This window comes from Peromyscus californicus, unplaced genomic scaffold (assembly GCF_007827085.1).
Source record: "Peromyscus californicus insignis strain IS unplaced genomic scaffold, ASM782708v3 Scaffold_23__1_contigs__length_62951481, whole genome shotgun sequence".
Taxonomy (NCBI): Eukaryota; Metazoa; Chordata; class Mammalia; order Rodentia; family Cricetidae; genus Peromyscus; species Peromyscus californicus.
In genome coordinates, this window is record NW_026294534.1 from 32911234 (window position 1) to 32983322 (window position 72089).

Below are 72089 nucleotides of genomic sequence, written 5' to 3' on the forward strand. Positions count from 1 at the left end.
AGAGAGAGAGAGAGAGAGAGAGAGAGAGAGAGAGAGTGTGTGTCTATAAAGAGCCACTGTGAGGAAGGGCAGAAGAGAAAAATGCTCTAAAGGAACCTTCATTTCCCAGAGTCCTAACTTCTGTTGTTATTCAGAAGAAATACAGCACAGAGTGGGATATTCTGCCAACTACAGGACTTGGCACTTGTATCCCAGTGGGCTTGACTCACAGTTAGCCAGGGAAGATCTTCTGTGACAACCTTTATTTTTGGTGATCGGTTGTGGCGAAAACAATTAGCATGACATTTAATTAGTAAGGGTGCTTAGTTAGTGCTTATCCTATGTTGCCTTATCCTATCCTTATCAGTTTCATCTGAAACATGAAAAAGAGGAGGCTGAGGGGAGGTTAAGTACCTGGTCTAAGACTATATAGAGAGTAAGTGGCAGAGCCATGGTTCAGACTTAGGTCAGTCCAGCTCGCAAGCTTGGGCTCGTAACCACTGACTTCCATATAGAAATAAAGATGGGAAAGCACTACATAATATCAGCACACTAGAGATTTCAATCAAGGGAAAATGTCCCTCAGTGATTCTGATGTTCCTCCCCTCTTTTCTGCTCCAATCCATTTAGAACTGCTGATATTGATACCTAAGAAGTTATACTGTCTCACTTCCTCCAGCAATCCTATCCCTGATAGCTGTTTTATTTCCTTCAATAATGGAGTAAATTCTAGAATAAAATGTAAATCATCGGGGAATATAATTAAAGTAAGACTGCGAAATAAAATCCAGGACATCAATTAAATTTGAATTTCAGGCAAACAATGAATAATTTCCACATATATAAGCACGTACCAATTAGTGTATGCAGCAAGTGTATACTAAAATATTATTTATTGTTTTTGAAATCCAAACCTAACTAGGCATTCTATTTTTTTAATTTACTAAGTCTGGCAAACTTAAGTTAAAATTAAGTTAACAACAACAAAAACCCCTTAGGTCTATCTATAGACTGAATCTCGGATTTATTGTTTCATGCCATTCTCCCAGAAGGGGAAAAAAAAAAACCCTCATAAAAGGGGAAATTATATAAAATTCTTGGATTTTCTTGGGTTTTATGACTAGTCTTTTCATAAGATCTTGTTACCATTATATGTTGTTGTTAGCCATTGGTATATTATGTGATAAATACATCAATGATTTGAAACATCACAGAGACTCCCTCACATCTATAAATACTTCAGCAAAGCTCTACTAGGGCAGGACACTAATCGCAGACCTCTTTTTAATATTTTCACGTCTTAACTTTTCATCTGAATGAACCATGGGGCCTTTGAGGTCTTATGGAAAACATTTTTTCCATCACCATGAATGTGAACTTGTTTAATTTAGATCATGAGTTTTGCATTTAGAAGCTGTCCCATGGAGAGCCAAGTTTGTTTCTTTTTTTTCTTTTTTTTTTTTTTGGTTTTTCGAGACAGGGTTTCTCTGTGTAGTTTGGGTGCCTGTCCTGGATCTCGCTCTGTAGACCAGGCTGGCCTGGAACTCACAGAGATCTGCCTGGCTCTGCTTCCCGAGTGCTGGGACTAAAGGCGTGCGCCGCCGCCGCTGCCACCGCCACCCGGCCCAAGTTAGTTTCTTTATCCACTGATCCTGTGTGGTTGACTGGACACAACTACTTCTTTTAAGAGCACTGATCCCAAATTAGGTAAGCTGCCTTTTAAAAAGTGGATTAAAACCATTAGTGCTCCAGGAATGTCTGGTTTTCTGGTCAAAGGATGCTTCTTTATTGATAATGTTTAGCAGAATTCATTGTGGTGGCAGTAATGGTGGTAGCCGGGTGGTAGTATGTATATGCATGGATGGAGCATGGGAGAAGGCACGTGCTACTGTGGTAGAATGATTTTTGACAAAAGAAAACTTCTTGGTTCTAGGAATTTACTTGCATATTTTAGCAATATATCTGTTTGCTGAGCACTGTGTACTTTAAGCAACAAATCAGCCCATAAAACCTCACTGCAGCAGCATCTATTAAGAACAAGATGTACATAGTATGCAGTGAAACATTAGTGGGACTTTGTGAAATGAAAGAAATAAAAACGTTTTATTTTCTGACAGTATTTATAGGTTTGTGAAGTCCCGATTGCCAGTTGCTTTTGGGTTGCTTTTTCTCTGCCTGATGATATGTCCCAGATATGGTTACTTTCCCCACATGTTAATTTCAGATGTTTTTCAGTGGGTGAATATGGATTGATAATATGCAGGGAAGTAAAAATGCACAGGAGAATTTTAATATATGGTGAGAAGGTTCCAGCTGTAAGTGAGCTGAGAGCACAGTCCCTTTCCTCGCTGTTTTATTTAACAACTCCTGGTCTATTAAGGTTCGCTTCACACAACGATCTCATGTTAATCATCTTTTGTTTTATAGCCCTTTATTTTCTTGCTGGAATCAATATCCCATCAACTTCACCTGCCATCTACCCCGTGATCTATGAGAAGGTTCTGGTATAGGACTGAATTTATACCACAGTAATTTGCTGTGAATGTTGCCAGTTCTTTACCCAAAACATTGCTTCCAGTTTATTCTCAGAATTTTACTACTTCTTGCGTAGTCGGTTCCCTGTTTTTTTTTTTTTTTTTCGAGAACAAAGGGTGACAAATAAAATGTGAAATGTCTATATCGAGGGTACAGAAATCTGGACTTGAATGTGCGGAATTAAATCCAGGCGGTGACATCAGTTAATAGGAGAAGAACTGGCCGTGTCACATCCTCCTGCAAGACAGACTTGATGAATTTGTCTCCACCTTACCGGCAAACTGGATCATTTCAGGAAGGCCATATTTTAAGGCAGTTTTGGATCTTGATGGTGTGTTTAGATTGCCTTGACTCAAGCAAAATCCATCACATTTGGTGTCCTGATGTGTTCCACTGATAGTCTTAGACCCCACGCCTTCTTTCCATTTTGCCCCCATTTGGCTGGGTGGCAGCTGTCCTCTAGATCATTAGTATAAATCCAAGTTGCAGATCACAGGGGGCTGGAGTTGTTTGCAAAGATTAATTTAGAAATTAAAAGTGCATTATCCCCCTCTAAAAATATATTATCCAGATTGTGGTGCCAGCATTAGTAATAAAATGAATGATTAAGTTACCTCCCTTAATCTTATTACCAAATGTAATTGTGGTCTCTGGGAAGTGGTTGGTAAGTTCTTGCTCGGTGCCTGCTGTGAAAGATCTGAGATCTCAGTCCTCTTACCACCCTATACATATATTTTTTAATTTAACAGCTCCCATCTAGTAAGTCTATAAAAGCATTTTATCTCATGAAGGGATGTTCTGGTAATATACTTTTTGACATTTGTATTTGTTTAGTCACATTTATTTGTGGTGTGTGCGTGTGTGTGTGTGTGTGTGTGTGTGTGTGTGTGTGTGTGTGTGTGGTGTGTTTTTGTGTGTGGTATGTGTGTGTGTGTGGTGTGGTATGTGTGTGTTTGTGTGTGTGGTATGTGTGTGTTTGTATGTGTGTGTGGTGTATGTGGTATGTGTGTTTGCGTGTGTGGTATGTGTGTGTTTGTGTGTGTGGTGTGTTTTTGTGTGTGGTATGTGTGTGTGTGTATGTGTGTGTGTGTGTGTGTGTGTGTGGTGTGTGGTATGTGTGTTTGTGTGTGTGGTATGTGTGTGTGTGTGTATCTAGGTGTGGACGTCAGAGGGCAACTTGAAACAGTCATTCAGTTCTCTCCTTTCATCACGTGGGTCCCTGCTGTGGGATGGAAACTCTAGCTACAGGTCCCAGGATCTCGATGTCAGGCTTGGTAGGTGGCACTTTAACCTGCAGCGGTATCGTGTATACAATCATATTTGTTTTTCAAAGATATTATTTGGGGGGCTGGGGAGATGGCTTACTAGGTGAAAGTTCTTGCCATACAAGCCATATGGACTGAGTTTGGATCCACAGACCCCATGAAGAAACATCTGTGCAGTCACGCAGGTATCTGTAATCCCAATGCCTGCCTTGGGGAAAGGGAAGAAGACAGGAGGTCCTCCTGGAGTTCAGGCCAGCTGTCTTGGCTTAGGTGTAGACGGATTTTCCTTTGGGACGCCAGCTCACACATAATGACATGGAGACTTATTGTTAATTATGAAAGCTTGGCCTTAGATTAGGCCTTTTCCCAACTAGCTCTTATAATTTAATTAACTCATATTTTTAAATCTATGTTTTGCCTCATGGCTTGGTTACCTCTGATCTATCTGTACCATATGCCTGATTTCTTTAGAGTCTTACTGGCATCTCTCTGTCTCTCTTCTCCCCAGAGTTCTCTCTGTCCCTAGAAATCCCACCTAACCTCTTTCTGCCTACCCATTGGCCATTCAGCTTTTTATTAAACCAATCACAGGAATATATCTTCACACAATATGCAAGTATCCCAGAACACTTATATGGCATGGAGAAGACACTGTCTCAAAGAAGGTGGAAAGGTGAGTACCAATACCTGAAGATTGTCCCCTGGCCTCTCCACTCATGCTCTGTGACACATGTGCATCTGTGCATATGAACACACACACACACACACACACACACACACACACACACACACACACACACACACACAGAGTTTTTTCCTTAATAGTGTTCTCCAGGGAAGAACACACCAATTGGTTATCCAATACCAAATTATTAGCCCTAAAAACATATACATATGAGTAACATTATATAGAATGAAAAGTGTATCTTTAGGAATATATATATATATATATATATATATGTGTGTGTGTGTGTGTGTGTGTGTATAATAGCAATTAATAAAAAAAAGAGGCCATGCATCCTGAAAAGGCTAAATGAAGTTTCTAGATCACTTACTGTTGGCTTTCATTATTTCATCAAGATTTCTATAAAACAAATTCCTTCCCACTGGGTGAACTTGATATAGGAGTTGATTAACAGTAAAGCCCCATGCTTGTGTGTCTTCACCAGTTGACTCCCATGGCTAGTGTGACTCCAGGTGACATAGTTGAGGTGACATCACACTGGTTACACTACACACCTGAAGGATGTGCCGGGGACCAGTGACAAGAGGCTGCTGAGTCCTCTGTGCTACATGTGGGAAAGGTAAAGATTTAAGTGGTTGAAATGAGTGAAAAAAAAATCTAATATATTAATTACATGAGAAAATAACAATAGTTTGGATATAAGAGATTAAATATATTGTCAAGCTCTTAAAAAAAAGGAGGCCATGAATTTGAAAAAGAGCAGGGAGGGATATATGGGAGGTCTTGGCGGGAGGAAAGGGAATGGAGAAATGATGTAATTATAATCTCAAAAATAAAAGAAAAAATCATTTCAGCATGGGAAGATATCTAAACCGTAATGTCCACACAACTGCCATATATTTTCATTTTTTTCCCAACATATCTTTTTGCATTACGTTTTTAGTACTGTTTTCATGATAAAACAGAGTAGAAAGGCAAGCTCAGTAGGCATACAAATTTACCTTGTTGCCGAAATTGCTGAAGTTTCGTTTAGAAGGTGCCTGTGCTGGCTAGTTTTTACGCCACCTTAACAAAGGACAAAGTCATTTGGGAAGACAACTTCAATTAAGAAAATGTCCCCACCAGATTGGCTTGTATACAAATCTGTAGTGCATTTTCTTGGTTGATGATTGATGTGAGAGGGCCCAGCTTACTGTGGGTGGGGCCACCAGTGGCGTGGTAGTCCTGGGTGCTATAAGACAGCAGGCTGAGCAAGCTATGGGGAGCAAGCCAGTAAGCAGCACCCTCCATGGCCTCTGCATCAGCTCCTGACTCCAGGTTCCTGCCCTCAGTTTCTGCTTTGGCTTTCCAAAGTGGTGGAGAATGACCTGAGAGTTGTAAGTGGGAGCATATCCTTTCCTCCTCAAGTTGTTCTTGGTCACTGTGTTTTATCACAGCAATAGAAACCCTAGGACAGTACCTCAATAGTAAATAGGTTCAGAGGTTGGAATCTAAGATATTTGGTTCCCCCTTTTCTTCTCAAAGCTATAAGGGGAATACATGAAATTAATGTTAAAAGTCCTGTGGGTCACATGGGACAGAATACATGACAATATATGAGAAGGTCAGTTATGTTGTAAAGATTACATGATCATTAATCACACTTTTACTAACCTAAGGGAACTTCAATCATATCTTTTTATTTTGCCTATAGCTCTTTTACACCTGGACTCTATCATTTTCTCCTTCTCCTCTCCTCTCCTTCTCTTTCTCCTCCTCCTCCTCCTCCTCCTCCTCCTCCTCCTCCTCCTCCTCCTTCTTCTTTCTCCTCCTCCTCTTCCTCCTCCTCTTCTTCCTTCTCCTTTTCCTCCTCCTCCTCCTCCTTCCTTTTTGACCTATCACTCTCTTAACTTCAGAATTTGAAATAATCATTTCCAGCTTGTTATGTCTGACTGTCACAGAGATATTGCTGGGAATAGTAGGTGACCCCAAACTTTTATGAGTTTCTTAGATCTCTTGGTGACTGGCATGACCATGTCCAGGACCATCCCCTCCATGGAAGACAAGATTGCTTCATATGAAGGCTACTTTTCCATGGAACATCACTGGAGTTAGAGCAGGCTCAGCCTGCAGATTCCCTGATAAAATTATTGACCTTTTTTACTCAGCAGAACCTTCACAAAAGTATTCTGAGAATGGCTACCACCATCAAAATGAATCTATTCAGCAAAAGTTTTGTACCTCACTAATAAAGAATAGAAGTTAGAAGTTAGAACTGTTTATTGGGTAGCAATGATCCAAGGGTAGTATCAATAGTATCATGCATTTAGAGGAAATGTCTTATAAATCTAAAGTAAACAGATTTACTTGCAATTCGAACAGATTTATCATAGATTAGAAACCTTTTCCTCTATTCCTGTTATCTTTCGTATGTAGTAAGTGATTAAACACATCAATGAGATATTACTAGGAAGAGCTTTATTTTTACCAGTAAGAAGATATTTAAGTCTGTGATAAAATGCTATCATTTACTAACGTTGTCTGTCTTTGATGTATCGCTTTCACTGAAGGCAAGACTTCTATTATGGATGTGATCTACCACATAAATGTGAATTTGTGTTATGAAGTGCATGTGCACATGTGGACAGTGTTAGTTACTTTTCTCATTGTTGTGATAAAGTACCCAACAGAAAGAATTTAAGAGAGGAAATGGTTATTTTGGCTCAGAATTTCAGTACATCATGGCAGGGAAGTTATGAAGGAGCCATTCTTTTCATGACTATGGGAGTGTGTGGTTGAGGCTATCTGTATCATTGTGTAGCAAAAGAAAGGGAGAGAAGGAAGGAGGGAGGGAGGGAGGGAAAGAGGGAGGAGAGGAAGAGGGAGGGAGAGAGAGAGAGAGAGAGAGAGAGAGAGAGAGAGAGAGAGAGAGAGAGAGAGAGAGAAGAGAGAGCATGCCATGCTGGTATAACCATCAAAGGCATGCCTCTTTTTAAACTCCTAAAGCATCCTCAACCTCCCAGCATCAATTGGGAAATAAGCACTAAAACACAAGCATGTGGAAGCATTTCCAATTCAAACTATAACATCTCCTTCTGAGCTTATTGGTGCAGAATTCCAGGTTTGCCATGACCATGAGCTCAAGGATCAAGTGTTTTAGAGGGATTAAATTTTACTTGACTATGTGTAGATGTAACCAACCGTCTTATTAAATAAGAAACACAGAACCAATGCAAAGAAGAAAGCCAAGAGATCAGAGCTAAGAGCCTTACCCTTCCTGCTGAAGCTAGCCTCTTCAGCCAAGAGACCTCTCCGAAAGAGAGCTACTTCCTGTGTGTTTGTCTTTATATAGTCTTTCTGTTCTGCCTTCTCATTGGTTGTAAACCCAAACACATGACTGCCTCATCACTGTCTGTCTGTAGAGACTTCCAGGTCTTCTATGGTTGGTATTGAGATTAAAGGCGTGTGTCTCCAATGCTGGCTGTATCCCTGAACACACAGAGATCTACCTAGCTCTGCCTACCAAGTGCTGGGATTAAAGGCGTGCGCCACCACCTCCATGCTCTTGCTATGGCTCTAATAGCTCTGACCCCCGGGCAACTTTATTTATTAACATACAATTAAAATTACATTTCAGTACAAATAAAATACCACCATAACTATGAACTCATAAAAAGGACAAAATGCTCTAAGAAATTGGTATCTTCAGGATGATCTGGAATCATCAATTACGCTAGCCTTCTGAAAGCGACCCTAACATTCATCCCGCTCTCTGTATGTGGTTGCTGCTCTTCATATTAAAAAAGACAACTTGAGCTGGTCTTGTGACATCTTTGACCAATAAAATATATACAGAAAGATAGTGTAGGATTTCTAGGCCAGGTGTTAAGAGGCCTCCACTTCCTTTCTCTTAGAATGCTTGCTCTTGAGACTCATTCTTGGAAAATAGTTGCCATACTGTGAGACGCCCAAGTTATTGGAAAAGAACTGAAACACTATTGGGGGTGCCTCAGGTGACAGATAGCACCAAAGCCAAGCATGTAAGTGAACCACGTTGGATATTCTGCTCAAAAGGAGATAAAATTATTCAATAGGAGTAGAATATCCTTCAATCTCAGTTCCTGTCACACAGAGTTAGAGATTCACCCAACTCCATAATGACAACCATGGAAAATGCCGTAGGACTGCCTTTATCAAAGGGCACCTTCTTTCATGCCTTGTAGACTGTGGATGGCTCTAGGTATCTGAGTGAATTATATTAGAAATGATCTCATTGCATGCGGAAAGTTTTGCTTCCATGTTCTTTACCACAATAGACCAGCATTTTAAGTGAGTGATGGAGAGCATAATGTATTAATGATGATCTGGGTAAACAGGTTGCCAGCAAGGCTGTGGTAGATAAAATCAGAAGGTTTGAAAGTTGCCAATTGGAGAGAGGTATCTCCTCAAATCCTCAGAGGATGATGTTGGTTGTGGAACATTTTTATGTAAAAGCCATTATAGACTTCTAAGGCAACCTTGATCACTATAGTGCTTTCAAGATCTAACCCACATTACCAAGGAACATAGCTTTGACTAAGAGCTACCTACACATTTGTACTTTGTGTTGGTTTTATGGTTTAGCTTTTTTTTTTTTTTTTTTTTCGTTTTTTGAGACAGGGTTTCTCTGTGTAGCTTTGCGCCTTTCCTGGGACTCGCTTGGTAGCCCAGGCTGGCCTCGAACTCACAGAGATCCACCTGGCTCTGCCTCCCGAGTGCTGGGATTAAAGGCATGCGCCACCACTGCCCGGCCTGGTTTAGCTTTTAAAACATCAGGCTTTATCTTTGTTTTCTAAAAGACAATGCATTTGTCTGGTGTCTTGGACAAAGACCATACAATAGCCCCAAAGAAATGTGGAGTACATTTGTCCTGTCACAGTTTCAGGTTGTAAGAACTCCCTTCCCCCACTTTTTATGTCTGAGATTGTATCATAACGGTTTCATTGAATTTAAGTGTATATCTTTGTTTAAACATGAGATTTAATGTAGTAAGACATCTTTATTAAAATATTAAATTCAAGAAATATAAAAAAATTAAAAAAATGTCTAGCTCTTCTCTTGAAAATTCATATCCACAGGTAACCGGGTAAAGGAGGAGGGGGGAATCTCCCCAACACAAGAATGTGAGAGGTATTTTAAGATCCTGAAACAGGGCTCTAAAATTTCATAGTACTGAGAATGGGGAGTTATTTTACTTTCTATTCAGAGAAAACCATGGTACTCTTGACTAGAAATGAAGTGTCTTGTCTCGTTTCCACTGGCAACCATCATCATCCTTTGAAGAAAGTGGTTTTGCCCTATTTTGACAATTAGTTTTCCAGCAATGCTAGTGAATTTAAATTACAGACTTTAGTACAAAGAGAAGTTTTCCTATTATTACTTTCTATGTGCATAATTTTTGAGATTAGTTGGACATGGTAGTCCTGTCTATAATCTATCACTTAAGAGGCCAAGGCAGGAGGATTGCCATGGGTTTGAGGACAGCCTTGGCTACGATGTGAGTTCCAAGCTAGTTTGGTCCATGGAGTGAGACTAGCTTTTGTTGTTGTTTCTTTTTTTTTTCTTTTTTTTTTTTTTTTTATTCAACTGAAAAGATGATTTAGTAGTTAAGGTGGTGGTTCTCAACCTTCCTAATGTTGTGACCCTTTAATACAGTTATTCATGTTGTGGTGACTCCCCAGCCATAAAATTATTTCCATTTCTACTTTATAACTGTAATTTTGCTACTGCTATAAATTATAATGTGAATATCTGTGTCTTTCAATGGTAGGCCCCCCAAAAGGTTGAGACCCACAGGTTGAGAATCCTGGGTTAATGGCACTAGTGCTCTAGAGGCTGCTGCAGAGAACCTGGGTTGAGGTCCCAGCACCCACATGGCAGCTCACAACCGTCTGTAACTCCAGTTCCAGTGGAACCTGTCACCCTCTTCCGGCCTCCATGGGCACTGCATGCACACGATGCACAGACATACATGTAGACAAAACACCCATGAACACAAAACAAAAACAAACCAACAACAAAACAGAACCAAAATTTGCTTCACCTTTTTAAACAGACAACATTTAAATATTCATAGTTTCAATTAGCTTTTCTCCTCTGATCAAATCAAGGCTTACTTTTTCAAGTCGAAATCTGTGGTCTGTTCTTCAAATGCCTCCTTACCCTTTCACCTCACGTTTTTCTTGTTACAAATTATTTGAAAGCATCATGACACTTATCTTACTTATTCATGGGCAGTCTAATCTTTCCCCAGATTAAGCATAGGTCTTAATGAATCCATTAAATTGTACAACATATTCAAGGGAAAAAGAGAAAGTTAAAAGAATTAAATCTATAAATATTTTCATCTTTAGAAGTGCTGTGAATAAGAACAACACTCAGGACACCTGTATACTCTGCTCAGATCAACCTACTCTTAACATTTTCTTATCCTTGCTATCTTCCTTTTTTTAAAGTTAAATTTATTTGCCAACTGATGTATAAGACATAAAAATGGTGTGTGTTTATGGAGCACCATTTGATATTTAAAGAACACACACATTGCATAGTTAATCAAGGCAAATGTATCTGTCTTCTCAAACACTCATCGTTCCCTCATGGTAAAACACTTGACAATTATTTCTTGTGACTTTTTGAAATGCATAGAAGATAGTCATTTTCAGCCGTCTATACTCATCTACTGTGTAATTTGTATCAGAATGTCTTAATCCTATGATAACTCAGTAACTGTTGATCAGCTTTTCCATGCCTCCCTTCCTTTTATTCTGTCTCCTCAGCCTCCAGTAACCAATTTACATTCAACTTCTAGATGTCAACTCTTCAATGTTCCTTAGAATGAGTGAGATCACACGGTACTTATTAAATTTGGCTTTCCAAACTCATCTCAGTGACCTTTAATTCCACCCAAGTTGTCACATATGCCAGGGTTCCACCTCTTTCAATGGCCAAACACCGTTCCATTGTGCATAGTTGCTGCTTTCCCTTTTCCCATTCATCATCAGCTGATAGAAACTTAGGTCTTCCATCTTTGACTATTATGGGGGATGTTATAAGGAACAGTGGGAGGTAGGACATTTCTTCAACTGATTTTCCTTTCAGACTGATTTCCTTTTCTTTTGATATGTACACAATGGTAGGACTCCTGGATCATATGATAATTCCTATCTCTGAGTCCCTTGAAGAATCACCACATTATTTTCTATGTTATATTAATTTACATTTCTACCAACAATGTTTCAAGATTTACTTTTCTTCACAGCCTTATTCTCATTTGTTATCACTACTCTTTTTTTGGTTTGTTTTTAGTTTTTAAAAACTGAGTCTCATGTATCCTGGGCTGGTCCCCAGCATACTATGTAGCTAAGGATAACCTTGAACTTTTGATTATCCTGTTTCAACTGCCCAAGTGCTGGAATTGTAAGCAAACACACCCATGCCCAGTTTATGTGTTTCTGGGGATTGAAAAAGAGCCTTATATATTCTAGGCAAATATTCTATCAACTAAACTACATGCCCAGCCATAATGGCCATTTTTTCCCCCTGGAATGAGGTAATATCTCCTTGTGGTCTTGGGTTCTGTAATGATTAGTGATGTTGCACATTTATATTTTTTTGATTGCTGATCACTTGGGTGTTGCCTTCATGGGTCTAGGTTTTCTCTGATGGGCAGGGGCAGTGCAGAGCTGCAGTGGCTCAGGACCAAAGGAGGTGTCTGCTGTAGAATATTAGTTGAAGATGTGCTATGTTTGTTTATACTGTGGAACATTTGTTTAATGATGCAAAGATGTGTTGCATTCTTTATGTTGCATTTGTTTAACTCAGTGAAGCTGTGTCACTGTGCCTGTGTAAAACACCTGATTGGTCTAAATAAGAGCTGAATGGCCAATGGCTAGGCAGGAGAAAGGACAGGTGGGGCTGGCAGGCAGAGAGAATAAATGGGAGGAGAAATCTGGGAAAAAAGATTGAGGAGCGAGAAAAGAAGGGGCCAGTCACCCAACCACATAGCCAGACACGGAATAAGAAGGAAAGAAAAGATACACAGAAATAGAAAAGGTAAAAGTCCAGAGGTAAAAGGTAGATGGGGTAATTTAAGTTAAGGAAAGCTGGTTAGAAGTAAGCCAAGCTAAGGCCAGGCATTTATAAGAAATAATAAGTCTCCATGTGTATTGATTTGGGAGTTGAGTGGTGGACCCCCCAAAAGAGTCAAAGAGTTAAAAAAATAGCAACAAAAACAAAACAAAACAAAAAACCCAACTGCAGGTGTCATTAATAGCTGCTGCACTAGGGACCCCAGATGTCATCGAGCATCCTGGTCTTTCAAAAGAGAGAGCGATTAAAAAGAGACCACACCTACTTTGTGAGCAATGCATATATTATAAGAAAACTGGCCACAAGAAAGAGTGAATATCCAGTTGAAGAGAAATAACAAAAGAGCTAATGGATTTTCCTAAGCTCAGCAAAGTGGGATTCCAATCAAAACTTGTCTGCAAGGATCTTATCAGCTGGGCTGGGATGGATTCAGAGTAGGGAGGACCAGGCTACCTGAATTTGAACCACCAAGAGCCTATGGTCACAATGGAAGTTGGGGGCCAAAACATGACTTTTTTTAATAGACATTGGTATTGAATAGTCTGCAGTAACTGTGACAGTAGCTTCCCTGTCCACCTGAACTGCCATCATAGTAGGAACCACAGGAGACAAGACTGTCTGACTCTGTTGGCAGTCCCACTCATGCCAGCTAGGAGGCCATTGAATGACTTGTGAGTTCCTTTTCCTACCAGAATGTTTGATGCCCCTTTGGGCAGAGATCTGCTGATGCGCCCAAATAACCGTTACTCCCAGAGGAACAGGAAGCCTTACCTTTGGCAACAAGGGACATTTGGTTATGACTGTGACTGTCATTATCCAGAGATGAGGAATGGTTCCTACATTCTCCAGGAGAAAAGCAAATTGATCCAACACATTTGCTACAACAGTTTCCCACTATCTGGGCTGAAAAGGGGCTCATGGGTTTGGCCAGAAATCATGCACCTATTGTGGTGGACCTGAAATCAGTGCTGTTCCTGTACGATAGAGATAACATTCAGTGCCCTGAGAAGTACACTTGAGAATTTGGGACAGCATTCATTGACTGCTGGATATACGGATTCTGTTAGAATGTCAATCCTCTTGGAACAGTCCTTTCCTCCCAGTCAAGATGTATCAATCAGTCCGGGACCTCTGTGCTGTCAACAATGCTATAGTTACCAATCGTCTTGTGTTCCTGCATCCTTATGTTCTCTTGAGTCTTCTGCCTGCACGAGTGAGTTGGCTTCCCTGCCCTGAGCTCAAGGATGCTTTCCTCTGCCTCTGTCTTCAACAAGTCAATCATTACTTGCCTTCCAATACTTGTGGGAGGACCTACACCTAGGAAGGAAAACACAGTTAATCTGGACCAAGCTTTTACAAAGATTTCAAAAATTTTACCTGATTTAATCAGTGAGGTATTGGCTAATGACCTTCTGACTTTTCCCAGAGAAACTTTAAATTATACCCACCTAGCCCTACCTGGGAGGATTATTGGAATGGGACAAAAGCCTTGCTGGCTTTACTATCTAGCACATGCTACAAGGTGTCCTGGAAGAAGGCTCAGATTAGCAGGCAACCAGTCAAGTACCATGGTTTTGTCATCTCCAAAGGACACTTGGCACTTAGACATGAGAGGAGACAAGCCATCTGGGCAACACTCTGGCCAAACACCAAGAAAGGGTCCAAGAATTTCTTGGGGCTGCAGGATTTACAGAATATCTCAAGAACAACTGAGCTTCTGTATGTAGCCACAGCAGAGCCAGCTAAGGCTCCTCTGAACTAGGGGCCTGAACAAGCAAAAGCCTTCAGAGAATAAAGCCACTATTAAGCAGTACCCTGGTGCCAGGGCTGCTTGGGGTCAGCCAAGACTTTAAATTTGGTCATGAAAAGCAGTGAGTTGTAGTGTGGTAGTCTAAAAGGCTAGATCCAGTAGCAGCTAGATGGCTACCATACCTCTGAGCCCTGGCAACCACAGTGACTTTGATCAGGAAGCAGACAAGATTACACTTGAAAGAAAAATTGTCCCTCCTGATGTTGTCACACTCTTGAACAGCCAAGGACATAAATGACTGACTGCTATTAGGATGACACACTCTCTACTACTCTGTGAAAAATCCAGAGCTCTGCCTTGAGACTGTGTGTGTATGCTGAATCCAGTCACATTCCCGCCTACTGTACTGGGACCTGTTGGCCATGAGTATGAAGAGGCTATAAATGAGGTATATTCAAGCAGACTAGACCTGGCAGACATGCCTCTTCAAAATGCTGAGGTAGAACTGTTCATGGATGGAAGCGGCTTTGTTCAAGACGCAAAACACAAGTCCAGATCTGCAATAACCCCTTGAGACAAGGTGGTAGCAAAGGCCTGGCCACAAGGTTGGTCAGAACAATAGACCTAACTCTGGATGCTCAGTCAAATCCTAAAACATGCCGAGGGAAGATCAGTCAATAATACACAGACTCAAAGCATGCCTTTGCCACCTCGTATGTCTCTGGGGCCATTTATAAGAAAAAGGGGGCTGCTCACAGCAGGCAGAAAGGAAATAAAAAGTGAAAAAGGACATCTCTTAATTGCTAGAGACAGTCTGGAAGCCATGCCAGGTAGCAGTGTGTATTGAAAAGGACGCAAGAAGGGAATTGTCTTGGTTTGTAAGGGAAACTGGTTGGCTGCTCAGGCAGTAAGACAAGCTACCAACGGGACAGGTTCCACACTGAGCTCAGGTTTCTAAGATTTCCTGGCACTAGAATTACCCTTTTACTCCCAGCACACCACGGAGGAGGATGAATGAGCCACAAATGAAAGTGGAATTGAGGAGAACGGAAGCTGATAGAATTCGGCAAACTAGTTTCTAATGGGACATTGGCTCCTCTGGTGACCCAGTGTTCTAAGATGACACATTTGAGAAAGACTGCAATGGAAAATTGCCAAGTTAATATTATTTCATACCTAAGCTTTCCACTTGTGTGCCCAAATAAGTTCTAGATTTGTAACTTATGCATTAAAGAATGCTAACCAAGGACCCTAGCCCAATCCTGGGGTTTAGACAGCAGGAACTTCCTCTTTGTCTGTAATAACCACACCACCCTACACACCAAGCCAAGTGCAAGACTTTCTCTTGTTATAAAGATAGAAAGGCATACTGGATGAAAGAAATAAAGGCTAAATAATAGATTATCTGGACCAGATTTGTCCAATCTGTTGGTATAAAGACAATCCAAACTACTGCCACATATCTAGGCCTAAACATGTCCAAGCTTATTAGCTAGACACCCATTGGTACCTGGTTCTAAATGTAACTCACCATCTTCTTAATGATACTGATCCTTAACTAGCAAGACATTGCTAGTTCTGCATATCCCTAGGATGTCCTTGGTACTTAGCTACACCAGTACCATTATAGAACATGACTACAGTGGATGTATTACCAAACCACACTAGAGTAAGGCCTAGTATATAGAAACTTGAATTATCTCAGAAGATTACAGTATGAATTACAAAAAAAGAGGGGGTCCAGGACAACAGGAGGTCCAACTGACAATCAATGTAACTGAACCCACTAAGGCCTATGGCCTATGTAGCTCCAAGCAAAGACAACATGATACCGTTCCCCACCTGGGACTTCTCTTCATATGTGGCTTATGCTTACCAGAAGATTGGACAGGAACCTGTACTTTGGCCTTCCTCAGGCCTTAAATGGACACAGTTACCAATAATTCTAATTGTTTTATTTTTGTGTGTGTGTATATGCCTGACCAAAGAGAGCCATCCAAATTATAACTTTATTGATTGGACTAGGGCTCATTGCTGGAGTAGGAACAGGTAGAGGGATTGTTTCATTAAACTAATGATCATCAAGGGTCTGAAGACCTAACAGAAGATACAAGAAGATTTTCAAAATCAGTGTGGTCTTATAAGAGCAGCTGGACTCCTTGGCTGAAATGGTCTTACAAAATAGAAGAGGTTTCAACTTGAGTACTACAGAGACGGGTGGCATTTGTCTCTTTTTGAATGAGAGTTGCTTTTTAGTGTAAATCAATCAGGGATTGTCAAACAGAAGGCTCAATAGCTCTAAGAGTGAATCACAAAGCAAAGGCAAGAACTAGCTGATTCTTGGAATTAGTGGTGTGACACTTGAAACTGAGCATCCTGGTTTATTCCATTTGCTGGGCCCCTCCTCATACTGTTCATACTCCTTTTGTTTCATGGTATATCCTTAATCTTCATGTCCAATTTGTTTTGTCCTGAGAATGTAAGTATGCTCCACCATGCCTGGCTAAGTTAATATCTACAATATGATTTTCAGGTTTACTATAAGCCCCAAATGTTAGTGTTTAGAGAGACACTGATGCATTTTCAAAATTATGTTAGATTTCATTAACAAATCTGTGACCTGATTTGATGACAGGGTTTTATTGTAAGCCAACGGCAGAGAGAACAGAAAAATATGACATTAGGAGAACGCATGCTTGTAGAGGTACAGAGCCTTTGCCTCATGATTGGTGGATCACAGTAATTTAAGGGAGAGAGAGGCAGGAAAAACAGAGGTAAGAGACACAAAGCAGAGGTAAACCTACTCTGGGCTGACTCCCATAGGAGTCATTCATTAACTCTGCCTTGCTTTCCTTTCTAACTTCAGCAGGGAAGCCAAAAGCACAGGGCAATGCTTTGATAACATGGGAATGATGTCAGTGTAAAAGTAGTACAGTGTGCCAAAAGGCAGTCTGAGTTAGCACTGGGTCCCTAATGCCATCTCTGGGAAATCAATGGTCACTGTTTTTGTTAATAGCTAAGACTGGGCTTTTAATGGCCCTCATGCTAATGGCAGCGACCCTTCTATACATGCTTTAGAGTCTTCCAGAAGACACATGATGGCCATAGAAGAAACTTGAGGGTGAGTATGGTAGGACAAAGGTCAATGGCTGCACCAGGCACCGAGAAAAGTTATGTCACATGTCACAGCTTTAACAGACCTGTGTAAGTAGAAATGACAAGGCATTTGTGAACCTGGAATGCTGATGGCTTTACAGCAGAAATAGTAAAGATCCAGGGGACCTCTGCAGATCCAAAGTTCTTTTCTTAACATCTTTCCTCATAGGCTACCATCACAGGCAACTGAAAGGTTGAAGTTACCTCAAAGACAGAGTCAGTTCATACATATTTGATCTGTAAGTCAATAAGACTGTCAAATGCAAAGTTGAAAGTGTGTTGCCTCAACTCCTCTGAAGGAGTATGGTTGGGACTCATGAGAAAGGTTCAGTTAGTCATAGAGAGTGAGGAGGCTCAATTTTATCTGCTTGCCTGAAAGTATAGAGAGCTTTTTATTCTATTCCAGACTGTGACAGAAGGATAGCTGAGACTTCCCGAGTCCTGGCAGGCAGACTTTCTTGTTGCGTGGTCTCCCTCCCTCCTACTCTCAGGGCTGGCTGCTCCTGCTAATTTCGCAAGCCTGAGAATTGGACGGTTATGCCTGTTGCCCACATTGTGTCATGAGGCTCCTTGAAAAGTCCTCAGTATATATTTTGAGTTTTCCTGACTAAGTTGTCCAGAATATTCAGTTATGTGTGAAATAGACTTGGTCCCAAACCATGTGAACTCAGGGGAATTAACTGTAATTGGCCTGGGGGATAAAATTTGTTTTCTTAGGAGCTGATGATTTTTGAAAGAGCACTTTGTTTCCTCTTATCATTCTGGAGCAGATAGAAATGAATCATTAAATAGGTGTACAATGTGGTATCTTTGTTTCTGACCATAGAACCCAGATGTAGGATCTGGCTAATAGTTCCAGGTTTCTGGTCAGTCTCATGGGGTTAATGATAATCACTCCCATTTGTATGGTGCCTGAAGGTTTCCACAGCAGCCTCACGTGCATTTATCACATTAGATAGTGGTGCTAGTAATGAACGATCTGTGACTTCACCTGCTGACCCAAACGCCCTGCCAACGAGATTCTGTCTCTTTCTAAGGATTTCCTTATGAGGCTGATTTAGTTACTCAAAGCTTGTTAAAAAATAAGATAAAAGTGAATAAAGGGAGAGCCTTTGGCTTTTCCTCGCCTAGGAGTTCCAAGTTCATTGTGTTTGATTATAGAAGATAAACTGCAGATGGCACTGAGAAGTATTTTTCCTCTGGCCCTTTTGTCTCGACAACTGTTTCTTTTTGTGATATGAAAAAGGCAAATACCTTGCCACAACAAAGATAAAACTATCCCTAAGCATAGAAAAGATGAAATGACATAGCTAAGGTCACTTTTCAAAATTAAACAATTAGGACAATGTTTTATGCTCACCTTTTCAAATTCCCTGGTTAGCGTTCCCTTGGAAGCCTACAGACAACTGTGAAAGGCCTGACTCAGGTGACTGGCTTTGTTTTCAGAATTGGCTAAAATTGGCCAGTGTTTGGGAGGAGACATATCAATCAAATCTATTTTTAGAATTAAATTAGCATATAGTTTTACAAACTCACATTTTCATTTCTATAAAAACCAGTGAGCGCTGTCATGAAAATATGACCAGGATTTACTGTCTCTCCATGAGCTCTAACACTAAGTCAGAAGGATACCCTGTTCTTTAAACCTGACTCAGACGCTGCTGCCTCTGAAACTTGACTCTGTAATTTGGTAAGTGTTTTAAAAAATACAACTAAATGTCTACCACATGGTGGAAAATTAGCAATCTGGGGTTGAAACTTTTGTGTGGCATTAAACCCACATATGGAAAATATTAAATATCATCCTCAATGCCCTCCATGTGTTCAGTTGTATTAAATGAAATGCTTATAAAGTGTGACATTATTTAACTTTTATAGGGTTTGTCACATCTAGTAAAACTTATTATTGTTCTTTTGAAAAACTTTGTACAGGTGCCTCTGAGCTCACATCAGTCTGGAAACTCTATAATGTACACATAATTATATATACATATAACATATACTATGTATATGTATACATATAATATACATATGCTCTATAATGTACATATAATTTGTTACTGGATATAGTACTAGAATATCAACAGAATTCCAACCAGGATGACTTACGACAACACCAACCCCAATAACTGGCAATAAGCAATAATATTTATAATAATACTTTCATTTTATAGTAAAGATTTTATAAAACCTGCAGCTAAAGTATGAATCATAAATTGGGCAATAATTGCCTTTTGGAAATGAATAACTACAAGTATTACATATTTCTCAAATTTAAATAACAGACCACATGACCATCACAGTTTACATCTGTGAATGTGACCGTTGAGGAAATTCCATAATCAAATCTGTAACTCTGAGGCTATTAGAAATTCTCAGGAAATTTGTCAGCCTAGTTGGTTACATTGACATAGAAAGATACCTGATCTAAAAGTCTCCTACTGTTCTATTTGCTAGGGAATGATAAGTACATTAGACGCTGAGGCCTGAGGTATTCCTAGGAGCCTGAGGCATTATCTTTCTGTCTCAACAAGTGCGATTTGTAGTCCTCTGGCCTCAGTACTGCCTGTGATACTGTGAGGCGAGAGACTTGGTGTCAATTGCAGACCTACTGCATCTGCTCACCTTGAAGTTTGTTAGATGATGCATATCCTTTCTGAGGTGGAGCCACTTAGACACTCCAAGGCCCAGAGTTTATTTATTTAATTTCATTTTTAGTGCACTAGCGTTTTGTCTGTGTGAGGGCACTGGATCCCCGGAACTGGAGTTACAGACAGCTGTGAGATGCTATGTGGGTGAGGGAATTGACCCCAGGTCCTCTGGAAGAGCGGCCAGTGCTCTTAACCTCTGAACCATCTCTCCATACAAACTAAGCAAAGTCTGAGACTTGGAGTGCACGTTTACCTGTACATACATAATATATCTGGAGTGTAATAATGTGGTCTTACCTGCTAGTTCCCAAGGTTCTAAAATGTGCCTGGCATTGAATTCAGTCACTTGGTTGTGTGGTACAAGGGGAATTGGCTATGATACATTGGTAAACTTGTTGTCATGGCATTTTGTGTTAAGATAAACAACTTCCATGTAGTTGCCCTGTGGATAATGGACCGGGAGACTTGGCTTTGCTGAGATTTGATACCCACAGGTCTCAAATTCACCATAAAATTTATGAAGTGCCCTGATATTATCTGAATTTAGACATTTAAATCGCAGTTTGGGACTTAAAAAAAAAAAAACCCTCTATAGACAAAAGAAGTGTGATAGATCAAATCTCCAGGCAGTTTAAAAGGTGTGCACGGTTTCATACAGAGCATAGCAAAATTTATCAAACCCAATTCTTCCCTGTAAAGACAGAGCCACAGTCTGCTTTATTACCACATACTATGAAACAGCGTCCACAGGGCAAATGCTTTAGGTTCTGGTAGAATGATTTTGCTTCACAAGAAATGCCTGGGCTAAAGTTTCACCTCGAGAAGAGTTGGACAGAGGCAATGGCTGGTCGACAGGGAAACAGATGACACCTTTGCAAGGAGCATTTCGTGTATCTCAGGCACAATTATCCCGTCACCCCATGCTGCTGCATTCTGGGGATGATGCCACCGTGGCTTATGTTATATAGTCTCTGTGGTTCTCTGGGCCTAGATTTGCTCATGGAGCCACAGACTGCTGGAGGCAGCTGGTAGATGATCAAAGGCTCAAAGGGCTGCTAAAAAAGGACTGTAAACGTCATTTTTTTTCCAAGTAACTGTTTTTGTCCCTTAGTTACCCATTTCATGCTGCACATTAATGTTCCTCGGGAGCTGACAAAATAGGGTGTGATGAGAGCAGTCCTGCAGTTACGGAGTCTGTCTTCTATGGGGCTTCTTCTCCATGCAGTGGCAAAAGCATCTGGGCAGTGCGATTTCAACTCACAATCGTTTCTTTATTGTTATTGTCTGTAATATTTCTTCCTCTCCAGTCATCTCATGAGGAGTGACTGTTAACTGCTCATGACTCACTGTCTTAGAACTTCCTACAGAGTTACCAGGGTTGGGGAGCAAACTTTTCTTTTTCTTTGTCCAGCAGAGCGGGCAGTTTTACAGCACATAAATATTGCTAGTCACTTTCTGCTGCTATTGACAACATATGAACATTTCCCCGGCAGCGGCCAAAAGTCAATAGTTTTCAAAGGGATTTGCAAAATACATGATTCCTTTGTTTATTTATATTTCTGGTTGAGAGTGCAGATGGGAAACTCTCGGATTCTGGAGCCAACTACATTTGCTAATGAAATGTGCTGGTCCAACTGCCAGGAAGAGAAGAGTCAACCATCCAGTTTGGAGTGTTGCAGCTGGCCCTTGATAGCTTTGAGTCAGTGAAGGGGAGGTTGGAGACATTTGGTCAGACTGGAACAGGCTGGGGCATCTTTCCCTGCAGCGAGGGTCCTGGCATGCTTGGCCTTGGTTCTCCTTTACAGGGGCAGAGTGAATGCTGAGCATGGGGAGCTGTTGTATTCATATGGTGGTGCTGGTAGCAGAGCTGCTTTCTGGCTGCCTTAGGTGCCCAAGGAGCCACTCCCTGCCATCTGGCTCCAGTGAAGGCTAAAGAATGAGTTTGTTGAGACCCTCATCCCATAGCTGGGGTAAGATCTCCAAGGGCCACTGACCATTTGTGATACTTGAATGGAAGCAAAGTCAGAAACCACAGAACTACTCTTCCGCTGGTAATTTGAATACTAATGAGGGAGTAAACAAAATGGTAATACTAACTAGAAAACAATGAAACATTTAAGAAGTTAATCGTTTGAGATTTAAAATGTGTATGGGTTTTTGTGAATGTATATGTATATATAAATGCATGTTATATACACATGTATTATTTGAACTTAAAAATGTACACATCTTTTTGTTTGACAGTAGTTTTTTTTTATCAATCCAAAGTCTCTTTGTTTTTGTGGTGATGCCATCAAATCCAGGACCTTGCACATACCAGAGAAGTGACATACCACTGAGTTACATCCGAGCCACCAAGGCCTTTTAAAAATAGTTTGTTGGCTGATTATAATCTTAATTATCTTTCTTCCAGAAGGAACCACTGTAATGAACTATTCCTTACTTTCAAAAGGAGTGAGAAGTCAAAAATGCTCGCAGAGCATTTTGAAGGCAGAATCCTCATGGAGGATTTGATAACATAATTTGATAACTATTTTAAAAATGTGACTCAACCCTATTGGGTTGTTTTAAAACAACCACTTGGATTTTTAAAATAGGAACAATAATTCTCTTTTTTGCATTCTTCACTGATTTCAATAATAGTTCCTTAATTTAGGTAATTACCATCTTAGCTTGCATAAATAGGCTTGGGGACAAACTCAATGAACTTTTGGTCCCCTAACAGCACCTGGGGTGGGGGGCGGGGAAGGGGCAGGCGTACTAGAGTTCTGCACCCAGAAGTGGATTCTTTTCTCAGCATGTCAGGTGGGAGAGATGGAAAACCGTGGTAAATTCAGGGAACTGGACTACCCAAATGCCAGCTCCAAGAGCCCGTGTTGTATTTAAGTGGCTGACACTGGTTTCTATTACCTGTCTCTTTGCTATGAACCCACAACTTAGAAAGTGTTGAGCCAAAGAGGAGCTGTAGGAATCTGTGTGCTGTGATATCTGATTCTTCTGTGACTCCTGTACCGACGGGAGCCTGTCTCAGGCAGCCCTAGGAATGATTCTAATTATAATTTACTCTATGCTTAGGCCCTGAGTACACAGCTGTTGTTCTTTCTCTGACTAGCATAGTGTGGCCAGTTATAAGAACACTAGTGTGTGGCTGAGCCAGGGCCAATATTTTCAGACTTTATTTATCTTCCCACATTTTATTGGGAGGGTAGAGTACATAGAGTATACCGCTGCCTTTCTATAAGTGAAAAAAAAAAGAGACATGACAGTCATATTAAAAAAGAGATTGTAGTTGCAGAACAGAGCTGGCCTACATCTGGATTTGGTAAAACTCAGCCTTTGTGCCCTACTTGACAACTAAGCTAGCTGAAGTACTACAGGGTCATGACTTGCCTAGGGTCAGTTCGTCAGTCAATAGCTAGTTGCTATATGATCCCCAACCCTTGTCACTTTTAGCTCTATATTTTAACCATGAAGCCATGTGGCCCACTACAGAATAGGCCACAAAGCATCCCAGATGTGCACTGGGAGAAGTTCTTCCGTGACCCAGCTAACACCAAGCCCCTTAGGACTTGACGTTTATTAAATGTTCTTGTACAGTGTAAGCGCATTAACCTGAGTGTTATGAGGATTTCCCCGCATGACAATGTTATAAGATTTTCTTATGAGGTCACTTCCTAGGAAGGCAGGGATTTAAAAGCCGCCACAACAGGCAATGAAGCAGGCAACATGTGGCTCTGCTTCCAGTCTGTCGTTTTAAGTACTGGAGAATTTATACGGACACAGTTTCGGATACAGCTGATGTAGCTCTTTTGTTTGTTCATCTGGGTTCGTTTCACCTTGAAAACATCTCTGGATACCCAGCATGCTCTTTATCCTTAAATGATGTATTAACTCCCACTCTTTCTGACTTCTAGTCATGAGGATTTCAAAACAATTGCATATAGCAGTCAGGCTTAGCAGCCAGGCTTTTCACTTTTTAATGGTGCATCCCAGAGACGGCCAGCTTTTTCTATTTTTTCTTTCTGTGATCTTTATTCTATCAACGATTACTGGCCCTGATAGAAACCATTCCTGCTTAAAAAATAAACAGCATCCTAAGTCACTTCTTCCTGCTTAAAGAAAGTGCTCACGTCACTAAGGCAACCCCTATAGAGTCATATTGGTTGATGGCACATATTTTTCCTCAAACTGTTACTCAAGCCAGTATTTTATTCTTATTGAGGTTAGTTTATGACATTAATTTTGCGTTCCAATGATGTGACTTAATCCAAGTCATTTCTTTAGACATATCATAGAACTTCATGGATATTCTATTAACAAAACAAGTGAACCCAACACCTAATTTGTTAATCTTTTTCAATGAAGTTTATGAGCTTATGAGTCCTTTTTTCCCCCCAAAAGTTTATAAACTATCAGAGATTTTTTTTTTTTCTGGGAGCAGCTTCACTTCCCAAACCCTCTAACCCTGTAAATGATCCTATGAAACATATTGTATTGCGTTTATTTATCAAAGGGCTACAGCCTAAACCAAATTTCCTGGCACGTTTTGTTTTCCATATGTGTTTGCTAAACCTGTGTAATTTGGTAGTTTGCCCCCGTGAACCCATAGTTAGTGCCATGTAAGCAGTAGGCAGCTGCTGAAGCCCTGGCTGGTCTGCAGAGGCAAGCAAGCCCACGAGGAATGCAGGAAGCCAGGCGACAGGCTGGAGTGGGCCACATGGACCAGAGACCTCAGTACTGGCAGCTCCAACAGGGGCTCGCCTATTCCCAAAGTGGTTCTGAGCGATTCAGGATGTCAAAGACAACGTCCTTTCCAAATAGGATTTCTCATGGTGGTGTTTGGGAAAAACTCCAGGGCTTCCTGTTACTACTCCAGTTTGGGGCTTTGGGAACCATTTCAGCTTCTCTGTCTGTCCTGTTCTGGAAAGCTATAGCACATGCCGACATGATAGAAGTCAAGGGAGTTTTGTAGAAGTAGTTTGAGCTCGACCAACTTTAAGATATCACAGTCAACGGTCCTTCATCCTTTCCTTAAAATCCTTGTCAGTGGATTGATTGCATGTGAGGCATAGGGTACAGAGGAAACAAGACATCAACTATCTTTTAAAAAAGATTTATTTTTATGTGTTTGTGTGTGTATGTTAAATGTATGTGGGTATCCATGGAGTCCAGGAGAAGACATTGGATTCTCTGGAATTGGAATTATAGGGAGTTGTGAGGTGCCACTTGTAATGGAACTAAGGTCCTCTTCAAGAACAGGAAGTACTTTTAACCACTGACCATCTCTCAAGACCCTCAAGTGTCTTTTTACACACTGTATAATATAAACCATTAAATGGTGAATGCAAATTAAATAGAGAAATTCATCTGTTAGCAACATTTAATTAAATAGCACATCAAAATGTACAATATAAGGTTTCTATCTCAATCAACCTTACATTTTTGATAGTAATAACTTAAGATAATAAAAGAACCAGATATGTTGGTGTATGGCTGTAGTTTTGTGTTTAGGAGACCGGAGCAGGAGAACTGTGAGGTTGAGGCTAACTATATAGCAATATAGTAAGACACAGCCTTGAAAAAATCCCTCTGCATATATGTGACAGTTGGGTAGCTTGGTCTATTTGTGAGACTCCTAACAATGGGAGCAGGGGCTGTCTCATATGCTTTGCCCAGCCTATAAAAAAGGGGAGGTACTTAGTCTTATGGCAACTTGATATACCATGCTTTGCTGATACCCATGGGAGGCCTGCCCTTTTCTGAACAGAAACAGAGGAGGAGTGGGTTGGAGGTGGGGTAGAGGGGAGATGGGGAGTGGGAATGGGAGGAGAGGAGGGAGGGGAAACTGTGGTTGGGATGTAAAATAAATATAAAACAAAATAAATAAATAATTTACAAAACAAACAAACAAAAACTAGTAAGAAATAGTAAAGGACACTTCCAAGGGTTGGTCCAACTTAATCCTCAAAATGCGTTTATTGAATTAAAGGGTGGCCACGGAATTAATAATTTGTTTGGAAGACCTTAAAAAGGGAATGTCACACGGGACTTTCTTTATTATGTAAATATTTTTTTCATTGTGAAGAATGGTTTTGGAAAATATACAGAGAACAATCACACTACTATTGTTGCTTTTTTCCCCTGGTAGTCCACAACAATTAGTGATGCTACTTACAGTATTTTTTGAGTGTCTAATGGTGAAAAAGCAATATGCCTTCCATCGAATTGGTGTTTTGAATTTCAGTGTCTTCCCAGGCTAGGGATATTTAGTATAATAGGCTTTCACAATGCAACAACTAAAAATTACCACTTCTATTCAGCCTAAGATCACGAGGATCAACAGCTCACACTACAGGGCACTGTGCTGCCATGGTGTGAGGTTTGGTAGGTTAGGTTTATCATAGATACTTTGTTTTCACAGCATTTTCAGTTTTCAGTGTATTTGAGAAGTAATTTCATCATCATAGGTCAAGGACCACTAGTTTTCCTGGTACATGTGTGTGTAAAAAGGAAAAGGTAGAAGAAATATCTATATTGATTTTTCTATCAATATGTATCTATATAATATAAAATAAAAAAGTTGGGATCATCCAACATAATGGATTTTAAACCTCTGTTAGCAATTGAGTAGATACATCATGAGACTTTCCCTCTGTGAATGAAGTTTTACAGACATGATTTTTAATGGTTTGCATAGTACCGGAGTATACGGTTAATCATGATCTAATGTTTTAATTTTAAACCTTAAGGTTCTTTTTGAAATCCTAACAAGTACAAATAGCTTCCAATGAAGTATTTCTATATGCACATTCCTTGCATATGCTTTCGCTTAGTACTAGGATAAGGTCAGGCGGAATGAACTCTGAAGTTACTGAGCCAAAAGAGATTATTTTTGAAGGGTCCTAATTTCCCACCACAATTTTTAAATTAGTAGTGGATGAGAATAATTGCATCCTACATCTTTTTAAAATTGGTTATCAAAGTTTAAAATGACTGCTTTGGGGGAAAAAAAAACCTTTAAGGCAGAAACTCTATTCAGACCATGGAAATGTTAATATCGGTATTCTTAGAGAATTTATATAGTCTGAAATTTCTCACTTGAATCTTGAAATGTCCAGTTAGGTTTACCAAGTGTTACCCACCTTATTGGTCACACAAACTTGTCACTGAGATATCAAGACTATCTTTGAAAGTCAAAGATGATGTAAGTTGATGTAACAAAATAAAAAATCCCTGCTGCAACAATTCTTGGGGAGGGTGGTTTAGCTTCTGTGTTGAAGCCTTCCAGAGACTAGGTACTACAGCCCTGCCAGGCCACCTTAGAGCTCACTTCTGTAGGTGAGGTTTTGGTAGCTAGCCTACCTTCCTGTCCTAGAGGGCCAGCTGGACAGACTTAACAACGCATGTACCACAAAGTTGACCTGTATTTCCTATAATTTGTATGTGGCACATACTATCTTTGTTCTGTGTTTTAAAATTTGCAATGAACTAGGAGCAATCCTAAAAGGATTCAACAAAATATTGGCTCTAGCCATAAATCAGTATCAAGCTACCTCATTATGGTTTCATATATACTATGCTAGACTAATTATTTGTGACTGTTTAGAAGGAGGAACTTCTTACTAAGGGGACGTCTTCCTTTACCGTGACATTCCCTGCCACACAAACTTGCAACATTAACCCTGGGGATTACATGCAGAGCTTCCTCAAGGCCTGCCCCGAGTGATCCACTTTCTTCAGTCAAGCTCTCCATCTTAAAGTTTCCATAACCTTCCCAAACAGTGTCACCAGCTGGGGACCAAGTGCTCCAACACAATAACCTGTGGGGGCTGGGTTTCATCTTCAAATCTCAGGTTTTTGTTAGGTCTTCTAGAGGAAGGAAACCTAGGGAATAAATATCTATCATCTATCTATCTATCTATCTATCTATCTATCTATCTATCTACCTACCTATACACACATATGTATTATTTATTTATAAAGAGAGCTTTAAAATACTGGTAGCCAAATCATACCCCAGACACTGAGAACATGGTATTCCATCCTTGAGGCTGGGCACCTCAACAGCAGAGTAGTCCCAGAAGGGCTGTCTGTCACTGGGGGGTAGGCACAACCCATAGTTACTCATTCTACAAGCTAGGGTGCCTCAGTTGTCCCAGTCTGGCAGGAAACCTGGGAAGGTCCTTGAGAGCAGATGGTCCCTATTCCAGGCTGAAAGCTTGGAGATGTTGATCCTGATAGCAGCGGAGGAGCCAGCAGCCTCTGCCACCGGGCAAATTGACTCAGGCAGTGAGGAGGATGGCCAACTGAGCAAAAGGGGAGAATAAAGTTCTTTTTGAGGAGTAGGTTCCCAAAAGCCGGTAAAAGTGTCAGAGACAGCCCCTGTTCCCACTGTTAGGAGTCCCAAAAGAGGACCAAACTACATAACTGTAACATATATGCAGAGTGCCTAGGTCAGTCTCATGCAGGCTCCCTACTCATACTGGGTTGCCTGGCCCATCCTTAATACAGGGGGAGGGGCTTAGTCTTACTGCAACTTGATGTGCCATGTTTTGTTGATACTCATAGGAGACCTGCCTTTTCCTAAACAGAGGAGTGGATTAGGGGGTGGGAACAGAGGTGGGTAGGGGGAGGGACTGAGAGGAGAGGAGGGAGGGGAAACTGCAGCTGGGATGTAAATAAATAAATAAATAAATAAATAAATAAATAAATAAATAAATTTATTTGAAAAATTCTTTTTGGAATACTCCCTTTTTTGGGGGAGGGGGGGCTGGATTGCTACCTGAAGGTGCTGCCCACATTTGGGGTGGGCCTTGTCATGTCAATCAAGACAATAAGGACAATTCTTCAGGTGAGGCTGCCTACTCAGGTGATTCTAATTTGTGGCAAGTTGACATTAAACTAACCATAATAATACCACAGTAGTAATAAAATGTGTTCATAAACTTTGGGTTTATTGCTTAAAAATTATCTTTCAAAATTCTCAAGTAATCCTGGGTGGGTATGAAATTTAAGTCATATCCTTTCTTCTTTTCTCCACTTATTCCTTCTCTCCTCCTCTATCCCCTTCTGACCTTTTTCTGCTTCAGAGAGAAGGCCTTACTATGCAGCTCAGGCTAGACTTCAGTTCTTGACCTTCCTGATTCAGTCTCTCCAAATGCTGGCATGACAGCATACATCACCATGCTTGGCTTTGTGTTGTTAGGCACAGGTACTGCCTGTTTGCTGTCTCTTTATTTATTTCTTGTACTGGGGCTTGAACCAAGGCCATGCATAAACTAGGCAAGCATTTCACCATTGACCTACACTTCAACCTTGTATTTTCTCAACTCAAAGGATAAAGAGGTTAAATGTCTTGGCAACAGTTACTCAGTTAATCAACTGCAACTGCTATCTATACTTCTGATTCTAAATTTTATGCTCTTTTATCTCATAATTTAATACAGTATGTTTCAGGGTCCATTGTTTCTAAATGAGAGCTTATTGATTTTACATGATGCTATGAGGCAAACATTTGAGAGTCTTTAAAAAAAACTGTGTGTGTGTGTGTGTGTGTGTGTGTGTGTGTGTGTGTGTGTGTGCATGCACATTCATGTACATGTGCATGATGTGAGTGTGTGGGTGCATGTATGGTGGTCAAAGAACAGATCTGTTGAGTCCTTTCTCTTTCCAGCTTTCCATGGGTCTGTGGATTGAGCTCAGGGTGCCAGGCTTGTGTAAGCACCTTTATTCATGAACCATCTCAAGAGCATCCAAGAGTATTATGAGTTTCTTCTTGTCCAAAGGCTGAGTTAAAACAGCCTGTAGACTTGACTCAGAGTAGTTTTTAAAGAAAAGGCATTGGCACTGTGCTGTGGAATAATCCATGTGCACACTATAAGGATTTGTTGCTGTGATTGGTTTCATAAAGAAGATGACTGGTCAATAGTTGGACAGGATAAGATTAGGTGGCAGAACCAGACTAAGGACACTGGGAAGAAGAAGGGTGGAGTCAGAGGAGTCACCACGAAGACACAGAACAAGACATGCTGGAGGACAGGTAAAGTCATGAGCCATGTGACAATACATAGATTAATAGAAATGGGTTAAGTTGTAAGAGTTAGTTGTTAATAAGCCTGAGCTATCAGCTGAGCATTTATAATTAATAAGCTTCCATGTGGTTATTTGGTAGCGAGTGCTGAGAAACAGAAAAACTCTGCCTACAGCACTGTGCACATGTTCTCATGGCCCAAATTTCTCTTCATGTTTGTAAAACAATTTCACCAGCAGAAGCGAATAAGTGCCAAAAATCTTTCTTATTGAATTTGATCAGCTGATCACACTTACCAGAGCAGGAATCCCAAGCTCCAGAAGCTGGTGACTGCAAATGGTGAGTGCATGGTGATACTGGGTCCCTTCTGTGTTGATAAAGAAGGAATAGATCAAGTTGGAGAAATCAAAGATGACCCCATTTGTGTCTGATTTGTATTTATTTGTAACCACCTGCTGTGTAACTATAAATGTTGACATCTCCAGGGTGGAAGAAATAATATAGAATGTTGAATCCTGGTATAACCTCTGGCCCTGTTAACGAGAACTCCAGAGTGAAGATAAAGGTCACAATGGACGTGCCAAGACTTTCATTAGCCCACAAATCGGAAATTTATTTTACCCTAACTCCTCATGCTGGCACCCAAGGGTGCTATGAAACTGAGTTCTAAGCAAAACAGAATAATAAAACATAATCTAAAAAGGGATAAGTGCGTAGGTTAGCTTCCAAAACACCAAGTATTTTGTTATTTTAAGTACAGAATTCTCCAACAGACAACTTTCTTTTGTACTTGAATATGATCTATGAGATATATATTTTTTTTTCCTCACAGAGCTTCAAGCAGTACTGGAGTGAGACAATTAACTGGCACGTAAATAGGACGGAAATGGTTCTCTGACAATTTTCCAGGGTAGAATCAGTGTAAGGTGGGACTAGTATTAACTTTCTCAAGTACCTACATACATTCCTTTCTATGTGGATGAACTAATGAAATTCAATTTGTTTATTCAGGTAATGAGCAAATACTGAGTGCCATCCATGTGTCAACAACATTATTATGTCTTGTATGCCTTCTGCTGTTGGGAAGTGAAAGTGATTGTGAACTGAAGAATAATTGCCTCTTAGGCTTGCATTAGAATATTTGAACCATGTTATTGCTATGTTCGTAAACCCTCCCCTCCCTCATTTTCAGTTAAGCTTTAGTTTTGGAGACATTTTTACATTTATTTATTTAGTATATACATGTTTGTGCATGTGTGTTCTCCAAGGTACACGTATAGAGGTCAGAGAACAACTTTTGGGAATCAGTTCTCTCTTTTCCCCTTTAGGTTCCATCTGATTCAGTAACTTCCCTCACCCACTGAACCACCTTGCTGGCCCCAATTTGGAAATTTAATCAAAGGTGGTAATTACAAAGAACTTAGATTCAGATCTATGCTTCTCAATTGTTGTCCATCTTACTATTAACTTCTGAAACCCAGGAGCTTTTATCCATTCTAGTGACTATGCCAGTTGATACTGTTTATGGAACTGATGTTCTAAAAACCATTCACAACACTATAGTTCTAAGATATACAGCTTTTATAGAGTGAGGCATGTTAAATGTAGAGAATTCTTACACCGACGATAATGTATGTTCACTTACACAGATGTCTCTTATGTCTTGAAATTTTTGCATAAACCTTTGCCATGCTCAAAGTCTAAGGTTTCACTGGAGTTGTTTTTAGGCTGGGTCATGATGCACAGTGTCATGATGACACTTGGCTTCCACACTCTTGTTCTGGACCCCCTTAGCTCCATGACAGGAAGTAGCTCTACCTTAGGGACACACTGAAAAATACTTTGTGCAAATTTGTTCTTCTACTTGGTCATCAACATCTGAGAGGTAAACAGCCCAGTATTTTTGATAGGCAGAATTTTGTAGCCAGAATGATATTCCTTTATAGAGTTACAATAACCTCTCTTATTTCTGAAAATTCTGTATGTTTGAATATATGTGTCATATATATGTGTATATATGCAATAGAAAATTGTAAGAAATACTACAACAGTACTTTGCAGATGCCAAATTTGTTTGTTTCATTCTGTTTCTTTGTGGTCCTGAGGATTACATCCATGGCCTTGTGAATGCTAGGCAAGGTTCTACCACCGAACTATAGCCACAATCACAGTTTCTTTTACTAATGATTGAAAAATTAATCTTATTTCAGAATGCTAAAATATGAGAAAAAATGTGATGCTAGGACCAAAGAATGGGCAATTCAAACAAAGGTAGCCACCTTGCTTCCTAGTGAGATGACCAGTTAGGCACGGGAGTGGCGAGGTCAGGTTTATTCCTGCATGATGTCTGATAACCTTTGACCTCTCTGAGGAAGAGTATGCTAGTGTGATTGACTAATTTGATATATCCCATTTCAAGTGCGACACACCACGAACTAAGAACGACTACACTGCTTTTTATGAGCTTACAAAAGTCGAGAAGCAACTATAGTTATCTTTCTCACTAGGAGAAATGTTTACACGTTAAAAAGGATCACTTTCCAATGTTAAAAAAAAAAAACCCAGCCGGGCGGTGGTGGCGCATGCCTTTAATCCCAGCACTCGGGAGGCAGAGCCAGGTGGATCTCTGTGAGTTCGAGGCCACCCTGGGCTACCAAGTGAGTTCCAGGAAAGGCGCAAAGCTACACAGAGAAACCCTGTCTCGAAAAACCAAAAAAAAAAAAAAAAAAAAAAACCCAGTATATGTTAAGCAAAAAATGCACTTGATATTTTTTCTAGAGCCAGTGAAATAGTTCAAATACACTAAAGAAAAGAAGGAAGAGCAAAGGCGCTCATTTTTGGTAGTCAAAGCAGCACACGTAGTACCAATGTAGCGGGTTCTCTAGCTGTGACTGGTAGCCAGTGCCTACAAACACAGTTCTGAGGACATCTATTCCAAGTGCTGGAGGCAGAACCCAGGGCCTTGCACATGTCTGGCAATTGCTCTACCACTGAGTCGCACCACCGGCCCTATCATTTATTTGAAACTGATTTTTTTTCCTTTTTGGGTTTTGTCCCAGGAGCCCCCCCTCCCCGCCCCCATTCAGTTGGCTTTGGGCCTCCTCTTTGATGTGCTCGGATATTGATCCCCTTGGGCCTTCAGAGGGACTTAAAAACATATTTCTGCTTTCTTTAATGTAATACATTTTCTCTAACACAAAGGAGAGCTACCAGTCTGCATGGTGGATAAGAGGTGAATAGACAATGATACTGGGTAAAATGAAACTTCAGAAAAAAAAAATACAGACGCTGTTCTGAGCTTTCTGTATTTTAACATTTTAAGTCGCCAGTGCTCTTATTCCTGTTCTGTAGACAAGGAAACGGAAGCACAGAGATTAAGTAACTTGTTGGGACTGCACAACTGTTACGGGCCCTGGAGGGGAATGAATAGTTTGAGTCTGTGGCCTGGAGGAGAGTCCTTGCTGCTATGCTGGGAAAGTGGGCAGGTACGGGTAGGACAGAAAATTGATATCTCAAAATACCACCAACGGCATGAGTTCAGGACCAGGCATGTGATAGATGTAAAGGAAGTGCTTTTTTTTTTAAATAAGTAAATAAATGAAAACCTTTCTCATATGACTTAACTCTCTGCTACCTGAGTTTTATGTTATTATAATTCAGATTTGCTTTTTGTTTTTTAATTTTTTAAAAAATTAAGATGGTCTTTAGATGGTATGGAATAACTCTTTGAACTAGAAGTCCCAGAAAATTGCTGGCTTCACTTTTTAAAGCATTGTACCCAATCTGTGCTGTGTCACAGAGCTCTTCGTCATTGACAGAATTCATCAGTTTGAATTTTCATTTGTAACAGCTCTTTCTCCCTTGATGGATTGTGCACGCAACGGCCCTGGATATTACCATTGAGTTTTGCTCAATGATGGCAGGCACTCCACAAGTCTACTTTGCTTTGTGCGCAGCCTCCATATATCCTGCCTGAAACAAGTGTTCTGGGATCTGTCTTTACCCTCTGAGCTTATGTATCAGAAAGTCTGCTCTTTGAGAGAAGTCAAAAAACATACTGTTCCATGTCTGTGATGAGAGGCAGATCTCCCATTAAAAGAAAAGCTGAGTAGGTTGGCACATAAAAGGGAATTCCAGCTGGCTAATTTAGGGCGCTGAAAAAAGATCTAGCCATAAGAATGCTTTCTGGCCGCGGGCCCACAGCATTTTCAACTGATTGTGAAATGGAGAGATTTTCATCACGTTGGGGACTTTGCTTTTTAGTATCGCGTTGTTCTGATAGGGGCAAACAAGTGAGATTATACAGGTCGGCCCCGTTATCATAGCTGTGCTCATGCACATGATCAGAACAAGACAGCCTTCTGCTTGACGATACTTGGAAAGTCAAAACCGAGCGAGGATTCATAAATTTCTCCTCTCGAGGTTTTGTTTTGTTCTACCTTGCTGCCCAATTTTCTTTTCTTTTGTGTTATTCTGGAAATGCTGAAAGTGCTTTAGGTGGAAGAAAACTGTAGAAAGTTGTTTATGTCTTGTGCTAATTGTTTCCCCAATGGCTTAACACAATGTATATGAATTCTTTGTGGATCCGGGCAACCTGCCATTGCCGGTGTCCTCTATGCCATGAATCAGTGACCGAGAACACTTTAATCTTGTCTGTCTACCAGTTCCATGTAAGAACCTTCTTCTTGACAGAAAAAACTTCTCACGACTTCAGGCTGAAAGTGATGCATGTCACATTTGTTCCCACTTTGTTGGGGGAAGCCATTATATAGCTTTGCCTAACTGATAGGACCAGAAAGTAACCTTCCCCTTGACTTAGAAAAAGGTGGATATTGGTGGGTACTAATAATATCATGGTCAGGCTTACCTCACATTGGCATAATCCAAGTGGCACAGAGTCCTAATGAACATATAAAGCCCCCAAGTTTGCAGCCTACATAAACTCCCAAAATGAAGCACTTCCTCTTGCAAAGTCCATTTCTTGTTTCTGTGAAGCCGTTAAGGTTCTCCCAAGGAGTTGTCCGCCCCCTGCCCCGAATTTCTTATTTTTCTCTTGTTGTTGCAATGTAAGCTTAAGTCTGTAAGCAGAATCTGGATTCCTAGCCTTTTGAACAGTTGCCTTCTTTAGTACTCCAGATTTGAATTGCTTCAGTTCTGAACATACTCTGCAGTAATGGTTGAAGGCATTTGGAACTGTAGGATGCAGCTGGCCTCACTCTGTTAGTTTCTATTCTCTTGGTTCTCTGGACTTATCACAGTCTTTATCCTTTTTCTCTCAGACCACTCAGGGGCTGGCTATCTAGTGTCTAAAAGGAAATGTCAGCCTCAGGGATGTCTGGGTAGATATTGGTACCTTAGGGCTCCAGTATTCATTTATTTTATTCTAACGCTCTTCCAGGGTTTGGGTAATTCCATTTTTGTCTGGTACCATATTCCTTATCCCTGGATACCTTTCTTGAATATTTCTTGAAGCTGGTAATGAATACTTTCAGTTGTTATTTGTCTGAGAAAGTCTATTTCTACCTTATTGTTTTGGAATATATACCTACAACATATATAATATTGCAGGAAGCAGAACACTAGGTTGATATTTTTTTCCTTCAGCAATTTTTATTAGCCTCTGTTTTCTGTATTGTGTGATTTCTAATGAGAAACCTACTATAAACTTTCTTTGCCCCCTTTTATAATTAATGAAAGATAAACAGTCTGTAATTCTATCATTTTGACAAGCCAAAAGTTTAGTCTGTCACAGTCTCACAGGAACTGGCAACAGACAAAAGACTCTAGAGTCAGAAAAAAAACCAAAACTATTTCTCATGGCCTGGCAAAGTAAGAAAGCCTGACACATTGACTTCAGTCCCTCCTCCCTCCAGCTCTTTGAGGGCTGATGTCAATGGGCCTACATGGATTGTGTTGTCGGATGCTGACCTTAAAGAATTTAGATTTTTATAACGAACAACATGTGTCAGCCCTTGCTGTCAAGACACTGTATTTTACAAGGCTCTAAGCAAACTCACTGTTTGCTCTGAAGAGAATAACTATTTCTACCATGCAGTGTCATCTTACCACAAACATCTCTGAAAAGATATTGTAAGACAAGAGCAACCAGTGCTTGACTTCGTGGACAATTCTCTTAACAGAAACAGGTCCCCCCCTTTTTCTTTTATTCATATTTTTTCTTTTTTGATTGGGCTGCCTTCAGGATATCCCAACTTAAAAGAAAAAATTATCTTTTAGGTTAGCGTACAAAATACTGTGCTTCATTGTGGTATCATTGTCTGCATATGTCGTTACACTCTGTTCCCATCTCCACACCCTTCCCCTTCCTCTTCCTCTTCCTCTTTGGCCTCCAGCTGGTTCTCTCTTTTTTGGTTGGGCCCATTCACTCTGCTTTTCTATTACATGAATTTTGTTTTGATAGTTCAAATGTGCAATGTGTAGGTGTGTATGTCTGTTTGAGTGTTTTCTGTTCTACTTAGATTTAAGTCTAGGTGTTTATCATTGATTTTGTGACATTCTTGGCCATTATTTCTTCAGCTATTTCTTTTGTCTTGTTCTTACAGGTTTTGTTCTTTTGATATTCCAATTACACATATACTGGATCATATAATTTTGTCTCATAGTTACTGGGTGGTATTTTTCCCTTTGTGTTTTATCCTACTGAATTTCTGTTGACTCCATTGAGGTGATTGATTCCTTCCTGGATTGTATTGAGTATGATGAAGTCAGTTTCTAATGGTTTGGGTGTCCTGTGTTGAATGCTTGGTCCCTTTAATAGCAGTATTCAGAGATGGGGGCCAACAAGAGGTGATTGGGTCATGAGGACTAACATCTCATTAATGAGTTAATCTGCTGGAGGGTTAATGAGCCATTCAGAGGTGAGGCCTAGCTGGGAAGTAGGTCATTGAGGGATATGCATTTCGAAGGGGTATCTTTTCCTGGGATACTTCCTATGTTTTTGCTTCCCAGAAGCCATAGTGAGTGGCTTTCTCTACCATACACTCCCATGCCTGATGCTCACTTCACTGAGGCCCAGAAACCAGGGAACCGAGTGACCACGGATTAAAATCTCTGAACTCACGGGGTGAACTCTCCTCCTTTAATTTATTTGCTCCAAGTATTTAACTCACAATGATAAGAAGCTGATTGACATTTTAGAGTGTATTCTTGATCTCTATTGTGTTTTTTCACCTCTGGAATTTGAACTTGGTTATTTCCTATGGCTTCTATCTCATGCTGAAATTACACATCTGATCTTGTACACGGCCTGTCCCTTCTATTAGGGACTTTAACATGTTATTATAGCTGTTTTAAATTCTCCAGCAGATACTTCTAATATCTGCAACAGAGCTGAGTCTTGTCACACAGGTTGTTTGATTCTTGGGAATATATATATATATATATATATATATATATATATATATATATATTCCCTCAGCTTTTCATGTACTTGTAATTTTTTGCTTGAGATTCAGACACTTTGTGGAGGGCAGTAAAGACTGAGCTGGGAAGATTTTTAAGCTTTGGGAGTGAGTACCCTTTTCTTTTAGGCCTTTGCGGTGGGTATTTCTGTTCATCTAGTGAGGAATTGGATGGGGTTTAAAATTGGTAGTTGCTATGGTTACCCTCAGTGCTCACACTCCTCAAATTTCTCTAGCAATACCTGTGTGTAAGTGTGTGAGGTTTTCCAGGATTTTTTTTCCCTTAAAGTCTGCTCTACCCTCAGCTTTAGGTCTTCCTTTCGTGCCGTTTCTCAATGTCCCTTGTAACTCTTGGAGCAGCATTATATCGTGATTTGTTAATTAACATTGGAGCTTATTGAATTGGTGGTAGTGTCTTTGAGGGAAGCTTATTTTCTGACGTTCTGATTAAATACATGGTACTAGAATACATAAGGACAACTATTTATTACGCTCTGAGCATCTCCTTCCCACCCATGATCCCCTCTCCATTTATCATCCCTTTCCCTTCCCATTAGTGCCTTTTGTTTCACTGGGCAGTTTGCTTCTGCTTTCCTCTCTCTCTCTCTCTCTCTCTCTCTCTCTCTCTCTCTCTCTCTCTCTCTCACACACACACACACACACACACACACACACGATTTTATGTACTTACATAGAACATAGGAATCATTTGTCATGGACTCCTTGAGACAAATCCTCTGTGTATCCCAGGTTGGCTTTGAACTCTTGATTTTCCTGCCTCTGTCATTCAAGCTCTAGGATTCTAAGTGTGGGCCACAAGCCCAGCTCAAGCTTTGGTCTTGATCTGTGTCCCGGGTTCTCAGAAGTGCAGCCTTCCTAAGTATCACCTGCTCTTTTCCTGTGCTGTAGTTTCAATCCCAGTGTGTTTTTCCTTTTCCCTGCCTCTCTCTCTCTCTCTCTCTCTCTGTGTGTGTGTGTGTGTGTGTGTGTGTGTGTGTGTGTGTGTGTGTGTGTGGTTTTTTTCTGTTCTCATCTTCATCAGTGCCCTAAGAGTGACACCTTTATTGCCTTTCTGGACTGCTAGTTCCATAAAGCGATTTAGCAGAGGCTTCTGGATGGACTCTATGTTCTTCCTGCAGTGGCTGCTGCCGACTTCACTTAGATCTGAAACATGAGAGAACCCCCTACCCTCGCTCAGGCATTTTCCTAATGTGCATGTGGTAGGATGTGTGGAAAGTGTCACTCCCCATCTTCATCTGTAAAGATCTTTATGTTCCACCGTCCACTGCTTGGCTTTTATTAATTGCCAATTCTTGTAGCTGAATTCTCATTGGTATCTAGATGCACCGGCCCCAGTCAAGCATGGATCTTTGTCTCATTTCTCTCTGTAAGTACCTTCTCTCTCCATATGTCTGATGATTTGATACCTTTGTGACTTCAGCCTTTCAGCAGGCCTTCTGGAACCAATGTTCTTGCATGCAGAGATGTGCTGATGCCGTTATTTCCTGTAAATCAGAAAGAACAGTCTCTTGGGATGGGGCAGGGAAATATTGGCCCACAGCAGCAGGACAGGACAGCCTGGGAAGGGACTAAGACTTTTGGAGGTTATGCTTCATATGTTTTTGACATTTTAATGATTTGTTGGCCTCTCCCAGGGTTAGCCAGTTCTAGGAACGGCAAAGGAAGTGCTCGCAAGCATGTCTTTTGTTTGCAAACCAAACAGTCCGTGAGTTTGAGACTGGGTCACCTTTCTGCAGTTTTTCTTTTCTTTTTTCCTTTCTCTCTCTCTCTCTTTCTCTCTCTCTCTCTCTCTCTCTCTCTCTCTCTCTCTCTCTCTCTCTCCCCTCTCTCCCTCTCTCTCTCTCTTTTGACAGGGTTTCTCAGTACCCCTGGCTGTCTTGGAACTTGTTCTGTAGCCCAGCCTGGCCTCAAATTCAGAGGCTCTGTAGACAAGGCTGGCCTCAAACTCAGAGATCCACTTGCCTCTGCCTCCCAAGTGCTGAGGTTAAAGGTGTGCGCCACCACCGATATGTTCTGCAGTCTTAATCACACCAAGGCCTGGAACTGCAGAGCTAGGTAGTTCACACTGGCTCAGTTCTCACTGAAATTGCTCAAGCTTAACTCATTCTCCCCTGCTTTTTATGTAGTAACCCTAACAAAGACTCTTGCCTGTGTTTTCCCCTGGTTCTCTCTACTGCCTTGAGTGACCCTAGTACTTCTCAATGTGATCTGTTTTTCTCATAGCTTGAAGGACTTGAGTAATTTTCTTTCTTATGGGGTGGGTCAGGACTGTGAGCATGCTTCATTCAGGGATTAAGTAAAGGTAGAATTGCATTATATGACTCACCCGGAGAATCATCCAGATCCAGTCTATCATGGTGCATTGATGTAAGCAGTCACCAGCGGTCCAGGTTTAGAGTTGCAGGGTAGTGATCAAAGTGCAGGAACTGACGTCAAATTTTAGGGCAATGTGAGCAATGTTTAAAACTCTTCCTCGATCGCTCATCGAAGTTATTCGCTTGAGGGGTAGGCATGCTTAAACCAAAACCATTATCTCTCAGTACAAGTTTTTGCAAGCTCTAATATACATTGTGTGTGTGTGTGTGTGTGTGTGTGTGTGTGTGTGTGTGTGTGTGTGTGTGTGGTAGAGGTGAGGTCAGATTATGCAACAGCTGAAGCTACATGTGAGTAGGTAAGAAAATAGAGATTAGGTTAGGTACATGGAGATGATGTATAAAGTACAACGAATGCAAATTTAAATTCCTCCTTGGAGAAGATCTAGTATACCCATCCAGGCTATCCTCTGAAAGTGTTAATGTGGGAAGGTTGTAATCTGATATGTACAAGTCTCACAGTACGCTGGTTATTGATTAATTAATTAGTTAATTAATTCACTTTGTGTTTTGAGACACAGCCTCATTGTGTAGTTCTTTTTGGCCTGACTCACTATATAGCCCCGTTGGACCTTAAACTTGTGATTTTCCTGCCTCAGCCTTCAAGGATTCTGGGATTAAAGGAATGTGTTACCAGGCCTGGCTGTTGTTAATAACCAAAAGCTAAAACACAGGAAGGCTTGGTGTGGTCATAAAGGCTTGAACTAGACTTAGATCACTGCTATTCTCAAGTGGGGGCTCCTCTCACCAATACTTCATTGCTAAAAAAAATGTTAATACTCTTTAAAAATGTCAATCAATTTGATTAATGGCTTTCAGTTCTATTCTTTAAATTTTTAGTTATATTGTATCATTATTGTGTGTGTGTGTGTGTGTGTGATACATGTGGGTGTCTGTGCCATGATAGGCATGTGGAGGTCAAAGAACAATTTTATTGAGTTGCTTCTCGCCTTTCACCTTCGCATGAGTTCTGGGACTAGATTCGAGGCCATCAGGCTTTTTCAGTAATTGTCTTTACCAACTGAGCCATCTTGACAGCAGGGCCTTCAATTATAGTAGTGGATAGGAGGGGGGCAGATCTTTTTTGGTCGGTCCTTTCTCCAAAGCTGGACTATACCTGATTTCAAATGAGTATAGTGGGCAGTTTCTGATCTTCAGAGAAAGGGCTTCCAGGTGTTCTAGAAACATTCTCTGACTGTGCATGTCTTCTGTGCCATGGATTCCATTCTAGTTCTGTTGAAACCATGTCATTTGTCTCAGCTGCAGCGGAACGTCCTCGTCGCTTGCGTGTGTTCTGGGTTGAGGTATGGAGTAGCAGCTGGAGGTTATTTTCTTTTCCCCCTGACAGTGGAGCCCTGTGTTGGAATGCTGGGCATTTGTCACTCGAGTTCCTGAATCACTCAGAAGTGCTGCTGTCAGATGCGACTGAGAAATACATTGTCTTTTAAGTTTTGAAATTGCGGGGGGTTAGTTTGTATCACAGAAAAATATAGTTGATAATGGCGAATATATTGAAGTAGTCTACAAAGGATCTGGAAAAGTAAGACTATAGTCTTACTTTAAAGGAAGGGATTGATAGTTAGAAGTATCTATTTCTAGCTAAATAAAAACCCAAATTATAAGTTATCGCTAGATAATACAAAATTGTAAGTAGTCGGTCGTTAATCTATAAGGTATTCTACTCTACTAACCAAGACGTTAGATTTTTGCTGGCAAATGTCAGGAAAATGTCTGATTCTCTTGCTTCAGATTTTCTGTTTCCCTCTTGGTAGAGAGTTGGAGGCCATTGCTGTAAAGACAATGATTTGCAGCTGGCTTTAAGCCCTCTGATTGTGCCACTAGCAGAGGAGAAATTTGCCCATCCATCCTCAGGAACATGTTTATTAGGTCAGTTTTTTTTTTTTTTTGTTAGTTTTTGTTTTTTCGAGACAGGGTTTTTCTGTGTAGCTTTGGAGCCTATCCTGAAACTCACTCTGTAGACCAGGCTGGCCTCATACTCACAGAGATCCACCTGCCTCTGCCTCCCGAGTGTTGGGATTAAAGGCGTGCACCACCACAGCCTGGCAGTTTTTTTTTTTTTTTTTTAAACAGGAGTGGGAATTAATACTTGTTTGGTGAGCATGTTAAAATGACTCATTCATTCTGCTTCTTAGAGTCAGCCATCCTGACAAACTTATTTCTGCTGTAAGTTTAAAGCTTAATGGATTTGAAAATAAGAAAAGAAAAATAAAAAAGGACAGCTTTCTTTCCCCGTGAACACCATCCAGAAGTCCACTTCTCAGGATTCTTATACTATGGAGAAATGATTCAGAATGTAAATGATTCCTTACTTTGCAAATTGGCTTGATGGTGAAATTTCATATTTTAATGATCATCTCTGGGAGTCCCCCAATGTAGTCAGTGACGATTTTACTAAAAGGACCTCTTTTTAGTGCAGGGGATGTTTTGGTTTCCATTCAAGAATTATAAACAAAAGAAAAGGAAATATAGAAGAACTTTTCCCCCCAAAGGTGATCTTTTTTGTGTATACACACACACACACACACACACACACACACACACACACACACACACACACACATATATTTTTGAGGTAAGATTTCATGTGGATCAGGACCCCTTTGTCCTCCTGTCACTGTCTCTGTGGTCCTGGGATTATAGGCATACCCTGCTTATGTGGGACTGGAGATCAAACCCAGTGCCTTGTCCATGCTATGCAGACATTCTACCAACTGCTAATATCTCCAGCTCCCTACAGTGAACTTTTGAATTGGTTTTGAGTATAGCGGGGCATTGTCAGTGTCTTCTAAAAAAAAACCTTCTACATCAACACTTCTACATTTTCCTACTTTGAGGATGTAACAGAAGCTGGAAAACCAGTCTTTGTTGAATGTAGACAAATATCCCAATGTATATACTATGTAAGTCACGCGGGAAGACGGCCTGGCTGTTTTTGAAATTCTTTAGCAAGAATGCCTTCTGCTTCACAGTGTAAGGAGACAATATGCCTAGTACACATGAGCTCAGGTAGATAAAAGGGAACTCTAGGTTAGTGCTTTTTGTATTGTCCTCTGCAGTGATATTTCTTCTTGACATATGTTTGCTTAGCATTTGAATGTGCTGGGTCTGCGTAGTGCTACACCGAGAAGTCATTACTTCTAAAAAGAGCCATGTATTACATTAGTATTTTTTTTTTTTTTTTGGTTTTTCGAGACAGAGTTTCTCTGTGTAGCTTTGCGCCTTTCCTGGAACTCGCTTTGGAGACCAGGCTGGCCTTGAACTCACAGAGATCCGCCTGGCTCTGCCTCCCAAGTGCTGGGATTAAAGGCATGCACCACCACCGCCCGGCTAGTATTTTTTTTTTTTTTAAGAAAGCACATGGACACAAGCTGCTACAAAAATGTTCTCAGAATTCTTAAGGCAACATATCTTCATCCATACATATGCATATGTGCATGTTTGACACCAAAGATATAATGATAATAATATTTGTTTTTTGTTGCAAAAGGTTGGCACTGCTACCGTGGCATTGGTGAGTAAATAAATCAACACTAGTGAATCCAAAAAATCATTCTCCAGGCAGGGATTCTGCTAAACTAATCACACCAAGAGAACAAACAAACACACCACCAAGAGTAATTAGGAAATAGAAATTGTGTGGGTGTGCGGAGTTGCTTGCAGGAAAGCAGCTAAGAAGAAATGATTCCTGACAGGTGACCCATGATTAAGCTTGGGCGACGGCTCAGAGCTCCATCCCACTCTAATGAGATCAAACAAGGTACTATTTGTATTCATTTCTGGAAGACAACTACGTTTCTAGTGAAATATCTTTGTAATATATTCTGGGCAATGGGATCCTGAGGATGCTGGATGTCTGTAAGGACTAAATTGTAGTAATATTACATTATAGATCTTAGCAGGGCTTTAAATAGTAATATAAATTCAGGAGAGAATAAAATGAGGTAGATAGCAACTTATAATGTGAATGGGTCGGCAATATTTCAGAACACCCTCCCCACCCCCCCGCCCAACACACACAGACACAAAGCAGGAAAATGTAGAGCAGAAGGTGCCAGGAGATAGACTATTGCTGTGTTTAAACAGCAGCCCTTCACAAGTCTGCCAAAGGCGGGCCTCTTTTTTTAGACTCCATGGCTTAATTTATTTAGCTAGTTTTACATTAATGTGCTCGACTGCAGCTTCTGGTAATATATTCATATTCTCAATGCAAAACATGAATCCTGCAGAATTCTAAGAATACATAGAACACGGTGGGTTTATTTTCGCTGAGATAACGTGATCCCTCTCATGATGAAGAGAGAAGGTGATGTCTCTGATTGGCATCCTTTTTGGGGGATTTGAGGAATGATAGCCTACCAACCCTATGTAAGCAGATCTCTAGGAAGATTACAGCTGTTAATAGGTCCACATGCCTTATTATGTCATTCAGAACCTTCTGGGCCGGTGCTCTGGTCTTGGCTCTTGGGTGAATCCACTGGACATGGTTTGTTTCTGAAGGAAGGGAACAGATCAAGCCCTTTCAGCTTCTGTAACGGTGATGGGCACACATAGAAGACACTCACTCAGTTTTCTCTATCTTCTGAACACTTTGAAAAGTCTGTGGACAGCTGCTCCAAGTATAGGCCTTGAGAGATCTTGTAAGGAATCCAGTTCCTCTCCCTAGCTAGATTTCAGTCCTCTTCTATATGAAGAACATGTGATGTTTCAAGGTAATTGAGGAAAGAGTAATGAACATTTGTGGAGAATGTACTATAAAGCAGACTGATGTAGATCTCAGAATAACTCAGGAATTGGGACCTGGTGTTGCACAGAGGTGTGCAGATGGTTTCATCTGTTTCTAGAGTTGCACAGGGGTGTGCAGATGGAATTCTTTATTGTAAAACACTAATCGAGAAAACATTAATCTAAATATTTTTACCACCAAGAATCTGCAAATATACACAATATATTTGAATGCCTGTGAGGCAATCCCAGTTGGTCTAATATGATTCCCATTTTACAGATGTCCACTATGAAGAGGATTGAAAGGTTATGATTTGTTCCAGGTTATGGATATGTTAGTGGCTGTGTTCAGGGTGAAGTTGTAAATGTTTTCTATTTAGCTCTTTGCTCTAAGAGTTATGTTGAAACCGTGTGTGTGTGTGTGTGTGTGTGTGTGTGTGTGTGTGTGTGTGTGTGTGTAAGAGAGAGAGAGACAGAGAGAGAGAGAGAGAGAGAGACAGAGAGAGAGAGAGACAGAGAGAGAGAGAGAGACAGAGAGAGAACAGTCTTTTCTACATGTGCATTCTGAGACTTGCCTGTAATGTAGATAATTGTATACACTGTATACATGAGTGCTGGGTGGGTGTCTGGACAAGGCTGGGGTGCTCAGAGGTGTTCAGGAAATGTATCTCTCATCTTACAAATGGACTGGGTTTGGGTGAAGCTGATGATTATCAGTTGCTCTTGAGAGTGTGGTCATTATGACTGGAAATTGCCCACAATGATTTTTACTGTTTTTGAATGTAGGAGGCCTTTCTTTGCAGGGATTAAGTGTGCAGGCATTTGGCATTATGTAGGAATGATCACAAATACAAATTGATTTGTAAATTAATCCACCTACACTGAAATTTATACTTAGAGTGCACATTTAAAGCAATATTGAGTTCAAAACAAAACAAGCTTATAAACAATAAAATACCTAAGTGTTGGTTTCTGTAACGTTGCTGTCTTGTCCAAAGGAAGGATTGCTCTCCTGGTGTCTCAGTGTCTTATTTCTCTCTCTCTCTCTCTCTCTCTCTCTCTCTCTCTCTCTCTCTCTCTCTCTCTCTCTCTCTGTATTTATTTAAGAAAAAAATTTAATTCACTTTATATACCAACCACAGATCTCCTCATCCCTCCTCCTGCTCCCCCGAAAGTCTTTCCCCCTCCCCAACCCACCCCCATCCCTTCCTCCAAAACGATAGGGGCTCCCATGGGGAGTCAGCAAAGCCATCTCAGTGTCTTATAAGTCAACATTAATAGATATTTTGCACATTGATACTTGTTTTATTGAATATCTAAGACCTATTTAAAAAGAATAAACAATGTTTTTAAATTGCCTTTTTACTTTAATAACAATTTATTGGAAGAAGCTTAAATTGAGAACTGAATTATCCAAAATGCCACAAAGGTTATGCAAGTACACATGGTGTGGGCCTAGCATTGTATGCAAGAAAGTACACAGTGCGATAAAGCTCCCCAGCTGCATACACTAGTGTATCTCAAAACTCTACTGAGAATTCAGAAATAGAGCTTTGCCCTACATCCAGCAGAGGGCAGTAGAACCCCACTTTAGTGTATTCTGCAGGTTGCCTTTCACAGGAGGGCGGTTTGCTTGGGGTTCTGAAACTTTCAGGCCTGACACATAATTGTGAACATTAAACATTCTGAGGAGGGACATAAAATGTATTGTGAGGTCAACGGAATCCTTTGTCAGGACTTCTCTAGAGATCTGACCCCTTGTTACGATGATGCGAAATGCTGAAGAGTGCCTGTCACTCCCTGGCTTATATCATCTTGTACCGTGGGAATTTCATTGGCCAAATGTTTTTGTATATGCATTTTTTTTTATTGTGGTTTAAGTATAATGATATTCTGGGCATATATCAGGATGATTTTTTTTCCTGGTTGTCAATAATGAATTATGCTTTTCATTTTTTGCTACTGGCCTTACTAAGCATGCCAGACAAGTGCTGGACCACCGAGCTGTATCCCAAGCCCATTGTTATCAAATTTTATCCCAACATCATTTGACACTTCACATTCTCTTGAGCAACGTACTATCAGCCTGGGACAAGATCAAGGGAGATTTATATTCTTTCTCCTTAATTCTCCACTCTCCTTCCTCTCTCCAGACTTCCTTGGGAGCTGCAGGCAGCTGGACTTGAGTGGGAAATGTAGAGCTTTTATTTGCTTGTAAGAGAAATGAATTCTCACAAGGCAAAATGGAAAATAGGGGGCCCTAGTGAAAGTCCTTGTTGAACCCTGCCTGTGGTCTGCCTGTCCCTTCTTGATTTGTAAGTGGAAATGCTGTGTGACTCATCAAAGAGGTTGCTGATGAGTGCAGGGGGCCGCAGCAGCCTCCTTATGTACTCAGATTGGAATAAAACGCGATGGACAGAGTAGTTGTGGACACCGAAAGCTTATGTTTCTCAGGACAATCCATGAAACACTCTGGGCACCGGTGACAGGGTGTGGAGAGGCACATTTCAGTGGCACTTTCACAGCTCTCTCCTGTTCGTTGTTGTGTTAAAGCTGAACAGTGGACATTGCATGGAATCTCACACCAAATGATGAAATATGTAATATTTGGTTAAAAATCCCTGTAATGACATGCTGTGGATTATATCCAGGGCCTATAGTACACCTGAAACCCTTGAAGGACAAAGTCAAGGATTTTGTCACCCTGGAAGAATTCCTAGAATAGAAGCTCTTTGAAGCAGTCTGTTTTGTTCACCTTGGGAAGAAAATGCCAGGGCCTCAGACTGTAGCGGGTCCTCTGCACACCATTGTTAAATGAGCAAAGGAAGCAGATTACTTAAAAAACTAACACCAAATCAAAGAGTCTTTTTATTTGAGACATAATCATGTTTTAGAGCTGAAAATTTAAACCTAAAATCTTTTCCACTAAAAATCTCATTTAGCTCACTATTTCTTTTTCCGGCTTTAAGAAATGATGGAAAGCTGGTCTATGAGCATTTATACCATTAGTTAGACAAAATGTGACATCTATAGCAGTTACCCACTATGCTACCCTACAGTGGGGTAAGCAAGAAGTCTTGCCCTTCATGTCCACAGCATAATTCAGGAACCCGCACAGACATACCAAGAATAGAACAGGGCAGTGTATCATTCAGAGTCATGTTTCTGTGTTGTCAATTATGAGTATGCTATAAATTAAGGAAAGAAAAGGACCAGTTGGAGACAGACCTGGTTTGTTATGGATGAGGTGAGACTAGAATAACATATTCAAAGTGGATGCCATGGGGTAGAGAAGGCGGCAAAGGGTGCTTAAAGCATTAAACTCAGCTTGGACTCTCTATCAGGCTCACATCAGCCATTTTTGGAGCAACTTTTATATTCTTGAGACTAATTACCTTCATGTTCCATTTTGACTACTAAAGGTATAAGCTATTGAGAGACAAGATCTTGCCTTAAATGTTTAGGAGTCCTCCACTTTGCCTGGCCAATAGCAGAGAGCTAGTAGATTTTGGGGCTGACAAAAGGAGCTGTGTCTGAAGGTGGGGTGTGGGGTGGTATATGTGAGCAGATGCAGGGTGAGGCGAAGACACGGCCTAACAGAAGTCTTGCTGACTGTAGCAACGAGTTTGAGTCGAGGATAGATTCAAGGCGTTTGATGGATATTATCATCGAGGTAATAAGTAGGAATTTAGATGAGATATGATGGCAAGAGGGAACTATTTAGGGAGGGATGTTACATAAAGGCAGAGTTATAGGAAATTAATCTGGCTGTGATACACGAAATGAGCTTCAAAAAGTGTAAGAAATTATCAGCAAAATTGCAAAGCCATAGAATTTGATGACACAAATGCCCCTCAATCAGCAATTCTTTTTACTCAGCTTAAAGTGATGGCTATCCATGAATAAGTTATTGGTCAACATAGTTCCATGGAGATTTCCTTTCCTATAAAAGAAGGAAAAAAGATTCTAAGACAGTACAATGTAGCACAATGAGACCAGAAGAGATGCTTTGAAACAAAACAAAATTTAGTTCTTTAGCAGAATCCTAAGGCAGATTCTTACTATTGCACTCATCATACTTCCAGCAATAAATGGGGGAGATAATAGGTGTTAGCCATTAAAAAGTAACCATCAGGCTTCCATAGAACGTGGGGAACTTCCATTTGAAGCCAGAGAGCATTATTTTACAACGGTGATGCTGGAGTTCATGGACCAGTCCATCCTACGGCAGTTCATAGAGAGAAGTGCCTTCGCAAGGATGGTGGGCAAGCAGGCAGCGTCAGACAAAAGCACTACCAAATTCACTCACATGTGCACATGGTGTTGCTCAAAGAGAGCAGAGCTAAGACAAGGGGGTCTAGGCTCCAACACAAGCCTCCAGCTGGGCTATACTTGAAGTTAACAGCCTGGGACTTTATGCAAAGATGTGTTGGTTGGCAAGGTTTTCCTATGTAGCCTTTCCCCCCATATGGGAAGTGGGAGACATGTGTCATCCAAGGCATACCTGAAGCCCATCTATTCTTTAGTTGATTTCAATATTGTCTTCTACCTGCAGTTTGCTCTTTCTTCCCCCATCTGCCTCTTCTCTGTATTGCGAGATTGTTGCAGATTGTAATATATATTCTATTTTTGTGGAACTTATTTTAAGCATGCTACATTTTAGAATTGTTGTATTTTAATTAGTGTTTTGGTTAGCATACAAAATAATGGGCTCCATAATGGAATTTCATATATATATGATCATACTCACCACCCTCCACACCCTTCCCACTCTCAATCCTCACTTTTACTGGTCCAAGTATCTATCTATCTATCTGTCTATCTATCTATCTATCTATCTATCTATCTATCTATCTATCTATCTATCTAATCTGTCACCTTTGATATATTTTAGATATTTGTATCTCATACAGGCATTGATATGTTAGGACTTTAGTATGACATTTTTATTCTTGATTATTCTAATTCTCCCTTTAGTGTTCTATCTTCGCCGACTTCCTGGGGTTACTTGAACTAGGACACATTTTGACATGTCTATAGTATTGTGTACACATATTTTTGCCAGTTGCCTAAGTACGGCATTACTGATACATCTTACACAATCCACGACACTGCAGCTTTTCTGGTATTTGCATTACTTTTTAAAATTAACATACAAAGTAGTAGGTTTAATTATGCCATTATCATGCACACTGTCCTTATTAGTCCACTTCCCACTTGTCTTCCTTGTCCCCCTGGGTCCCCTCGTTGTTCCTCTTGTTCCTGTCAATCATCCCTTTCTACTTTCAGGTAAAAAATATTCTATAGCACCCTTGTTGTCTCTTCTCTCTTTGTCGCGATCCCCTCCTAGTTTTAGATGTACTCATACACACACACACACACACACACACACACACACACACACACACACACACAGTATGGTATTTGTCTTTCTGAGTCTGGATTATTTTGATTAGCATAATGATTTCCAGGCCCATCCATTTTACCACAAATGCCGTGAGTTCACTTTTCTTTTTGGCTGAAGAGAATTCTGTTTCCTCACACCACCTTTCTTCATCCATTCATCTGTCGGTGGGTATCTAGGCTGGCTCCCTTTCTTAGCAGGTGTGGATAGTACAACAATGAACATGGGTGTGCAAGCATTTCTCCTGTACGATTGAGAATCTTTCGGGTATACCTCAGAGTGGGCTGCTGGGCTACGTGGTAGCCGACATTTAGTTCTTTTGAGATGCTTCAGTATGTAATAGTTTATGTTCTAACAAACAATGAGTAAGGGTTTCTTATTCCCACATCCGTTCTGACAGGGGTGAGATTTTTGGTGTTTAATATTTGCAGTTCTTTGTACATTCTAGATATTAACTCCTGGTCTGAGGTTTACTTGACAGTTTTTCCACTATGCTGTAGGCTGTTTCTTCACGTTTCCTGAATGTTTCTTTTGCTGTTCAGAAGCTTTGTAATCTCTCATTTCTTGTATGCTATCTGAGTCCTTTCTAGACAGCTTCATCTATGCCTATATAATGAGGTTCTTCTCTGCATTTCACTCTAGCAGTTCCAAGAGTTCAGGTCTTATTTACAGGTTTTCGATCTTTTTGGATTAATTTTTATACAGTCATAGCTATAGGTATAATTTTATTTTTCTGCATAGGGGTATCAAGTTTGCTCAGCATCATAGTTGAAGAGGATGTCATTTTCCCTAATATGTGTGTGTGTATTTTAATACATATATATGTATGTTTGTATGTATATATATGTTTTGATATATATCTTTTAATTACACTTTTATTTATTTTCTGTGTATGAGTGCATGGACACGTGTGTGCATATACCATGCTGTGCATGTGGAGGTCAGATGACAGTTTGTGTGATTCAGTTCTCTTCTTCCACCATGTGGGTCCCAGGGATTGAACTCAGGTTGTCAGACTTGGTGACAAGAGTCTACCCGCTGAGCCCTTTCCCAGCCCTCCAATGTATATTCTTTATCTGTTTGTCATAAACCGATAGGCTGTAGCTAGATGAGCTTATTTCTGGCTCTTCTTTCCTAGTCTATTGGTTTGCATGTTTGTTTTTATGTCAATACCATGCTGTCTTCGCCGATATGGCTCCAGAGTACAATTTGAGGCCAAGTATTACGATACCTCCAGAGTTGTTCTTTCTGCTTAGGATTGCTCTGGCTTTTCACGGTTGTATTAATTCTCTCATTGCTTTGACAAAAGCCATATAAAGAAGACAAAGTTTATTGCAGCACACAGTTTGTGAGGTCATCCTGTCATGACGGGGACAGCATGAGGCAGGAACATGGCACAGCTAATCCTCTTGAATCTGTGTTCAGAAATCTGCTCAGTTTTCTGTCTTCCTTCTATTCCGTCAGATACTTTGGCCCATGTAATGATGTCACTCACACTTAAGGTAGGTTTTCCCACCTCAATTAACCAAATCTAGAAAATCCCTCACAGAGGAGTTCAGAGATTTGCTTCTGGTGTATTTATAAATTCCATCTTGTTGATAATCAAGATTAACTACCATAACTCTATAATTTATATATGTTTTATATTATTATCCCTTAGAGTTTTCTAATGAGAGACGGAAAGGGGATGGATCTGGGTGGGTGGGTAGGTGGGGAGGAACTGGGAGGAGTAGAGGGAGGGGAATCTATAATTAGAATATATTATATGAAGGAAAAAACTTACTCTCAATAAAAGGAAAAAAATTAAAACTCAATTAGAAAAAAAAATGAAAGTGATGTGTTTGGGCGTCAAGTTGACAAACGGTAGTGCTTTGATAGTTAAAATTCCCTACCAATGGCTTTTCAGAAACAGGGAACCTCACCAGCAACATGCTCAGCTGAAATTCTTGCCTTTCAAATTTATTTGCATTATCACCAGATAGAGAGAGCCTTTAGTGGATGGGTCTTGCCCTCAGGACACCTTTCATGTTCTCACAGTGCAAATATATCAGGATTCTCTTCCATGGTGCCAATCTCTTTAACAACTACTGCTGCCTTTTTTTCTTTTCTTTTCTGTCAGTTCAACACACTCTTTCCTCACCAAAGTGAACATTTTTCATATCTGTCTGCTCAGTGTTTCCATTAGGACTATAAATTTCATCCAGCTGACAATTGGGATTAACTATCTCTGCAATCTTCTGTGTTTCCATACACATTTTAGGATTGTTTTTTTTTTTCAAGTTCTGTGGTGAATGCATTAGATTGCTGTTGGGGGATAAAACATGTCACATTTTAGCAAATACTTGTATGTTTATTTCCTCCTATTGACAGAGTTTCTTGAGGAAAGGAACCACGGTTCATGATCATTTCTGCATTTGTAGAGCAGGGACTCTGGGAAGTGTTATATGTTAATCATTTAAAGACAACATTGTACGTTGCTAGAAGCAAAAGCTTTAGGTTTAGATAGGCAGGTGTTTTTATGTTGGCCCAGAGAAGTCGTGAGAATTTGGACATATTATTTAAAATTCCCAACCCTACCTTTTTCTTTTTTAAATTAATTAATTCATTCATTAATTTTATTTTTATTTCAAAACATTTCCAGCAATATTTTGATCATATCCTTTGGATTGTAACAGCCCTCAGAAGATCTGCATAGGTTCAAACCAGACAAAAATCTCAACACTGAGAAGGGAAAGTGGAAACAAAGTCCTGACAGTCTGTCTTCTCTGTAAGGGATGGAAGTCAGAAGTAAAAAGTCACCCTGCTAACAAGATGGGTGGTGAGGACAGAGGCATTTTCTGTAGCTATGTTTCAGGGTCTGGCTACTGTATTTGGTGGATATTGGAGGCAATTGTCTCCTGACTCCCTACCACTCTAATGCCATTGGATGAGTCCAGGTTAGCCCCTTCTACCTCCTTGGCTATATTATCAGTATTCCTTGTCTTGTTTCTCATAACAACACACCAATAGTTAGCTTGCCTCTGTAATCTTGCTAATTGAATACATTCATATTTGTAACCCAAAGATGTGGAGACTCCTATGATCACTCATTGTTCAGCTGTGAGCTTCTATACAGCCTTGTGTCTCCTTATTTCATTACTTTTATACCTCCAGTAGGAATCATCATTCCCATCCTGTAACCCTGGAGGAGGGAACTCTTGTTTGTCTTTAACAGCCCTATGAACAATCTAGGAGAAGGCATGCCATAATCATTTGTTGAAAGAAAGAAGAAACAAAGAGACTAGCAGAACTACTGGAACCCAGCAGTTCTTTTATCATTGTGCTTCTGTGTCTTAAACATATTCTTTGTTTTTCAGTCCCTTCTCCTTTCTTCTTCTGGCTACAATAGTTATTGGTTGTAACTGCTGTTCTTATTGCTATCACCATCATCATCACCACCATCACCACCATCATCACCATCAGCAGCAGCAGCAACAATAGCAGCAGCAGTAACACTGTAATTATAATCATCACCTAATATCACCTCCCTAACAGCAAGAAATTGTTAGCAACAGCTAGGACTTGGGTGGAGTGCCTGCAGAAGGGCTGCAGGGATGCTGGTAGCAGTTCAGATGAGTAGCAGATGCTCTGCTCAGAGGGATCTACCTGAGGCATCAACCTGCCTGTTTCTAATGGAAGTAGAAGTGATAAGGATGGATTTAGGGGCTGAGTCAGTGGGCTCCATTGGGAGCACTCACAAGGCCAGGAATCTGGATGAATTCAATAAACCTCGGTCTTCCTTCCTATATTTTGGTCCTTATTTTTCTCTTTCATTTACAAAAATTAAAAAAATATATTTATTTTTAATAAGTTGATGCACTTTATTAGTAAAAACTTGCAAATAAAAAGAAATATAGCTTTTTAAAATTAAAAACATAAGTTATATTTAAATTTCTTCCAATCATCTTCCTTTTGTTTGTAGGAGGCAAATCCCTACAGCTGATAAACACCTTCAGCAAAGTGCCTGGATACAAAATTAACTCGAAAAATCAGTATCCCTCCTATATACAAATGACAAATGGACTGTGAAAGAAATCAGGGAAGCAACACCCTTCACAATAGCCACAACTAAAATAAAATATCTTGGGATAACTCTAACCAAGCAAGTGAAATACCCATATGATAAAACCTTCAGTTCTTTGAAGACGATATCAAAAGATGGAAAGATCTCCCATGCTCATGGATCATATATTTTCAACGAATTCCAGGAAGGCTTTCTTTATTTCTGACTTGACACAGTAGTTGTTCAGTTTCCATGAGTTTGTAGGCTTTCTGTTGTTGTTGATATTCATCTTTAAACTGTGGTGGTCTGATATTGTACAGGGAGTTACTTCAATTTTCTTGTATCTGTTGAGACTTGCTTTGTGATTGAGTATGTGGTCAGTTTTGGAGAATGTTCAGTGAGGTGCAGAGAAGAAAGTGTATTTTGTGTTTGGGTGAAATGTTCTGTAGATATGTTAGGTCTATGTGATTTATAACATCTGTTAGCTCCATTATCTCTCTGTTTAGTTTTTGTCTAGGTGACCTGTCCATTGGTGAGAGAGTTAATGAAGTCTCCCACTATTAATATGTGAGGTTTGATATGTGATTTAAGCTCTAGGAATGTTTCTTTTGCATTTGGGGCATAGATGTTAAGAATGGAAATGTCATCTCGATGGATTTTTCCTTTGATGAGTATGAAAATGTCCTTATCTGTTTCTTTTGATTAATTTTGGTTTGAAGTTTATTTTGTTAGATATTAGAAGAGCTACACCAGCTTGTTTCTTGAGTCCATTTGCTTATAAATCTTTTCCCAACTCTTTACTCTGAAGTAATATTTATCTTTGATATTGAGGTGTGTTTTTTGCATGCAGCAGAAGGATGGATCCTGTTTTCATATCCATTCTGTTCACCTGTGTCTCTTTACTGGGGAATTGAGTCCACTGATTTTTGAGAGATATTGTTTGACTAATGATTGTTAATTCCCGTAATTTTGTTGTTGTTGGTTTGTGTGTGTGTGTGTGTTTCCCTTCTTTGGGTTTTGCTGGTGTGAGATTATTTATTGCCTTTGCTTTTATGGGTGTAGTTAACTTCCTTGGGTTGGAGTTTTCATTTCCTTCTAGTATCTTCTGTAGGGCTGGATTTGTGGATAGATATTGTTTCAATTTGACTTTGTTATGAAATATCTTTTTCTCTCCATCTATGGTGATTGAAAGTTTTGTTGGGTATACTAGTCTTGGCTGGCATCTGTGGTTTCTTAGAGTCTTTAAGGCATCTTTCCAGGCCCTTCTGTCTTTTAGAGTCTCCACTGAAAAGTTGGGTGTTATTCTTTTAGGTCTGCTGTTATATGTTACTTGGTCTGTTTTACCTGAAGCTTTTACTATTCTTTCTTTGTTTTGTATGTTTAGTGTTTTGATTATTATGTGGAGAGGAGATTTTCTTTTTTATGAATTTAACTTATTATTGATTCTTTGTGAATTTTACATCACGCATCTTGACCTACTCATCTCCCTGTCCTTTCCCATCCACCCTCTACCCTTACAACATCACCCCCCACCCCAAGGATAAAACAAGATAAAATTTAAAAGAAAACAGAAAAGAAAAGAAAGCTGTGGCAGCTGTAGCATAACTCAATGAGTCACACAGTCCTTTAGTCTCTATATTGTTACTTGCAAGTGTTCATTGCATTGAGTCATTGGTCTGTTTTGAGGTTTCTGTGTTTTGCTACATCATCAATACTGGGCCATCACTGTGGCTTGAGAGGGGACTTTCTTTTCTGGTCCAATCTATTTGGTGTTCTGTAAGATTCTTGTACCTTTAAGACATGTCTTTCTTTAGATTAGGAAAATTTTCTTCTATAATTTTGTTAAGTATATTTTGGGTTTTTGATTTGGGATTCTTCTCCTTCTTCTATTCCCATTACTCTTAGGTTCGGACTTTTCATAGTGTCCCAGATTTCCTGGATGTTTTATTAGGAATTCTTTTAGTTGCTTTAATGTTTTCCTTAACTGGTGAATCTATTTCTTCTTCTATCATATCTTCAACAACTGATTCTCTCTTCCATCTCTTGTATTCTTTTGGTGATGCTTGCATATGTAATTCCTGTTCACTTACTAGATTTTCCATTTCCAGAATTCCCTCAGTTTGTGTTTTCTTTGTTGCTTCTATTTTGATTTTTTTCATTTGTCTTTTCCCTTATTTCTTTAAGGGATTATTTTCATTTCCTCTTTAAGAACCTCTATCATCTTCATAAAGTTGGTTTTAAGGTTGTTCTGTTGTGCTCCAATAGCACTGAAACATTCAGGTCTTGCTGTCATAGGATAGCTGGGCTCTGGTGATGAAATATTGTCCTGCCTGTTGTTGATTTTGCTCTTACACTGACACCTAGGCATCTGGGTTTAGGATGCTTGTGGGTCTAGGTGCTGAATTCTGAGTTTATCTTTGTCAGACGGGTGTTTTGTTCCTTGGGTTCTGTTTCTTCTTGGTGTTCTGGTCTCTGTGGCCTGGATTTCTGGCAGCTGGGGGAGTCTCTGTCTAAGTTGGGGGCTGGACTTCTGGAGGCTAGCTTGACCATTGGTGCAGCAGAGGGGTGGTCTGTGTCTTCTGCCTGGTGTGGCCTGTGTCTGAGTAGCAGAAGTCCAGTGCAATGTTCTGTGATTCTTTTTTTTCAACCCATTTTTTTCCCTGCTTTCCACTCTTCATATATATATTGAACCTCATTCTGAAGGTTCAATAGACACCTAAAAATATAAAATGCTGCATTTGAACGGGCATTAGAACATGTAATTTTGATTAATTTACACCATAGCCAGTTTTATATGGACTATTTGATGTCCAATGAGCCTTTGAAAGTCTTTGGATTTTCCTTCCTAACAGTAACACTATATATGTGTTACTTTTCTTGAGTAAAACTAACTCAACACTTAAACACAAATTTTTTCTTAAGAACTTTGTTTCTTCACTTACAGAAGATATGCCATGCTGGTTTTTACAGTTGTAGATATTTCAAAAGTGAACTCTGAAAGACCATCCTTTCTTGAGGAGCAGTAGCATCACAGAGCTTGAGTACTGATTAACAGAGTGGTGTCAAGGTAGAATCTGGGAAAAGTAGGATTTAGTTGAGTAACCCCTAACTCCCGACATCAGGGGAATAAACAAGATTTTTGATAGAGAGCAGCCTGAAGCATGGTTCATGGGCATGGGAATTTTGTTGACTACAGAGGTGGAGATCAAGGCTAGTGCCCCTTTGGAGCAGGCTCTGGGTGCTAAAGGTCAGCAGAGGGTAAGGATTATTTCTCTGTTGGCATGATGGAACTCCCGCAGCCCCCACTATTGTGGGTGACTCATATCTTCTCTGCTTTTCCATTTCTTAGTAAACACTAAGATCTCAGATGATAGAACTGGGCCTTTTTCATTCCATCCTAATTGTGTGGCCTGGACAGGGTATTTTACTACTTCCTTAGTTAACTTTAAAATGATATGTAATATTACAAGTGTAAGCACATATTAGTATGGGCTATTGTATTTGCTTTGGTTATAATTCAGTGTCTAGGATGTCTTAACTCTGGAAGTGTTTGTGGACTGTTACTACATATAGAAGCTGTCGAGAAAGAGATGCCTTTAGGCTTGCGTGGATAATTATATTGTAATAATGACCTAAGCTGTGTTAGACCCAGTCAAACCACCCATTTTCTTCTTCAGCACCTTTTTGTATTACAGAAGAGACAAAGCCTCAATCTATAGTTCTTGGATACCCTTTTGCTTGAGGTTGTAGATAAAAATTCATAATCTAATGCTTGGAAATCAGAAGTGAGAAGATGTTCACCCTGCAGACAAGTCCAGTGGTAGAAGATAACATTTCTCTATAGCTGTATCCCAGAACCTACTTTCAGTCAGAGTTAATGGTGGTTCCTTCCTGACTCCACCTTTTTGCTCTATTGGGTATCTAGTTCTGTAGGGGAGTTCTATAAAATACGATACAATATTATATAGCACTACATTTCATACATCACATCCTTTCTGCTGTTGTATTTTCTGCTTCCCACAACTAAACTTTGACAGTTTCACAGATGATCGTTTTAAGCCAAGAAAGATAAAGGGAAAGGCAATCTTATCTGATTTTATAAGGATGAAAGAGCACAGCTATTAATTGTCCTACCTCACCTGACTCTCTAGTTGGAAGTACTTTCCTAGGATTTCTCATTTATCATGATGGACTGTGAAGGCTTTCTTAGCAGTTGTAAGATATATTTAAAGTTTTTATGCATCTGGTTGACTCTAGGAAGGAGTTCTGGCTATCAGTAGCGGCACTGACAAGACTGTGATTTTATTATAGCACCTGGGTGTCATGTAATGAGTCACTTCAATGAAGGGCAATTTAAGGTCGAGTTGTTCTGAGGACCCTATCTGCTATCCTGCCTAATAATTTATGGTTACTACATCTAATGTATTAAATTAATTTGTAATGTAGCAAAGGAGGAATTATTTAGGTTCACACCCCCCTCACTTTTTTTTTTTATTTTTGAGACAGAGTTTCTCTGAGTAGCTCTGGCTGTCTTGGAACTTGCTCTGTAGACCAGGCTGGCTTCAGACTCACAGAGATCCATCTTCTTCTACCTTCTGAGTGGTGTGGTTAAGGGCACATGTTACCACCACCTGCCAGCACCCATGGTTTTCATATTCATATTTTTGTAGAGTATCAACTTAGATCTGGAGGGCATGGGAAGAATAAGCTAGAAGGTTAAATCTGTTGAGATCTAGGGTTGAAAATCTGGCTGGAAAATGGATGGCAGCAGATGCAGAGACCCATAGCCAAACATTAGGCAGAGCTTGGGGACCCTAGCAGAAGGAGGAGGGGGGTTGTAGGAGCCAGAGTGGTCAAGTGCTCCTGGAGAACTTGGCCCACAGAATCAACTAAGCAGGGCTCATCGGGGCTCAAGAGACTGAGGTGGCAGTCACAGAGCCTGTATGGATCTGTGCTAGGTCTTCTGCATATATGGTATGGTTATGTAGCTTGGTATTTTTGTGAGACTCCTAACTGTGGGAGTTGGGGTGTCTCTGACTCTTTTGCCTACTCTTGGGACCCTTTTCATCCTACTGGGTTGCTTTGCTTAGCCTTGAAATGAGGGTTTGTGTCTAGGTTTTTTTTTTTTTGTTTGTTTTGTTTTTTGGGTTTTTTTTGGAGATAGTTTTGGTATTTTTTGTGTAGTTTTGGTGCCTGTCCTGGATCTTGCTCTGTAGACCAGGCAGGCCTCAAACTCAAAGAGATCTGCCTGGCTCTGCCTCCTGGGTGCTAGGATTAAAGGCATGCACCACCACTGCCTAGCTGCCTAGTCTTATTGTAACTTGTTATGCAGTGTTTGGTTGATATGCCTGGGAGGCCTGCTCTTTTGTAAAGGAAAACAAAAAAGGAGTGGGATCAGGGTGGGGAAGTGCTGGGAGGACTGGAGGGAGGGGAAACAGTAGTCAGTATGGAACACATGGGAGAAGAATAAAAAGAAGAAAAGAAAAAGAAAACCTGTCTGTGAATGAAATTGCTAAATGAAATTTGAGAGGCAACACCATGTGGATGTAATTGCTAGATGATGGAACAAGGTGGGCACTGCTGTGGGTTCCCTGTGATTATCCACACTGCCACTTAGGACAGTTCCTTCTTTACAGTGTACATCAGTCATAGGCTTAGTAGTACCTTTGTACAAATTAATCAATTAGCTTGTGTACTTAAAAATACTTCTGAACTTATTTGATTATTTAGCTTCTATCTCTCAATGGGCAAAATTCAGGCTCAGTGGAAGTGATTTCCTCAAAATACTTTCATTATAATAGGCTAAAAGCTAATCACTGGCCCATGAGGAAGGAGTGGGTAGAAGGTGGAGAGCCTCAGTTTAAACTTCCAAGAACATTGCCACAAACCACTGGATAGAGTGAGTATCCTTGTTGGAGGGTGAAGGATAGCTACAATTGAATAGACATTAGATGTCCCTGAATTCCAGTCACTGTATACTCTGCTGTGGTTTGAATATGGTGTGTCCTTCACAGTCTGAGTTCTGGTGTGGTGTTTTTGGGGGGTGGGACCTTTAAGAAATAGGCCTATAGAAGGTGATTTGGTCATGGGGTTATGACTCTCATAATGCTATCTCTCAGGAATTCTAGCTCTCATGAGAGCAGATTGACAAAGAGCGAAACTAGTGCACATACTTGATCTTATGGATCAGTCCCTTTGTGTTGTTTTGTGGATCATCACCCTATGTGTGATGCAGCTACTTAGCCATAGGTATTTTGTTACAGCAATGCAAAATGGACTAATCCTTACACTGGGACTGGGTGGCTGAGTGTCCAGGGTTGAATTTGTCTAGGAGTGATTTGATCACTACAGATTGCTGAAAACCAACACTGTAATTCTATTCAGCTGATCAGAGGATTTTAGTAGATGGAGGCCAGCAAAAGGAAGTATCAGGTAAGCAATTGTGATGGTTAATCTTGATTGTCAATTAGACGGGTTTTAGAATAACAACACAAATAAATCCCAGGGCATATCTATGAGGGATTATCCACTTTGGGTTAATTGAGGTGAAAAGAATTACCCCAAATGTGGATAACACTGTTTATGGGCTGGTGTCCCAGACGGAATCAAAAGGAGAAAGCAAACAAGAAAGAGCACATTCATCGTTTTCTGCTTCCTGAGAGGGGATGCAATGTGATCAGCCACTTCCGGCTCCTACTGCTGTGCCTGCCATGATGGACCATGTACTGCAGAACTGTAAGATGAAGCAAACTCTGTTCCTTTGCTTGTTTTGCTAGGGATTTTGTGATAGCAGTGAGATTAGTAATGAACACAGCAGTGAATCAGGCCCTGGATGCCAGCGGCCAAGGGAGTGCCCAGCCAACTGCACTTCCTGTGACCTGCCTTTTTACTTGACCCAATGTGATTTTCTTGTAGGCTCCTTCCCTTCTTGGTTTTCTCTGCTCCTTCCTCACTCCTTTATCTCCCTTCTACTTTTCACTTTTCAAAACAAAGCTATGAGGAGTTTGAACTATTAAATATTCTATAAGGTATGCTACGAAAGATAATACTTTGCTATCTTCATCTTCCTCTTACCTAGAAATGGATCCTTCTTACTTTTATCATCTTTTTGGGAGTGTGGGTATTTGATACTGCATTTCAAAATAGCAAGCATATGTCTATTGCTAATTCTTAAGTAATCAATTTTAGGCATTATAATTTTTCTAAATATACTTGGTTTATATGATTTTATTTCAGATTTTATCTGAAGTATTATGTATATACTTTTATTATTCTTTGAAAATTTCATAGGGGTATAAAATGCATCTCAATTATATCCATCCCAGTTCCCTCTCTCCCTCTCTCCTGGCTCTCCTTCCCAATATACTTCACTTCTAGCTTTAAGTCTTCTTATTTTATGATTTAAAATAACCTACTGAATCCAATAATGGTGCTCATATGTGCATAGCTGTGGGGTCATCCACTGGGACATGGGCAACCTGCCAGCAGCCACCCCTCAAAGAAAAGTGGCTCTCTGTCCCCCAGCAGCAATCACCATTAGGCATTATTTATGGGAGTTAAAGTTTTTCTCTCTTCTTTTCCTCTCCACCCCTCCGAAGCATTCTCCCCATCACGTTATGCTTTTAGTTAGATCGGTGTTCATTGTTTCCATTACCATGACTTATGTAACTGCCATCCAGTGCCAAGCCTATGGCAAATTACTATTGCTTTTTTTTTCCTACATGATTTGTCTTTTCAAGAGTCATAACTCTTACTAGCTGTTTACTACTGTGTAGTTTTGTCACTAGTTTTAACCCAAACTCCCTGGGAGTTGTCCAGCTCGTTCTCAAAATTCCTATACTTCAGAAGATCCGGGACCTTCATCTTGAACAAATTTGTTTTCCAGAAACCTTTATGCTTTATCACACCCTGACTTTATGTTCACATTTCTTACTTACTTGAAATGTCTGCCAATAATCCTGGTGTCTAGGAGGTGAGATAAGAGATCTCTAGAACAAGCTGGTTAGCTCGAGCAGCTGAACTGGCAGGCTCTGGATTCAAACAAGAGACTCTGCTCAATACAGAAGGTGAAGAGAGATCAAGGAAGACAGCAGGCATCAGACTTGGGTATGAACTCTTACATGTGTGCCCCCGAAGACATGAACTCTCTCTCTCTCTCTCTCTTTCTCTCTCTCTCTCTCTCTCTCTCTCTCTCTCTCTCTCTAACACACACACACACACACACACACACACACACACACACACACGCACACGGAACTTGTTGGAAGCCATGGGTTGCTGATATGGGCTTTAGTGTTGAGTGATATGATTGAGCCAATGCACTGGGAAAACCTTGACATCAGTAACTGTCAGCTCTTGTGGGGACAAGTCAGGGCACTTAGAGACAAGCTCTCCAGTCTTCTGAAGAGGTGAAGATCCATGATCTGGGAACTAGGAGGGAGGGAGTGGTGCTAGCCTCAGAATTCAGGATGTAGAGTTTTGCTTCCTGCTGTGCTTTTCATCATGGCCTCCTACGTTTCCTTGTTGAAGGCTCCTTGAATATTGCGTTTAGTTACCTCACAAGAACAAATCATCATTTCCTTCCAGAGCAGCTCTCTGGAAACCTTTATGTTGTTTAAATAGGCTTTCAAGCACCCTTTAACCTGTATCTTTTTTTTTCCTTTTTTTTAAAAATTTATTTTGCAATACAATTCAGTTCTACATATCAGCCACGGATTCCCTTGTTCTCCCCCCTCCCGTCCCCCTCACCTTCCCCCCAACCCCCCCCCCCCATTCCCATCTCCTCCAGGGCAAAGCCTTCCCCACAGACTGAGGTCAACCTGGTAGACTCAGTCCAGGTAGGTCTAGTCCCCTCCTCCCAGGCCGAGCCAAACAATCCTGCATAGGCCCCAGGTTTCAAACAGCCAACTCATGCAATGAGCACAAGATCTGGTCCCACTGCCTGGATGCTTCCCAAACAGATCAAGCCAATCAACTGTCTCACCCATTCAGAGGGCCTGATCCAGTGGGGACCCCTCAGCCATTGGTTCATAGTTCATGTGTTTCCATTCATTTGGCTATTTGTCCCTGTGCTTTATCCAACCTTGGTCTCAACAATTCTCGCTCATATAAACCCTCCTCATTCTCGCTAATTGGACTCCCAGAGATCCACCCAGGGCCTAGTCATGGATCTCTGCATCCAGATCCCTCAGTAGTTGGATGAGGTTTCTAGCACAACAATTAGGGTGTTTGGCCATCCCATCACCAGAGTAGGTCAGTTCGGGCTGTCTCTCGACCATTGCTGGCAGTCTGTTGTGTGGGTATCTTTGTGGATTTCTGTGGGCCTCTCTAGCACTTTGCTTCTTCCTATTCTCATGTGGTCTTCATTTACCATGGTCTCCTATTCCTTGTTCTCCCTCTCTGTTGTTGATCCAGCTGGGATCTCCCGCTCCCCCAAGCTCTCTTTCCCTCGACCCTCGCCTTTCATTACCCCCACTCATGTCCAGGCTGTTCATGTAGATCTCATTCCATTTCTCTGTCATTGGGCGATCCCTGTGTCTTTCTTGGGGTCCTGTTTTCCAGGTAGCCTCCCTGGTGATGTGAGTAGCAGACAAGTCATCCTTGTTTCATGTCTAGTATCCTGCTATGAGTGAGTACATACCATGTTTGTCTTTCTGAGTCTGGGTTACCTCACTCAGGATGATTTTTTCTAGATCCATCCATTTGTCTGCAAACCTCATGATGTCATTGTTTTTCTCTGCTGAGTAGTATTCCATTGTGTATATGTACCACATTTTGTTTATCTATTCTTCAGTTGAAGGGCATCTGGGTTGTTTCCATGTTCTGGCTATTACAAACAATGCTGATATGAACATAGCTGAACAAGTGCTCTTATGGTGTGGTTGAGCATTCCTTGGGTATATGCCCAAGAGTGTTTAACCTGTATCTTACTTCCCTGCTGAGCCTGTAAGTCTCCCTAGTTTAGATCATATTGGTTCTTAGCCTTCCTTAGAGTTGGCTGCAGAACTGTCATTTTCCTTTGTTCTATCATATCAGTTCTCAGAAGCAATGGCTTCCTAGCTCTGGCTTCTTTCAGCCTCTCATCTTTGTCTGTCTAGTCCCTAAAACCTCTTTATGATGCTTTGGTAGACTCACATGAAGAGCAAAACCAGATGGAGAAGTGTTAGTCTCCTTCCTCAGGAGTTTCTCAGACTTGAAAGGGGAAGGGCTACTCCTTCCTGTAGTTTATAGGTTTTATCTACACATTTGGTTGTCTCAGGGCTAGTGAAGAATTAGGCTTTTTATTCATGACTATGTTCTTACTCTGAAACTCAGGTTACTTTTTAGGGATAAGACAAAGGACTCAGTCCTGGGGCTCATATTCTGCACCTTGGCCCTCTCTTCCATTTTTATCCTATAATCCACATTTCCTTTTGTTAACTCTATCTCTTCCATTCTGTCCCTTATCTTTATCTAAGTGGAGTTTCGTGCTCCTAGAGGTCCACAGGGGGATGTTTCCTGGTCCTGGGACTCCTATAACATTTCTTCTGTTTAGCAAGTATTTCTTGATATGAGGCTACACTGCTAAATATATTTAGAGACTAGTAAGGGCCCAATGAATTATAACTTACAACATTTTTGCTTCCAGGAAGTAGCTGTTTTTATGCCTTTTGTCCAAGGACAGAGAAATTTGCAATACTTAGAAGTTATTTTTAACTGGGAGATTTACTTTGTTTCTATAAAGCTACTCCAGGGACAACATCTTTGTGACTTCTTTCTCATTTGGGAGCTAAACTGACACTCTACTGAAGGTAAAGTAAGGTAAAGCCTCTAACTATAGCAGTTTTGTGGCCCAAAGAGAAAATGCTGCCTCAGAATTGTCTCTCCGGGGTTTCAATGTGCTGATTTCTGCCAATCTGGCAGAAATTGACTGGATTTCATGGAATTTGAAGTCAATTGTAAGACAGTCTGTTGGAATCATTTCATGAATTCAAAGCATTCAGAGAAAAGTGTGTGCTCAGGCCCGGTGATTGAGGAATTGAAGACAGCGAGAGCGCTAGGCCACGCTTGGTTATGCTGCCCCGATGCCCGTTTGGAGGAAAAGCTGAGTTTGTTGTTGAAAGCGACCGTGGAAAGTAGATACATTGATTGTGGAGTGCTGGGTGGTGGAACACTACTTACTTAGAAATAAAATTGCCCTTGCCTCAACACACTTGGAAGATCACCTCAGCCGTTACTCTTGCCTCAGGGCCCGGTTGCCATCTTTGTCTTAAATTTCAAAAGAGTAAATATTTAAACAGTCAAGACAGAAATTAATGCCAGTTTTCCTCTACAGATACAGGTTTGGGAGTTTAAAGAGAAACTGAAACAGACTTCACACACGAAGAGAAAATATTGTCAAAATTACATGTAATCCTTTAAAATCAAGGACATTAGACTTCCTGATTTACAGCTGGCCAGACTGAGCAAGCTTTTCTCTATAAAGCTGTTTTAAGATAAAAAAATATGAATTTTCTTAAGTCCTGTGATTAGAGTACAATATTTATTTATGGTCCCCCCAGGCACCAACCAATAAAAATAGTTAAAGCCTTTGGTCCTTTTAGTAGTTCACAATTTTATTGCTGAAGTTATTTTGTAGATTTTATGCTTAAAGCAAGGTCAGTGTATTGCACTGTATAAATTATTCTAAGTAATTGCTCAGTTATTTTATAGCTTAGTCACGGGATTTTTTCATTATTAAATGTAACTTTCCCTTTAAAGTTAGGATGAGAAGGGCATCGTAAATCACAGGGTGGCTTGCCATCGGGGTTTCAGCTTTACCTGTGATAAGAGTTTAATAACAATCTGGCCCAGACACCAGCTCCCTCTCAATTACCTTCCACCTGGGCCTCAGTTCACACTGTTTATTAAAATCTCCCCTTGTAGTTTTTAAATGGAGTGTTTCAGATTAATGGCCCCCATGGCGTTTAACTTCATTGCACTTCATTAAAGCAAGATTGTACAAAAGGTTACTTCAATTAAATCCAGAATGCGACCTTAAATCTGTATGGAGTTTTTTCTTCTTCTTCTTCAGAAAACGTGATAAAATTGCTCTGTCAATCCTTTGAGATTAACAAGGCAACATCTCTTCAGTGACTGAAGTGCAAAACCTTCTAGGCCTGTTCTGAATTTTCTTATGGATTTAGGTTTGGATTTTGTAGAATTAGGAGGCAATGCTTGGAAAGAGTCTGGAGTTGTGTGTGCATGGATCAAATTAGCGGAGAACAGACCTGCCACATGAGGCTAGACAGTTTATGAAACATTTTGTTTCACTCCAGCGGATGCTCGAAATTTGGTTATTTTAGTAAAAAAAAATATGTTGTTTCCCATGCAATAAAAATATATTTCTAAATAGACTAGTTTGTGTCTTCTAGCAAGAAAGCAGTGTAAAGTTTCCAGAGAGATTTCACTCTTAGATTGTCCAATCTGTAAAGCATAGCTTGTGGCAGTTAACCAGTTTCTACTGAAAAGTCTTGATAATCGGTCACATTAATTACCCATCATACACCTAACAATGTGGCCTCATTATCTTGAGGCAATGTGCAAATTGATGCTCATTAACACCATAACTCAGTTGCTTAATTTTATCTTTTGCTGCTTTCTAACAACTCAGTGAAAACAGCTCTGATCCATTTCCTGCTCTTTTTTTTTTTTTGAATGGGTGAGATGCTTAAATTGTGTGATCTCCTGAACAAAATAGAGACAGTGACAGAATTTTCTTAAAGCTTTTAAAATGCTATTGAGCTTTTATTCTAAAACATATTCCAAGTTAAAAACTGATAAAGTTTTGTGGAACTGAGGTTAATAATTCCTCCTTGAATATCAGTTACGTGGCGTAACTTCCCATGTCAGGTTTATATTTATGGTTTTCTGCTTTTCTCATGTTCCTTTTGCTTTTTGCCTAATTTATTTTGACTCCATGATTAAGGAGTACATACTTAGTAAGGAATGCAAGTTCACACAAAGTAAGGAATGCAAAGTAATTTAAGTATTTTCCCCCTCAGAGTTTTTAAGAGGTATTTTCTGGACCATTCAAATCAGGTTAGGTCTGGGCAGGTGGTTTGGGCAAAATGTGGTGAGCAGGAGTAAGTATGTATTTAAATGCCTCCCTTGATGATATGCTACATACTGGTGCACAGGATCTATGCTAGGTAGAGAGAAGAAATGATATGTCTCAAGGAAAATGAAATAAAGTCCTTCCTACTGGACATAGTCACATGCCGTATAAGTCCCTTATTTTGTGATGATATTGAAAACTGTTTAAAAACAATCGTGTAGAAGAGGAATGGAGCTATCCAAAGATTACTGACAATTAACAACTCACAATTCAGGTCAGTAAAATCTTGGGTTACGTCGTACTTTGACCCTCCAGGAATGATTGGAGGATGAATGTATTTTGATTTGCAAAGAGCAGAGAGCATGTTAGTGTCAAGGACAGTCACTACCATGGCCTTTAGGGCTTTGATGAAAACTCTGGTGCAGGTTTTCCAGCCAACAATCCATGAATTTATGTTCTTGGGGTGTCTGTGTGTCTCCAGAGCTTGTGATTTTCTGCGCATTTGCTGTGGTTGAACCAAGATGTCTTCACAAAGCAGATTTCGACAGAAAATTTAAATCTATGAAAGAATTTAAGGAGACAACAAAGGTTGATATCTTATAGAGTGTCAAGGAATTTTGGAATGCAAAGCATTTCTTTTAGATTGAGTTCTGTTGTCAATGACTTGTGTTCCTGGACTATGAAACATGATCATGTGTGCTAAAGAATAGTTTCTCTTAATGATTAAGTAATGGATAGCATCAGTAATATCAAAAATAGATATTTGACATGCCAAAGAAATGGATTAAAAATTAAAAGTAAGACAAAAGACAAACTTGATATTTGAGTTTAGGTTGTCCTAACAGAGTATTAAGATCACTAGTAGATGCTTCACATATGTATTTATTTAAGAATAGATGAGTAGATCTCTATGAAAACAGAGTGAGGCACATTATTAATACTAACAGACAATATTAGCTGTGTTCACCTAGGATGTGAGTTTTCTGTCTTCTCCCTCAAGCTGCAAAATGAGTTTCAGTTTCATGATTTGAAAAAAATGAGTGTCATTTTTCTTCTTGATGTGAATTAGGGTGTGATGAATCTATGCATATTCAAGACAGGTTACTGGGGTGGTTGGGAGTCATAACCACATGGATGAGAATTTTAGAAGATGTAAGGCAGATAGGAGAAAGCATGTGATCGCAATCTGCATTTGAGGTTATGGCATTGAAATGAGTCAGGACCCTGGATAGATCCTCGAGCACCCAAGTCTAAACCTGAGAACATTTTCTTTCAGGTAATCATCTTTTATTTACATTGAGGCTTCACTGAATGGCCTCCCCCCCAAATAGAATTTTTTGATTTTATTATTGAAGATCTCTGAACATGCAGGAAGATTTTTTTTTAATCAGCAAGGTACTTAGCTGTAAATAATAGATGTTAAATCTACATAATTTAAGTAAATAACTCAGAGGAAGTTATATTCATTAGAATTATACTTTTAGAAGATTCAGTTCCAAGCCTAGGGAATCATACTAAAACACATGTGGGATCTAAGGGAAATTTAGCAGCTGAAAATACAGCCATCGATGCTATTGCTCATGACACTGCTAAACACTGATGGCGATGGCTTGGAATTATCTTCACCCTAGATCTGGTCAGCACTTTGGCCTTGTCTATGTCATTTGCATCCATGCTGACTCCCAGGGAGGAGAGAGATCACACATCTGTTGTTCATTTGGCTTCTGTTACATCCTAATATACCAAAGGTGGTGCTTGAAAAAAAAAATAAAAGCTTAATCTTTGCCTGAACCTTCGTGGTGTCCCACTTGGAGGATTACGGGTCTTCTCGAATGGCCTTGGTCTTCATTTCTCCCTGTGTACTCTTTGTGTTGTAAAGATTGTAATAGAAATTCAGTGGGTTTGGCAGATGCTCAATGGTGACAAACTGATTTCAGTGTTTTCTGATGCAGCTTTCTGGTTTAACTTAGATTTAAAATTCTTGTTATTGTTTGCTTTTTCTGCCATTTTTAAAAAACCATCTCATCAACATATTTTTTATAATATTTAAAAACACACCCAATATTCCCCTTATACTTCTTTTGCTTACTCTGATAATCACACATGCAGAAATGGGAGTTATAACTAGTTCCTTGTAGCAAAGTGTTATTAATAAAGTTTCAGAAGACAGAACCAAATACAAACTTATGTTATAATTTGTTTGGATTATTTATTGTGAGTCTAGTATTTATTTAATTTAAGTGCTTCCTTTTAGAATAATATTCCAATCACACACAGACTAGTGAAATAAACAAACCAGATGGATAGAATCTGAATATAACAACCATAACAAACCAATAATATGCACTAGAATTTAGTACAATTTATAGGATTAAATTCTGGCTTAATTCTAACCATATATTTGGACTCTGTATTTTGAGAACATTCCCACAGGAATATGCATGTGGTGAGAACCATGCTAGGGTCAAGATGGAAGTTATGAAGTTAGCTTTCATGATAACAACTAAAAGATCAATGGGTAGAGATGCTTTCCATTGAGGTAAGTGTTAGAATTAAGTTTTGTTACCTCTAAGTTAAGAACTCTTATTAATAGAATATTGATGTGAAAAGTCATAATTCAGCATGAAGTCAAAATTTTCTGGGCCTATCCTAATGGTTTCTGAGGGATCTGTAACACAACTCCTGCTTCTATAATTTTCCAAATGGATGTCTTCATGTGTGCATACTCTCACTTGAAAGCCTAAGCCAGATATACAATTCCCCCTGTTATTTTTCTTGTACTAAATTTTGAAATCTTTATGTATTTTATTAAAATATTCATAAAATTTCATGTATTGTATATAAGTATGTTGATGCTTTTGGTGCAATTAATAGGGTATAGGATATAAGATAAAGTTTTCAAAATTCTGCCATTTTTTTTCCTGGGTAGACCAGCCTGAATAGTGTGAAAAGTAGAGTGTTATATTGTACTATTCAAACTGCCCAAATCCAAATAAAAGCCTCTCATCATATAATGTGTACAATGTTTCATTTACCCAATAATAGTGGTGACATGGGTATTTCATATAAATGCTTTTTTTTTTTCAGGTAAATGAAAGTTACCTTTAAACACCATTAACATTTAAAAATTTTAACTATTTGGGATGGAAAGCATTATAAAGCATACTGACTACTGGATTCAGAAATAAAGAGAACAAAAAAATATAAAAAAAATGTTTCTACCACACAACGTTTCTACCCCTTTAAATGAAGGACGTCAAATATAATTTAATATTTATAAAATAATTCTTGTGAATATTTTTGTGAGCACTCTTATGGGGCCATACTGAAAGAGGAAATACATGAGGAGGAGAACATAGAATATGGGAAAGGCTCACAGTTTTAAGCTTATTTTATGTGTGTGTGTGTTTGCCTGAATGTATATATGTGCACCACACCATGTGCATGTTTGGTCCTGTTTCTTCTGAAACTTAGAGAAATAATTCCCTGCCCTTTCCTAGCTTCTGGTTAGTTTCCTGGAAATATCTGGTCTGATTGGCTTTTAGATAGCTCTTTTAAATCGTCTGTCTTCACATTGCGCTCCCCGTGTGTGTAGCTCTGTGTCTGCATCTTTCTTCTCACAAAGACAGAGTTATTCGGTATTACATCCCATCCTAATGGCCTTGTTTGAACTTGAGCATCTTTTTAAAACTTCATTTCCAGAAACCGAGGGTTGGGATGTCAAAGTATGTACCCAGGGTGAGGGGCAAAAATTAAACCCCCAACGGTCCCCAACTCTCATTTCTTTATCTGCAGATCTCACAGAAATCAATGACAAAAGAGAAATATTTGTGTACACATTATATGATTACCCGACTTGAGTTTCCTAGTTTATTCATATTCAAACTTATGGGTGTGGCTGAAAGATGCTAGCCTTCTATTCCCTTCTCCACGGCTCTTTCACTCACCCTGCTCTCTTTTTACCTCCCTGGTTATCGTTGTTACTCCAGGCTATATACACACATCTAAAGATTTGGAGTTAGGAACTGGGTCTACTGATGATTGAGAACACATAGGGCCCAACTGGATACCCACTGAAGTCATCCACACACAAGTAGCTTATACAGACATAACAGAAGGGTACAAGCAATCTGAAGGGGGAAATGGGGAAAACAGGGGAAAGGTTTAATTAGGAAAGAGAGAGGTCAATACAGAAGGGAATGGAGGGAGGAAGGTAAAATTATCTGAAAAGGAATCATTAGCATCTTTTGAAAATGTTGATCAATGTCTGTATTAAGTCTTTGAGAATTTCATGCATTGTAGTTTTATCATATTAAAAATTCTTAAAGCACATGAAAAAAATTAAAAAAAAAGATGCTAGCATGCTTTTCACCACCTTCACAGAGGCAGCCGATGGAAAGCTGCTGAGATCTGCCCAGGTGGACCTCCCGGGAGGACAAAAGGAATATACTTACCCTCATTACTTGCCTCAGAAACAAAGACGTTGGCAAGAAGCGCAGCTGTTTGAACAGATGTGGAAGGAAAGTAACCCAGTAGCCTGGTTCTTGCTTCTGGAACCCAGTGACCAGTATAATGGAGCTGACTTCTCTGATATGCCATTTTTCTCTCTTGCTAAGGAATGCATAAAGACTCACGTAAAGAGAGATGGACTCATTCTCTCAGACATCTCCCACCTTTTTCTCTGTAGATCTCCCACTGCAGTAGATGGCCTTGCTTCTGAAGACAGTGTGGAGGAAAACGATGTCTGGATGTGGAGAAAAGGGCCGCCTTGTTTTTACAGCTCTCTCAAGGTCATGTTTATAGTCATTTTTCTATTTGCTAGTGCTTATTTCTAACATCTCTTCCAGCTGTCTA